The sequence below is a fragment of the Borostomias antarcticus genome (genome assembly GCF_949987555.1).
Source record: "Borostomias antarcticus genome assembly, chromosome: 23".
Classification (NCBI taxonomy): Eukaryota; Metazoa; Chordata; class Actinopteri; order Stomiiformes; family Stomiidae; genus Borostomias; species Borostomias antarcticus.
The window spans coordinates 17,988,773-18,059,257 of record NC_140256.1 but is presented as its reverse complement, the minus strand read 5'-3'; the positions used below and the strand labels follow the sequence as shown (position 1 = coordinate 18,059,257).

The 70,485-nt window shown below is 47.9% G+C and overlaps 3 protein-coding genes across 5 annotated transcripts in view; all 3 read right to left on the bottom strand.

Annotated features, from left to right (window-relative positions):
• Positions 1 to 7,410, bottom strand: part of LOC311325055 (dual specificity testis-specific protein kinase 2) — a gene marked incomplete at its 3' end in the record, with an annotated part of 12,161 nt that extends 4,751 nt beyond the window's left edge. The window contains exons 1-5 of the mRNA XM_084457702.1: positions 7,304 to 7,410; positions 1,880 to 2,073; positions 1,163 to 1,284; positions 323 to 371; positions 1 to 17 (exon numbers count right to left, since the gene is read on the bottom strand). The exon at positions 1 to 17 is cut by the window's left edge and continues 133 nt beyond it. Coding sequence (XP_084313828.1) covers positions 1 to 17; positions 323 to 371; positions 1,163 to 1,284; positions 1,880 to 2,073; positions 7,304 to 7,334 — 413 coding nt within the window. The 5' untranslated portion in view covers positions 7,335 to 7,410. The remainder of the gene's footprint in view (positions 18 to 322; positions 372 to 1,162; positions 1,285 to 1,879; positions 2,074 to 7,303) is intronic.
• A 5,462-nt stretch (positions 7,411 to 12,872) lies between these two features.
• LOC311324432 (beta-1,3-galactosyltransferase 2-like) lies at positions 12,873 to 16,006 on the bottom strand (the record flags this gene model as incomplete). Its single annotated transcript, XM_084456886.1, has 2 exons — positions 12,873 to 13,709; positions 15,914 to 16,006. The coding sequence occupies 2 exons, from the start codon at positions 16,004 to 16,006 to the stop codon at positions 12,873 to 12,875; spliced, it is 930 nt and encodes a 309-aa protein (XP_084313012.1).
• A 1,941-nt stretch (positions 16,007 to 17,947) lies between these two features.
• Positions 17,948 to 39,676, bottom strand: tncb (tenascin Cb; the record flags this gene model as incomplete). Of its 3 annotated transcripts, XM_084457255.1 has the most annotated exons (22): positions 17,948 to 18,058; positions 18,200 to 18,363; positions 18,608 to 18,769; positions 18,951 to 19,047; positions 19,189 to 19,340; positions 19,521 to 19,653; positions 19,872 to 20,002; positions 20,268 to 20,411; positions 21,071 to 21,190; positions 21,468 to 21,611; positions 22,037 to 22,159; positions 23,468 to 23,743; positions 26,741 to 27,016; positions 30,687 to 30,950; positions 31,053 to 31,142; positions 32,394 to 32,579; positions 32,954 to 33,223; positions 35,870 to 36,023; positions 36,559 to 36,674; positions 36,965 to 37,228; positions 37,756 to 38,976; positions 39,190 to 39,676. In XM_084457255.1, 22 exons carry the CDS (start codon positions 39,674 to 39,676, stop codon positions 17,948 to 17,950), a joined length of 5,085 nt encoding a protein of 1,694 aa, XP_084313381.1. The 3 variants fall into 3 exon arrangements, with proteins under 3 accessions (XP_084313381.1, XP_084313382.1, XP_084313383.1); XM_084457256.1 differs by lacking the exon at positions 23,468 to 23,743; XM_084457257.1 differs by lacking the exon at positions 26,741 to 27,016.
• Between the last annotated feature and the right edge of the window lie 30,809 nt (positions 39,677 to 70,485).

The window sequence follows — 70,485 nt, the reverse complement described above, 5'->3', positions numbered from 1 at the left end:
CACCCCCCGCTCACATACTGCAACACACACACGCACGCACACACACACACACACACACACACACACGCACGAACACACACACGCACACGCACGCACGCACGCACACACACACACACACACACACACACACACACACACACACACACACAATAGTCATACACCTAGTACCCCACCCACACACTGGAATAGATTGACACTCATAATAGACCTGTACCTAACATGGTTATAGATCTAGCCCTAACTCTCATCCTAGCACATATGCACGTGCGCACACACACACACACACACACACACACACATACACACACACACAAAAACTCACCTCTAAAATTGGGTAGAGTTTGTCTTCCTTTACGCAGATCCCCAGATATCTACAAAAGAAATGTTGCAAAGATGATATAGTGATGTTTCTCCAGTCAATATGTAAGGTGTAAAGGCAACAGTAAGTTAAATAAGATGCTGAAGACTGTGAATCATCATCATCATCATCAACGGACCAAACCAGATCACATTTAGTTGGCTTGGCATGTTCAGATGGAGAAGAAAAAAAACATTCAGGTTTTTACGTATTAAAACACTCAAGATATCATTCTCCTCCGCTATATACTGTAATGCTCTGATGCTGGAACCTGAGAACACTCCACAAACACACGCACAAGCAGTAGTCATTGTTTGAGCAAGGCCCACTCAGAGCAGGCAGGACCCTGGGTGCCAGGTACGTACTGGACCCAGATCACTTTCACCAGCGGCTGCTCATACACAGTGAGCTCAGGAGACACGGCGTGCTGTTTCCTTGATAAGCACATGACCTTGCGAAAGGGCTAAAATGAGATCGCTTGGATAAGCACTGTTCCTTCACACCTCATGTAACCACATTTGGAAAGCTCACTTCCTTTATGTGCCATTAACTAAAGCACTTAGTGAACCTTCCCAGGGCTTTCGTTCAAAATATAGACAAGCTAAAGTGCTTTGTACTTGATAGCGTTCACTTGTTTGACAACCCAATGAAATAGCTTTAGCTTTAGAAGTCGTTTGGGTCATCCTTGGTAGCCTAATACGACCTGGCTGGATTCTTATAATCTATGCTAAAATACTGAGACCATGCCAAAGGTAGGCCAGGGCCATTGGGAGGGGTGAGTGCTGAGAAACGATGAGTGTGTACCTGACTATGTTGGGGTGGGAGAGTTTCTGCAGCAGACTGATCTCTCGTACAATGCTGTCCTGGTCCACGTCATTCTTATAGATCTTCACCACCATCACCTTGCGGGTGGTACTGTGCATCACCTGACAGACAGACAGACAGACAGGCAGACAGAGAGGCAGACAGACAGACAGACAGACAGACACACAGACAGATAGACACACAGACAGACACACACACACACACACACACACACACAACACAGACAGAATGAAAGATATGACTTCAATTTCCCTTTCTATAATCTCAGCCATTCTAACAATCGCTTTGTTCAGTTGGCTGCACATCATAAAACACATTGAAAGCTAGCCTTGTTCGCGGCAAACGCTAAATATGTAATTATCCAATCTGTCTTCCCACCCCCACTGACATTTTCTGGCACATCTCATAGGGGCTATGCTTAATAGCCTGCCATTTTGGTGTCCCAATTTATTTGCTCCAGGACTGATTTCAGACTGAGCTATGTACTGTAAGGTGCCCAGCAGACCCAGCAGGATATGGTTGTGCTTCCCCAGCTCTTTATACAGTCTGCTACCGGCTCCCATGCTGGCTAGAAACTAATCCTGGAACTGCAGGAATGTCCCAGTTAGGGCTGACAGAAAGCATGCCTTGATAGAAGCATACCATGTAGTGTAACAGGCCATGGTCAACACAGATGGCTAGGAGAGGACCAGGTACCTTGTAGACTTTGGAGAAGAAGCCACTTCCGATCAACTCGTGGGTGAAGTTTTCCCAGAATTCCAGCTTGCGGACAGCGGTGCGTAGTTTCTGCCAGCGGTCCACATGGTAGTATTTGTCGGACGATTCGCCGTAGAGCGTGGGACTGGTGGGCTCTGAGGATACGTCCACATCACACATCCTGGAGATGTCCGCTAAGACATGCACAGACACAGGAACACACACACACACAGGTCAGTCCCACCATGACAAACTCCAACCAGACCAGGACTGCCATCTATTCCCTATTACGCATGAAAAGGACAGTGGGAAGACGTGTGATTGGATGAAAGCGAGAGCACACAAAAACCTTATTTCAGTATCCCGCTCATTAGCAGGATGAGAGAGAGAGTGCTTCTCCCTCATGGGGTGAAACAAAGAGCTCTGAATAAAAAGGACCTTGAAATAGAGTTTTGAGTGATGGATGGAGGGGCTGGTCAATGGAGGAGAGAGCCTGTCCACAGTGGTCAAGGGGCCTGTTTTTCCTCCAGGGGGAACAATGAAGATGTGTAGAGCAGACGCACTTCAATGAGAGAAGAAGCTAATGACGCTGTATGAGACGTGTTGCACCGCACTTAGCGTAGGAGGACACATTTGAAAGTAAAATGGACGAGCGCAATCTTCTGATGATCAATCCGCGAGAGAGAAAATACACTGGTAATAACAGCTTGGAGATGCATGAAGTTGACACGACACGATAGAGGGTTTCAGCATTCTGTGTTCCGTACATATTCAACTACCCTCATTGCTCAAAATCATTATCATAATCATTATGATTTGTCACGGCAAACCACAGATGAGCAGACACCTAAACAGGAAGTGGGCATGTAACAAACTGTCAAAGTTTCCATGGCAGTGACTCAGGCACTTGAATAGAAACACGAAGCCTGCACATTGTTACATAGACATCTCTTTAAATACAGCTGAAAGATACATTCACTGCCTAAAGTCTCTTGTTGAACCAGAAGAACCATCTACCAAAACAAGCTAGATATCCCAAAAGAACCTATTGTGTACACTAGATCTGCATAAATACTTCAGAGGCTGTGGTTAATGTGACCCACTTTATGGGCCCTAATGCTGTCGAGGACAGGAAAACAGCCTCAGTCCTGACAATGACCGTGGCGTGATGCACGGACCGACACGCTGAAACTATTGTCAGGGCTTTGTCAATCAAGTGGAGAATCAACCCCTGGTATTCATCATAGGAGAGGCTTCACACATTGCTGCCATTGTCTTTACTGACACTGACAAAACCAGCACTGCACTTTCAGTGAAAACGCTCACAATGCAGCCTGACCATCTCTCTCTCCCTTTCTCTCTCTCTCACTCTCTCTCTCTCTCTCTCTCTCACTAAAAGAGAGGGAATCTATGTGTGCAGTTGATATCAGCCAATTCTACTTTTAATTCGATCTGCAGATGGAATGGAATAGATAGATTTGATTTGTGCCGACAAATCTGGTTTCTCTCAATAAGTGGGTTATACACATGCCAAGCACTGAGTTCTTTCTAAGGAAATTATCGCTGGTCCATCATCAGTTTTTAAGGAAATCCTCCTCAGTTCCTGTGCGGAGCCCTGCTGTCACACCGTCATGTGAAGCTGACCTGCGCGTCACCACAGAGACGTTCACAGGAAACAGAATGCGTCGTCACTCCACTGATAAAGACGTTTTGAGACCTCTTTCAAGCCCATATCAGGCAAAGTAGAACATGTTACTGTAGCTCAGGGTAGAAAGCAGAGGTGTTAGGACGGTTATATAGTATGTGTGTTACATGTGAGTCAGAAACACACTCACAGGCGCGAGAACCCAAATCGCGCCAGAGGGTGACGTCAGTGGCACGACACACATAGACTTCACACCGATATGATACAAGTCATTCTGACAAGATGTTCGCTCTCGTACGGAAATAAAGTGTTGATGAACTCGTTATGGATTCCTTCTGCCTTCTAGTCCCGTGCAAAAAGATGCTTATAAATTGCATCTGTAGTTAATCTAAGACGTCGAGCGTGAGGGCTCGGTGAGCGGACAGGTCTTAGGTGAGAGACCATCTCTCTGAAACAGCAATCTACTCAGAGGCCTTCTGGCTCCAGCACAGCGCATTAGGCCAAGTACGTCGCGTCTCGGCTGACGACTGCTGAAGTGTTGATTTCCCAGAGGAACGACAGGCAGAGATCTTCCTCTGATCGATAAGACCAGGGCAGGGTTAGGGTTGGGTTAGGGTCAGAACACACGCTGCTGAGGTCCAGCCTCAACCAGGGGCTCACTGCTTGCTGGTACTGTACAGAGCGACATAGGACATCTGTGCAGGATGTTACGGATGTGGTAGAAGCCCTACATAGGCCTGTAGTTTGTGGTGAGAGCGTCCAAATTGAGTTATGGCTCAATTATAGTACAGTAGAGTACATAAGAACAACTGTTCTAGTGAAGTAGAGAGGACTAGAGGAGAGCAACTGTGAGGGAAAGGGGTCAGTTTAAAGAGACACTAGCAGTCATTGGAGACCTGTATACTCTACTGTATACAAAACAGCATGCTGTTCATCCAGTTGCACGAAAGCCAAACTAGCTCGCAGTGCTGCAATCACAGAGTCAAAAAGGTAACATTTCCAATCATGACTAAAACAAGGAGCCAGTTCTCGTTATTTCAACCACGCACACCTGATTATCAGATGGCGCAGGTCAGGATAAGTGGCCTACTGCTCTGCTGAACTCCAAGAAGAGGTCAGCTAACCAGCCATGATGGCTCTGGTTAGAAAGAGGTGGGAGGTCAAGTACAATTCAGTTCACTGTGGGTTTCGCAGTAATACTAACATGACATGACTACTACAACTAAGAAGCAAGCATTCCCTATCATTAAACAGCCAAGTCACTGAAGCCAGAACCACTATGGTGATTGTGAATCGATTGTTACTTATTTTGCTCACAGAACTGTCTAAAGATGTATGTTGTTTTTACTCTGACCCATATTGTCCAGGTTTGAACATCCCTCTTCTCTCCCTGATCCCTCTCTGTAGTCACTCTCACAGTTGGACTCATGCAGAATTGTCAAAACGGCGTTACTGAAGCAAACGTGTGACTGTAGCTGTGAACTGGTGGATGTTTTTGGATGAGAGACCTGCCTAGCCTACATGTAGAGCAGAGCAGTGACGGAGGCAACCTGATTGATAAACTCAAGAGTTTCCTACTGGACACAGCAACATGTGGACCTCTGATCACAGGATCTAGTGAAAGGTTGACCATAGCAATACGTGATAGAAAAGACTATCAGTTTAAAATCTACAGTTAAAAATCTAAATCATGCATCTAAATAAAGAGACAGTTAGGTACGTTAAATTGCCACTAATTGACTTGGGGTGGGGGTTATCAGCAAGGGCCCATTCTTCACTCAAGATCCAGTGAATAATTCAGAAGTCATTATCAGATTGGTCTAATGCTGCAGCTCACTCCCACTGTAAAACTGTAACCCAAGTCACTTAGACCCTTCCGGATGCTTCCGGATGCTGCCACACACTGAGCTGACACAGGAGCCAGTACTCATGGATTCATCCTCAGGGGCCTGCCATGGAACAGCCTACTGAGCACAACCAGACCATGCAATTCACCATAGAGGACAATTAATTCTATGAGATATGAACCATACCTCCACTAATACAGTATATCTGTTTGATACTGGCAGACTATGTGAACTCATAATTGGCATAAAAGTGAGCCAATTCCCTCAGAGATCTTTCTGAAAGCAAATGACGTACTGAAAGTGTTGCACATGGCGCTGGTTCTGCCTTGCAACACACTAGCTGTTGTGAAAAATGTTGGCAGAGGGCAACTTTCCTCATCGCAGATCAATTGTGAGCATAATGACATGAGAACAACACAACACTTATAGGATGGGAGTGGGCTGGATATGGAGGTCACCGAATGTCAGGGGAGCACAATGTCGCTCTGTCCCTCTCCCAACTTCTCACTGTAGGTCCAAGGAAGCAGTGAAACAGCCAACCAGAGCGCTTGTTTGGTCAGGTTCATGACACCTCTATGAGAAACGCCCGATGGTTTCCAAGGCTGCCAGTATTCAATAAAGGGAGCACAAGTGTTAAGAGCATTGCCTAATCCAATGCAAGCTTTGATAAGAAGTTGTGAAATATGATAACGGGCCATTATCCATTTTAAGCTGTGAGAATTTAAGGATAACGGGCCATTATCCATTTTAAGCTGTGAGAATTTAAGGATAACGGGCCATTATCCATTTTAAGCTGTGAGAATTGAAGTGAAGCGAGTTAGAGAGGAGCTGACGTGTTTGGACAGGTGAGAACAGTAGGTCCCTGTGTTTTGACGAAACAACAAGGAGGGTCTACGACATTGTAAGCCATGACTCAACTAGGTAGATTGGTGAGAAAACACCAAAAACCTCACAGGAATACTACAGTCTGTATGTCAGTGAATGACAACAGAGGTTTACAGCAACTTAAACAGGCTTCACTGTGGCTTGATCTGTGAGGTGGGTGGGGGCTTAAGTGTGAGAACAGGAACACGTTGATGTGATCCCAGTGTGGAGGGAGTCCTGGTCCTGGGGAGGATAGACTCATAATCCCCTCATTACATCACTGTCAGCAACCCAGAAGAGGGATCATTAGGCTTCCATGTCACTGCATCCAATCCCTCCACGTCCTCCTTCCCCCTCCCTGCGCCCCACCGCCCTGCCTCCCCCAGACAGCCTCTGTGTGAATCACACCGCTTGTTTCTCTGTGGGTCCCAGATGTGTCTGGCTAACGCGGGTGGCTGGCAGAGGAGTCACAATGGGCTGAGGCTTCTAGAAACAACTGCTCAGCTAAACAGACACTGTCACAGATTTTAAGAGATTATCCGTTTTGCAAAGCATCATACTGTATCATCAAATACCCAGCGAGAGCTTCTGGGTACTCAGATTATCAAACACCTGTATTATCAAATATCTGGAGCTCCCCCAGACAGGGAGCTGGGTCTCCAGACTATAGAGGATGTGCAACAAGACACTTCCCTGACTCAACAGACCTGAACAAGGTGAGGAGGCCAGAATGCTGAGACACTGTGTTTCTAATTTGGTACAATGCACTGTTAAGCCACACTTTAAACATGCTGCTGTATGTATGAGAGACTCAAAATAAAAATGATACACTAAAAAGCTGCAATAATTCTAATCATTACATGCAGCAAATGTTATGATAGTACAAACAGCAACAACACCCCACCACACCAATCTAAAATGGGATGGCTCTCAGTAGAGCTTGTCACTCTGTAACAGACAGTTCAGTGTTGCTGTCACACTGTGGTTGTCAACTGTCTTGAGTCTGAGCATCAGCTAGCATCGCAAGGCAAACTGTAGGGGGGAGTATTTTAATATTACAATACTTACTCCATTGATTTAATAAGCTATTCATATGCATCTTGAGGGTGGGTGGAATTGCACAGTCCGTCAGCAGACAATACCCAGAGGATCTGGACAGCCGTTAATGTCTTTATGCAGAAGCTGGGGAGAACCACATACATGCAACAATGAACACACACACCTTGCAAACAACACGGATGATTTACAACAGGCTGTTTTCATGCAGGTACATTTTAGACAGATACTTGAGACAGATACGTTTACTCAACAGACGTTGTGGTTAACTTGAACTGCACGCAAACACGAACATACAATACAGATATTATTTCACACATCATGTACAATTTACAGTAGAGAGCACCGTTTAGCACAATTGGAGCACTACCCACTGTAAGAGATCGAGGAGGGACAAGTTCGAGTGAGACCATGTCAGAAATAACTGTTGCTGCATAAACGTGCGGTCCATATCAGTTGTTTTCCTGTTTGAATCTTATTATTTGCTGTTTATTATATTGTATTTTATTGTTTAGTGCATTTTAGCCCACAGTATGCTACATCACTTTGGTCAACCAGTTTTTAAAGGTGCTTTATGAATAAAGTTTGACTTGACTTGACATGTTGCGTTTCCATTTCCATAAATCGTCTATAGATCTAGTCCTTATGGGTGTTACAAAGTTCCTTATGTTTTTAACTGCTTTACGAAGTGGCAGGAGGTGAATATACAGCCCGATGTCTTTCATGATAGCCTACGAAGTGCCACGATTCCGCGATTATCGTGTAATTCCGTTGAATTGATGGGATGAAAAAAATAAATGTAGATTGATTAGTAAATAGCTAGTAAAGTAACTAGTAAATTACTTTTGTCTGTAAACAAATATAGAGCTAGGCTATATATCAAGAATAGCCTACTTACATTGTTATGACAGTCCGCTTCTTCTGTATAGACAAAGGTGATAGATGTTGGCTTCAATCACACTATTTTTGTAGTTTGCCGTCTTCAAACTGCGTTGCACCGAGTGCATTACAGTGCGAGATACGCTTGATGGGCGCAGGTCCTCTCCAACGCGCTGGGCTGACCACACGCTCACAGAACCGCTCACTTTACGCGATGGGGGGAGTTTGATTATTTTAATGAAATGCCGGATGGGTTGTCGTAGGAACCAACTTCATTACGTCGATTGACACTGCGCAACTCCACCCACTACAAGCCACTGCCAAGGCTAAAGTGTGGGAATATAAAAAAGTTGAATTTGCCTTTGAGATGTAGGCCTAATGTTTCTGATTCATTTCAGAATCAGGTCATAGTTTGTTATTTTAAGGTGATGCTAAATCACTGATTGCAACTTGCAATCAATAAAGGAACTTATGATGAGATCAAACCGTGACAGTCGAGGGATCCGGTTAGAATAGCCTCCTGAAACCTCGCGAGATCACGTTGTTTCTCTCCGCGTCAGGTCGGCAGGTTCGAGTGACCAACTGCAGAAGAATAGCCTAGAAAATAGAGTGGTTATGGTTTATTACCCCAAATTAATTATAGGAAAGGCTCTAGTATTTGTGGCGAAATAGTCTTTCTGAAACACCGAGGCTTCTAGGCACATTCGCAAATAGATTCATTACTCGAGGACTCATTAAATGCTTTACAGACACCTGCCGGTGTGATGAAACATAAGCCTACTGATTTAACTGATTTTGATTGCCAACTTCTCCACTGGCAATTTGGCCACACATGTAGTCTGACAACTACACATGATGACCCTGGGTCTGCAATAAAGTTTAATCGAATTGAGGAGCAATGCTCCTCCAAACTCCCCTAGGCCTACTCCTCCAACAATCAACTGCAATATCCTGCACTTGTACTGTACTTCTAACTCAACGTAACAACCAACTACTAGGCCGACAACCTTCAATGTTTTTATTTTTATTATTATTATTATTCAAAAGATGCAGAAATATAGTACAAAGCGAACAATGTATACAAAAATATTATATATATATAGACTATAAACAAAAGTACACCAGGGGAAAAGCACATTACATAAAGACCTTAAAAGCATTTCGCAGATACAAGGACTTGGAAGCCTTGTTGTTCATGGAGAATTCAATCGATTCATAGTACAGGGACACTTATTTTATAAACACAAGAAAAACAACCTTCAAAGTAAAGCGGGTCTCGCTTCCTCATATTGACCAACCCGATCACGTGACCGACGCCTCGTTTGTCATCGATCACGTGTTTCTGCAGAGATACCCTCCTCAGAGATACCCTTCTCAGAGATACCCTTCTCAGAGATACCCCTCTCAGAGATACCCTTCTCAGAGATACCCTTCTCAGAGATACCCCGCCTCGGACCGTCGGTCTCATACGTCACATCGGTACTTTCCGTAAGGATGAACCGAATGAGGGCTGGGTGACTACGCGTAGAGCGGGATTTTGTTTCCCAACCAACTTCTGCCATAACCACGCCCCCGCGAGTTTTCATTGGGTTAGGGTTAGGGATAGGGTTAGGGTTGTCCAATGAAAACTCGCGGGGGCGTGGTTATGGCAGAAGTTGGTTGGGGGAAAAAATGACGCGGCTGGGGGGGGTGTTGCTATAGGCTACCACCCAGCAGTCTTGGGAAGGATAAGAGGCACAACGTGATTGTTTGAACGTAGGCTACACACTACAAAACACACACACACTACAAAACACACACACTACAAAACACACACACTACCAAACCCACAGAGCCCCCCGCCAGCTGCCCCCCACGCATGGGGGAAAAGGGGTGGGCTCACACACACACAGGACGAAAAAGAGATCAGAACAAAAGCTCATACTTGTTGTTTGTCACTCTACTGTCAGCTATGGTACTGTGGCTCGTTTGTCTCACACTACCTCCACAAATAAATCGAAAACATCTTCATTTTAAAACGGCCCCCTTCAAACGAGTTTGACCATATCGAAAATACTAATCTCCGTCCATAGCACCACGTCTGGAAACGTATATCACGTGACTACTCACGCACACTGGGCATGCGCGGGTGTGAACAGGAAGCAGATTGTATACTCGGTTTGTTTCTAGTTGCAAAAAATAGCAAAGGAAGAACCGCAATGGCGAAAAGCTTAGTTTGGACCGACGATGAGGTGGAACTGTTACTGAAAGTAACATGCGAGTATAAGGCGTTCAAGGCGGAGGAACACTTAGATTGGGAGTCGGTGCAAAGCAAATACGCTGACATATTAGAGCGGTACCTGGAGCATTATCCATCTCCGGAGGAAGCCTTGGCAGTGGGAAAGGAGTACCCACATAAGAAGGATGAAATCACTAAAGGTAACCCAGTAGTACCAGTGAGAAAATTGCAGACATTTTTTGTGTTGGTGGGGGAAGCGGTGCCAGAGGGGATTGGGAGGACAAGTTATGAGGGTATGAAATGCGCTATATAAATAAAGCTTTGATTGATTTGATTGAAGTTCATACTGCTAGAAATTAATTGTTACCGAGGTGGAAAGGTAGGTGTGGAGTGTCTATAAGTAAAAGATGAATCTTGTCAAAGATGAATCTTGTTTGAGTCAAATTTGATCCAGAAAACTACTCACAACGTTTCAATGCTGCATGCAATAGAGGCTACTAAGTTAGACACTTATGTACAATTTTCATGTAACGTTACTTTAGTTGATTATTTACGTTCTTGATATTTTAGACTTCTCCATTTTTGACCCATAACACCACAGATGTAACTATTTTTTGTTTTGTGTTCACAGGTCAATTTACTACCAAACTCAAGTCCATACGGTTAAAATACAGGCAGGCACTCGGTTCAGGTAGAAAAAATGGCCATGGGCGAGTAGTCTTGCTCTATTTTGAGCACTGTGAGTCCATTTGGGGAGGATCTCCTGCTACTCATGCGATGTCCGAGGGTATCGAGACCAGTGACGTGCCGGTGGAGGCCAGCCCACCTGACACAGGGTCCTTGTCCTTGCCGGGCGGGGACAGAGTTGCAGAGGATGCCATGTCTGCAGAGATGTTGGCGAATCAACACCAGAGACCTGACGCTACCCTGAATGGCTACAGGAGAGACAAACTCAAGAGAAAACTCTCAGCTCGGGAGGATTCCGTTGTACGGGAGGATCTGGACATTAAGAGACAGCTCCTTGAACAATTAGAGGCGACTGACGACAAGTTCATGCAGACAATGCGCCAGTGTTCATCTACGATGGACCGTCTGAACTCTAATATCGAGCTGCTGATGCAACATATTTTGGGTTCAGGCACCACTCAGACTCAGCCATCTGCTGGAGCTGAGGCTGGAGCTGGGGCTGGGATTGAGGCTAGGACTGGAGCTGAGGCTAGGACTGGAGCTGAGGCTAGGACTGGAGCTGAGGCTAGGACTGGAGCTGAGGTTTAGGACTGGAGCTGAGGCTAGGACTGGAGCTGAGGCTAGGACGGGATGGGGAAGAGGCGGATTCTAATGTTCATGAATCACCAACCTATTTCTGATCCCACTCACTGGCACTTCTGACGCTGGGAGAAGCTGTCAGATAAGCATCCTGTGATTGCAGAGCATCCAAGGACTCCTCCATTCCCATACATTTTGGTTGATCGTTGTTTCCCCACTGAACAACAACAAACATTTCATCACACGATTTTCTTGAAATGTGCTACATCAAACCTCAGTGGCTGGCATGCAGTAGCTGATTATAACATCAGGCCCTACAAGGAAAAGAGAAAGAATAGAACGTTTATTTGCCATGTGTAACAAGTATGGGTACTGGTACATTGGGGTCCTTACATTCAGTATCTAATGCTAATCAGTTCCTCATTTCAGTCCTAGGTACTCAGCTAGACTTTTAAAGGCTACCAAACTGACAACGGTGGTAGGCTAACGTGTGTGTGTGTGTGTGTGTGTGTGTGTGTGTATCTCAGCAAGGGTGGGGAGGTGGTGGTAGGGGGAGATAATAGGTCATGGCGGGCAGGGGGTGGAGGGGTTGACCAAGTGGTGTCTTCAGTGTCAGTCTAGCAGCTGTTGAGCTTGCGGACTGCGTCAGGAAAGAAGCTGTTGTGGGACCTCTCCTTGCAGTCCTGATGTTCAGCCATCTTCTGTCTCTCCAGCGAGAAGGTGTGAACAGGATATAATAAAGGTGCTCTACACAGTATGTTCTATGTTTTATGGGCTTAAGTTGAATTATAGTGTCAAAATGAATGTGGTCTGGTCTGTTATTGGGGCACGACAATCTATTGTCATGCTCTACTGGTTATTTCTGCTCTCCCCCTCTTCACATCACACAGTAAAAAGTGGTTGCATTGCGCCATCAGCTGTTTATAAGGTGTAACTACACCAGAGCAATCTTGTGGACATTTCTGGTAAGCCATACATTATCACTAGACATGCTCAGCTTAAATTGATAAAACAAGCAATTTCATTTTAAGTAATTTGTCATTTGGTTTATTTTATTCATCTTATGTATCAAAGAACCACGTTGAGGATATTGTTCGTTGATGACAATTTTGGCACTGTAAAAATTGTTGACCATAGTGTCAATCGCATCACAGATATTCTATAATGGAGCACTATTTGGGTCTTTTTCCATCTAGAAGAAAATGTATGGATTTAACATCAGCAGGCGAGATGGCCTTCGTGAAAATCCTGCCAGATTTGAAGCAACTCCTGCGGCTCAAAGCCGGTGACAATGACTCTGGTAGCATAAGTGCACCTGTCATAGTCCAATCGACGGATCTCAAACAGGTTCCTCAGGGTCATGAGACGTTGGGAGTACACAGGGCGGACACCTATCACACGCAGGCACAAACCCACATAGACATCCTCCAGGGGGATCATCCTCACAAACCTGGCAGCCCAGGAGATCTTCCTGGGCAGGTCCATGGAGAAGACATAGCCAGCCCCAGAGACATATGGAGGAAATGTGTCCTCTGGATAGACATCCTCAGGTACATACCACTTACTCTTCCTGTCCCTGCGTGGCCGGCCGTCACTGATGACTGACCCTGTGATGTAGTCATGCCTAGGAGAGTCCCCCAACAGATTACTCACAAGGTAGAACACATTGACAAATATGTCTGCATCCACTTTCATTGCGTATGAGGCTTTCTGACAGTGTGTGGCCAACCAGTTCATGACCATCATGGTCTTGATGGTCAGGTTGTGGTAGCTGTCCAGGAAGTCCATTTGAATGATATCTGCATGTTCCTGGCTCTCTCTCCTCAAGTTCTCCTGGGCGGAGGACTTCAGGCCGTCCTTGGGCAGTCCAACGTAAAAAAGAGTGAGAATATCCACGCTGGGTATTAATCCCTGTGCTCCCCATGTGTTTCTTATAGCACCCCTGGACTCACTGTCACTTGGGGCAACAGGAACCATGAGCACCAGGAAGGGATTTCTGTCCGTACATGCATCAAACTGATTGATAACGTACTTGTAGGTTTCTGGAGATATTACCTGGTAATGTTCCCGTGGTAAAGGATTAAGTGTAAAGTTATGTGTCCTGGATGGAGCAAGTATTTTCGACAAGATATAATTGACAGAAATAGTTACTACGCCTGCAATGATAAAGAACTTCACTAACCTCCAAGAATAAGTTATCTTCATTCTAATTATAATTTAATAGCTCTTAATCAAAGTCATTCCTCTTACTCAAATCATTCCCATGCTGGTAGACTGTCCCTTGTAGACATGTCATATTCTGAAGCAGCTGAGGTGATCTAGGAGTGAAGCGGCATTGTGTCAGGCGGCCACTCCCATGGATAAACAAGGAAATGACTCTCCCTCCAACATTGCCATGTTAAGGTCAAACGGGTGTGTTGCCTTACTGCTGATCAAGGTCCAGAACCTCTCACTTTCAGGCATACTGAAAAGCACAGGTTTATTGAAAATTTCAGTGAATATTGATTATGTATTATTATAAATTATTAATTAAATACATGGATGTAGCGGACTCTAGTGTAGACATAAGTCACCATAATTTGTGGTTTGGTCGGTGTATGTTTATCACGTAGTTCTATTTGTGCTTAGGGATAGGTAGACACGGGTCTCTTTAAGAAAGCAGTGCGTTCTGGGTAACGTTTGTGGGCACTGCTCACTGCTCACTGCTCTTGCACTGCTTGGCAGCAGACACACCTATATGAGTTCCATGGCCGCGCATGGTGCTGCGCAGCTCTGTTCCTGCTGAAATAGAAATGACGCGCGTTCGTGTACCATACCATACCATACCACTTTATTTATAGAGCACATTTAAAAACAACAAAGTTGACCAAAGTGCTGTACAAGTCAAACAACAATAACACACAAAGAGCACATAGTAAAACATACGCAGTATGTCACATGAAAAAGGACAAGTCTCTTAGGCCATGTCAGGAAAACGCCAAAGAGTATAAGTGTGTTTTGAGGCGTGATTTAAACACCTGCAGAGTGGGGGCCTGTCTAATATGCAGAGGTAGCTCTTTCCAGAGCTTAGGGGCGGCCACTGCGAAAGATCCCCCCTGAGCTTCAGCCTGGATTTGGGGACAACCAGGAGAAGCTGATCAGAGGACCTGAGGGACCTTGAAGGAGCATAGTGTAGCGAGAGAAGTGTTATCCCAATGGAATATTACTCAACATCCCATTAGACTAGTAAGGGATAACGTATGGCAGCCGGTCATGATCGAAATAAGAGCCTGACTATGCGTTAGGAACCGCCAAGGGGATTGACAGATCAGTTTATTCGCCATGTACAGTATATGGTTTAGGCCTATAGGAATTTGACTAGGGTAATGCCATTATTATCTTATGTAGGCTCGATCAATGTATGCCACTACCGTAATGGCATACACTGATCGAGACGACATAAGACAGGGTGCAGGACAGGATAGTGCAAAGACATGGGCGATTGGCCAGCCCAACTCGGCTCAAATTCTTAAAAAAATAAAATAAATAATAATAAAAATTTTCACTAATTAACACAATTATTAAATACATAATTGTGATTTGGAACTGGAACTGCACCTTTTAGCCTAATTGACTGGCACATGACGTCAGATGTGATGTCACAGGCTCTCAGCCTATATATACCTGCTACCTGTCATTTGAAGCTTTGAAGCTGCCTGATGAAGACCTAATGGTCAAAACGTTGCGATATTTTCAATAAAGTGGACCGGGAGAAATCAGTGTGCAGATCTTTCCTCTTCTCACGTATCACTCCAAGATCCAGCACCTGGCCTACTAAGGTTGGATGTGCGCACAGCTCTTTTGCCTTTCTTTCTAAAGTCTACAACCATTTCCACTGTCTTGATAGCGTTGAGCTCCAGGTTGTTTTGGACGCACCAGGAAATGGGCAGACTCGTCACCCTTGGAGATGAGTCCGATGAGGGTGGTGTTGTTCGCAAACTTCAGGAGCTTGACAGACTGGTGGCTGGAGGCGCAGCTGTTCGTGTACAGGGAGAAGAGTAGAGGGGAAAGAACACAGCCTTGATAATGTGCTGATGGTCTTGGAATCAAAGATGTGCTCGCCCAGTTTCACATGCTGCTTCCTGTCAGACAGGAAGTCTGATTCACCTGCAGGTGGAGTCGGACACGCACAGCTGGGAGAGCAGCCCTCCAGAGTGGGCAGAAGGATGGTGTGGAAAGCAGAGCTGAAGTAAACAAACACCATCCATCCTCCCGCCCACTCTGGAGGGCGTGCTCTCCTCCTCCCGCCCCCTCTGGAGGGCGTGCTCTCCTCCTCCCGCCCACTCTGGAGGGCGTGCTCTCCCATGTTCCATAATGACCGGCTCTTCGTACTTGAATAATGACCAGCTGGCCGCTTATTACACGACTGCTTATCAACAATATTAATACATATATACATACATATAATATACACAAATATTGATTGGGATATATTTTGATGCTTATTTAGATAACCGGTGGAACAGTGTTGGCCCTAGCAGTAGTCAGTCAATGTGTTCCTTGTCGAATCAGAATCATGTATTTCAGAACGCCATATATTATGCATATCTATAATGGAATAGCCTACTGATTAATATTCCATTGAGGAAAAATCGAGGTAGAGATGGACGTCTCTCATTATAGCTATATATAATATATCTCAGAGTATATTTTTTATATCCTGTATACCTGAAATATTGTTGTTTTGCGAGCAATGCGTAGACTATACTGGGCTGGTTATGTATTTGGAGACAGAAATTGAAGACTTGTCAATTTAAACAAACTTTGTTTTTATTGTAATACGGGTTACAGAGAAACACCTGTTGTTCACCCAGTTATAAACAAACAAAAATTTAAAACAAAACAAAAAAAAGAAACTTAATTTACACAGGTATTCCATAGGGGTCAGTGGTTTAGTCTCCTGCCTGGACAGGTGGGGAGGGGGAAGGGGGATTGACAAACAATTTCACTACTTTTGGTCTGCCCAAATGTGTTTCTCAACAAAGCATACTGTACCTTACGTCAACTGGAATGGGACATTTTGAGCATCCAACATCTTTCCTTTTTAAATCAACACAACTTTTTCCATATATGTTTTCACATTTTGCAAAAATGTAATCACCCATTTCATTATATATTGAATAATAGGTCCTGCCTGGGATTCATAAAGGAAATCAATCAAATAAAAGACATGAACTTGATTCTCTATGTCTGTCCTGTAGCTGATGCATAATGGCAGGACGTGTGTAAGACAGGCACAGTGCCTTCAGGGCCACACAATCAATGGAAACACGTCAGCCACACGTGCATGGGATGCAGTAGATGGTGATTTCCCTCCAACGTGTCTTTTGTTCATGGCCATATATGGTTTGAGATGAGTTTGATCTGATGAAGGGGCAGGCAAACGGAGGGAAGGAAGCGTAGAGCAACAAGGATGAGTCGCACAAACACAAATGAAGAACAGGCCCAGGGGACCTCCACATGACACATGACATAGACATCTGCCCAGGGGACCTCCACATGACATAGACATCTGCCCAGGGGACCTCCACATGACATAGACATCTGAATACAATTGGGATTTTTGAAGAGAATCCTCTTTTTTGTGTTCTTTTTTTTCTTTTTCTTTTTTAAATCATAAAACATTTGAATTGAGATGATTGTATGTGCTTCTTGGTGGAGTGTGCTTTAAAGAATCGTGTTTCTACAATCCAGTTTGGAGGTTACCGGTATTAGTGAAGAGGCCCTGACACCTAAACAAGACCACATGTAAACAGCCTGCCCTCCATGCTAAGAACCGCCTACGAACGGCCGTGGACGGACATGACATGCTGTCCATCAGTATCCTATGTGTTACGTGTTAATGCCCCAGCCCAGCCTCATGTACACCCCTCCACAAGTGCTGCAACGTGAACGTTAGGGGGAGTAAGGAAGATAAAAAGTTGAAGATACGTGGGTTTGGGGTGGTATAGAGTGTGCTCTCTTTGGTGCGTGTTGAATCCCTTTGGGGTGGCATTTAAGTCCATTATATCCACATCGAATTTGGCATAGGCAGCATGGCTACTGCACACAACCGTTTCGGGGGGGGGGCGGGGGGACTGTGGGGTTTGTGCTTTTTTTTTGTGGGCTTCTATCTGTGAGTGCAGGAGGGGTGTAGCATGAGGAGGCGGAGCTCTTGGCAGTGGCTTTGGTAGCTGCAGGGTGGGGGGTGGAGTCAGCAAAGGACAGAGGGGGCGGGGTCATGGAGTGGGGCGGGGCGGATGGGGCATGGCGCTTTATGATCGTTTCCTCCTTCCCTCAAAGTTCCTGAAGTTGGACGGCCTGATCTTCATCTCGGCGAAGTCGATGGAGTGCTCGTGGCCTTTCCAGTGGAACCAGTTGACACCCTGGGGATCGTGATGAAACATAGAATCAAAGCTTTAACTACACACAGTCTGCCATGAATGTTCAAGGCTCTTTGAAATAACACTCTCCCATCTTCAAATGGAGCGCAGGCGTGTTGGTGCCTGTGTGTACGGGGGCTGTACCTTGCTGTGACTATTATCTCCATATCGTCCCATGAGGTTGACGCGATGGCAGTTCTTATACCAGAAGGCACCCTTGTAGGACAGGGCGCAGTTGGTGACAGCGATGTCATTGTCATGGTCGTAGGTGGAGAACGGACGGCCATGGTGGTAAGTCATGGAATCACCTACAGGGGTAGACAAGAGAAGAAGAGAGGGAGAGTTGACTGAGGGAAGCTCTAAAGTGTATTTAAAACATACGGCTTAAAACTAAAGCAGTTGGCAGTAGCCATATTTTAGACTTACACTCACATTCTAATCACTTACAGTATTAAACTCAAGCGGCGGTTAGCTCAACTGAATGTGTGAGCCCAGTTTTTCCCACCCTGCTGCGTTTATGGTCTAAGTGAGTTTTAGGGAAACCAGGCTTACCTGCAGTACCACTGTAGCCTCCGACATGCATCTTGTAGCGGGTGCGGGGCTCGGAGACGGAGAACTTGTCGTACTGGGCGTAGGCCACCTCCCCCTTGTCTCGGAGGTCCACCCGCAGCTCGTACTGGCCTCCCGACGTGATCTTGTGAAGGTTGGACAGACCTGGAGAGAGACAGGAAACGTGGGGCTTCGTCAGGTTTGGAGAAATGGAGGAGACAGTGCTGTGCTCACAGGGGAATGTGGAACCGCTTGGCCGTTTTTAAACATTTTTTAATAACAATCGATTACAGGTAATCATCTGCCCCTACATTTGCACGTGTTTGAGATATATTTAAGAACTCACCCAGCCAGAATTCGTCATTCATGTCGCCGAAGCCAGCAGTATAGTTCTTCCAGTTGCGGAAGAACTCCAGTTTACCGCTCTGACGCCTGACGAACACCTGCAGGAGGAAAACCAACCCGCTCCGTCATTGTCATTATGGTCAGCTGGAATCCACTACTATTATTTTCATATTATTACAATATCTAAACAAGTCCACGGGGTGTTGGAGTTGAGTTGTAGGTATCAGTGAAAGACTCACGATCCATCCTCCTCCATCGGTGGTCATCTCACAGTAGACCTGGATGGGCTGGCTCTCATCTCCGCCCAGATAGATGGTGTACAGGCCTGAGGTGGTGTCTCCATTCAGCAAGGCCTGGGAACAGTCCTTGGGGTATTTGTACAACACGCCGACTACACACACACACACACACACACACACACACACACACACACACACACACACACACACACACACACACACACACACACACAGGATAAGTCACCCAATGACAGCAGCTGTCTAACTCTGGGTAGGTAAGGAGACATTGTCCCAGTGGGAGGTGGATGGAGACTGGGTGCTGGTGGACTCACTGGTGGTGAAGAGCGTGGAGATGAGGCGGCTCCTCTTCGGGCCGGCGATGGCCTGCAGTCGGACCGTGTACTCGGTGGAGGCGCTCAGCTGGGCCATGCTGTAGGAGGTGGCTGTGGGGCTCAGGACCACCTCCTGAGGGGAAGACGCCAGTCAGAAAACGTGCACAAAATCACAACAGTAGCAGAACACGCGCGCACGCTCAACACACAACACACACACACCCGCGCCACGTAGACAGAACTCCACACACTCAACACACAACACACACACCCGCGCCGCGTAGACAGAACACCACGCGCGCACGCTCAACACACAACACACACACCCGCGGCCCGTCGGACCCCGCTCACCCTGACGGTCCCGTCGGCGGACTCGAAGCTGAGGATGTAGCCGGTGATGTCGGCGCGCGGGGCCTTCCAGGTCAACGTGGCGCTCTCGGTCTGGATGTTACTGGCGGCCAGGTCCTGTGGGGCGTCCACATCTGGAGCACAGAGAGCAGGCAGGAGTCACAGGGCAGCGGGGTACAGCGCCGGGGCGCTAGAACGGCAGAGGGCCCGGGAGGCGGATCCGCAAGCATTTTGTCTACAGCGGTTTAACCGATTGATTCGGCTCATTCACAATTCCTGTCGTGACGAGTTTGAAACGGGCACCGTTTCACTGGACGCTGAGGGAGAAATTCTTGCTTTGCGAAACGCCTGGCGCTTGTGCGAATCCCCCAGCTGAACCAAACCACTCAAACCACTCACCGGTGGTGAAGTCGGTGGTGGTGGCGGCGCTCTTGGCGGTGTCTCTGACTGCGTAGATCTTGACTGTGTAGTGGGTGGCGGGGGTGAGGGAGCTCATCTCAAACTCCACAATGTTCCCCGACACTCGCTCCATCACTGGGGCCACTGGAGAGTACCACACACACACACACACACACACACACACACACACACACACACACACACACACACACACACACACACACACACACACACACACACACACACACACACACACAGAATGTAGATCAGCATGCTCAAGATAAGCATAATTGGAAGATTGATGAATTTTGTAAGTTTTAAAAACAAACATAGTGGACATGAAGACACGCAACGCCCATATCAAGTACAGCACATCCCGATAGAATAGAATAGAATAGAATTGAGAGAGAGCGAATAGAACAGAAAGTTGATTTGCCATGTGTAACAAGTACAGATACAGGCACATTGGAATTCTTGTCATCGCTTGTCCTTAGTATCTCATCAGTACTAACCAGTTCCTCATCCCAGTCCTAGGTATGCAGCTAGACATGGAAAGGTTCCCAAACTGGCAGTTTAGATGGACGAGTGAGTGAGTGAGTGTGTGTGTGTGTGTGTGTGTGTGTGTGTGTGTGTGTGTGTGACTGTGTCTGTGTGCATATATATGTGTAAACAGTATGTGTGTATGTGTTTATGTGTGTGTCTTGTGTCTGTGTTTTTGAATAGTTTTTGAGTGTGTGTGTGTGTGTGTGTGTGTGTGTGTGTGTGTGTGTGTGCATACTGTGTGTGTGTGTGTGATTGCTTACCTGTGTCTGCGCTGTAGGAGATGACGTATCCGTCGACGGTGGCGATGGCCGGCTGCCAGAGCAGCAGAGCCTCTGTGTCTGTGATGTTTATCGCAGTCAGACCGCGTGGCTTATCCAGAGCTGTTAATCACACACACACACACACACACACACACACACGCACACACACGCACACACACACACACATACACGCACAAAACAATATACAATAGAGCCACATTAGAGAGCTCCCAAAGGACCCAGCTATTGTGAGCTGCTGTAAGGAGGGACCAGCCCTCCACCCCAGGGCATCTGAGCACACATGCCAGGCTCAAGGGCCTGACATGCCAGATGCAGAGAGAATAGAATGTGTGTGTGTGTGTGTGTGTGTGTGTGGGTGTTTGGTTGTGATTCTCACCTGTGGTGACACTGTCTGAGGCTGGCTCACTCTCCTTCTGACCCTTGATAGCGGTAACGGTCACCTGGTAGGTGACACCGGGGATCAGGTTGGGCAGGACTGTCTGGGTCTTAGCTCCATCCACTGTCACAGTCTTAGGAGTGCCTGGAGACACACACACACACACACACACACACACACACACACAAGGACAACATACACATCAGAGATTCGATTCTGCATGATCGTCATATGACCGATGATCATTTCTGTCGGTGGTAGCTACAGCAGGACAACTCAAGCACAGCGAGTCGCTTCACATTGGACATCACACTCACATGGCCACCAGGGGGCAGACTGAGACTAAGATAGACTTAGACTCACGAGTCTACATAGACTTGAGTTGACTAGATTTACCCAGAATATATCTACACAGAACATCCCATTCACTCCAACCTGAGGAGGCTACAGAATGTACATTTTCTATAATGGCATATATGTGCAGTTATTATACAGTATCACCAGACACTGCGTTGGTGCTGTAATACAGGCCTGTATCTGTCATGGTTGGTGACTTCGTTGGAACTCACCACCCTGAGCAGCCACGTAGGTGACCCGGTAGCTGTCCACCCGGGCTCTGGGCGCAGTCCAGTGAACGGTGGCAGAGGTATCGGTGACGTCGGAGAAGCGGATGCCCTTGGGAGAGCCCAGCCCTGGCACAGAACAGCACAGATACAAGGGAACAACAAACAAAACACAGATGGAGGGTTAGGGACTCTGAATATAAAATGTGACGTCTCTAGAACCAAATAAACACAGCAACCAACCATTTCCATACTCTGTGTTCCAAATAATGTTATTTTGACGTAAGCAGACACACTAGTAAAACCCACTGGTTAAAGAGTGGCCAGAGAGACAGACTGAGACAAAGAGGCTGACGGAAGCTCCCGGCGATTGTCACCGCCACCGTATCTTGCGTGACAGACCCAGGGAGATTAACTCGCCCCCCGTTCCAGGAACACAAAAGTGAAACATGCGCCGCCAAACCCCGAGAGTGAAGCTATACCCCCGGGCGAAGGCAGGGGGACAGCCACAGATGCCCATTCATCTCAGACTCAGACAACTCCCCCCTCTGGACCACAGAACTGGGAAGAGAGCAAAACGAAGAGTGGAGTCAATCCCCCAGAGCGGTTCGCTGGACAGCCGTGATTGGCGCGTCCATCGGGCGGTGAGTGCTTGTTTACACGGACACAGAGGGAGTGTGTGTTCACAGATACTGCTGTTGGTTGGAGATGAGATGAGGGGGCTTCTGGCTGGACCCAGTGGAGCCACTCAGGAGGGCTGACAGAAAGAACCGTGATGAGACACCCACGTGCACACACACCCACGTGCACACACACCCACGCGCACACACACACACACACACACACACGCACACACACACACACACACGCACGCACACACACGCACACACACCCACGCGCACACACACACACACGCACGCACACACACCCACGCACACGCACACACACACATGCACACACAAACACGCATGCACACACACACACACACACACACACACACACACACACATAAAGACACATAAAGACACAGAAACACACACACACACACACACACACACACACCAAGAGAGACATATCACACACATCTGCTGACACAAGGCACACAAGGCAGCCTGAGCTGGTCTTAATCAAGATTTCATGGCAACCCAGGGACCCTCCATTAAAAGCCCTCAATTAACCTCCATGGGACCAGATTGCAGCCTTTAGTGCCTTGAACAAACATCACCATGATGTGGTTCCCTGTTAGTAAACAACAACAGCAACAATGCTGCAATGATAGATATTAACACAGGTATTGTTAGTTAGAGTCCATGCTGTTATCACAGGAGTACAAACTGACAACATTGAAAAAGAAGAAAGTACAATTTTACAATATCCAGAGAGTTCTCTGTTCTGCGGCCCTAATAGGCCACTGCGGTGTGACGTAATACCGTGTACCTGTTCTTGCCAACTCGGAAACCGATTGGGAGCGACGTCCCAAAATGAGTCCCAAGAGCGCAACTTTGTACTCGGTGTCCTCGCTGAGCTCAGTAACGACCGTGCTCCTCTCCTCGCCGCCCAGGACCACCTCCTGGGGCTGTCCCGCCAGGTCGCCGGTGTCGTGGATCATAATGACAAACGTATCAAAGCTGCCGTCTTGGGCCGTCCAGGCCAGCCTGAAGCTGTCCGGTGTGATGTCAGAGACCAGGAGGTCCTCCACCTGTGGCTCAGCCTCTGGGTGACAGGAGGGGTACATGGTTTCCTCTTCTGGGGACCTCAAGAGCACTTCAACATCTCAGCAAGATTACAGAAGAAATGGCGGGAGACGACAAGGGCAGCTCATACTGTGTACAGGTAGACCACCGTTTACTGGTGTCGAGCCCTATCAAGCAGGAGCGGGTTAGTGCGAATAATGGTGGGTCGTTAACCCATCCTGAAGAGAAAGAGATTAGTCTTGTGTTGTTGATGATTATGTTGATAAAAACGGCGCTGAAGGAGAGTGCGAGACACCTAGCAGTCACTGTGGTGGAAATCTGTGGTAAAAACGTCCATAATATCAGGAATGCTGTAACTCATCACCTCATATCAACCACATTCACACTACGGTTTTACAGGTGCTGTGATTGCAAAAGAGCAGCTACTACGGATCAGGATGGAAACGGAAACTCTCCCTTAATTTCTTCTAAGCTACCAGAACGACGTAGGCAACGACGCGCCTCCGTGGCTGTCTACACTACGTGTGTACAGATGAGCCAGTGTGCATGGTACTGTAAGAGCTGCCCGTGTAAACCAGTTATTAGCAGAGATGATAATGGCGGAGGAGGAGGAGAGACTGAGAGACAGCAGGAGAGGACAGCTGGTAGAGGAGGTGAAGTTCTACCCTGCTGGCCTCCTGCACCACACAGCGGCTAATTACCTCCACAGCTCCTGGAGAACGGCCACGCGGGGGGAGAGAGGGAGCGCTTTTCAAGAAGCTAGGATGGAGAGACGTACCCTATCTCTATAAGTGGACCGCTCGGCTCAGCCTCGGTGACACACACGGCTCATTAAAATGCTCCACCAAACGCCGGGGTCCTGAACTCGCGCGAAACCCCTCTTCTTTTAGGATTCCGCCGAGAGAAACGAGGCGTTTGTTACGAGCAGAAGCTCTGGAAATGGGAACCAGAGCACAGAAATCCCAGGGAGCTGCCACTCTTCATTAGTGGGCAGGCTGCTCAGGGCTGGACCGCCAGGGAGGGAGGGGAGGCCGGCGGCTCCGGCCCCAGGGAAAGCTATCTAGTTAGCCACTGACCACCCACTCCACTCCCTCGAGCTAGATTATCCACCCTCACAAAGAGGTGCCTGTTACCAGAGGAGGAACGAGGTGCCAGCTAGCCCTCTGGACAGGGGCCTGCGAGGGGCAGCGGCAGCAGGCTAGATGCCCCAGTTCTCCAGCCTCAGATGCTGATCTTCTTAGTAACTTACAGGACAGCTTGCGTCGATATACCCTGATACCCTCGCTGTGGAAGTGGCTATCATAGCGATTTCGATATTGTTTAAAAATACGAAGCCACTATACACTTGAACCAAGCTTTTACCTCGCGCATCTCTGAGGGGCTCCTTCCGGCTTTATGAGACTGTAAGACTTTTATGGTTCCCACCTTCCTGTTATTTAAAGCTCACCCCATCCATCACTTGTCACGCCTGGCGTGACTCTTCTACCAACTTGTTTTTCCGGGCTTCTTAAAGTAATGACGAATGTGCTTTAAACATATCTTCCAAGACAGATATACTGTGCGGATAATTCATCGTTTTTCATGGATGGAGCGTTGCTGATGGAAGCTGTGCGCTAGCCTCCCTGTCCATTAGCATTCAGACAATGGGCAGACTTGAGTGTATGCCACATTCTGCATGGCCCCAGCGAGCCCCTGGCAGCCCAGCGCCAGACCTGAGTGGCAATGCCAGCATGAGAATGAACAGCAGTCTGGGCTCGGGGATCTGGAGCTGCATACAGACAAGAGGCCTCACAGAACGAGACAAAAGCGCCACGGGAGTTTTCCTTCTGTCAATCCCACCATCTTTCATCCAGTCGTCGTCTAATCGACATGAGGGAATCGTTGGAGTGTGAGACGCTAGACTGATGTTTACAAGAGTTAAACATTGAAACAAGAGACCAATACCCTCAGAATTGTATCCATGTTTCTGTGATTGCATATAGCTGAAAAATATAATGCCTTTCATGAAAACATTCCAGGCCAGCTGGTTCCACAAGGAACTTCAAAACAAAGAGTAAGTAGGTCTGTGTGTTTGTGTGTTTGAGGGAGGGTAGGTGGTAGACTACCAGGGGTCTAAATGGTCTTAAATTACAGGTATTATTGCCTCTCAGAAGATAATGGCAGAAGTATGCAGAGGCCTAAGGTGTCAAACCAGATGGTTCAGATATAGAATGCTATACGTTTTGCAAACAGCACTGGGTCAAATGGGTTTGAGCTAAAACACTGCATTAACTATAAGTATCTTGCTTTCAATTTTCACTCTAATTAAACTTGTAAACCACGTACATATTTTATCACACTGAATGAAAACAGTAGATAATTAATACTCACTGACACCCTGTGGATTTTTTTTTCACATCCTATTGCTAATATTGTAATTCCCAGAATGCAAATGGTTGATAATGGCTATCCTTGGTCCTTGGTGTGGATGAATCAGTGCACCTGCTGGGCGTTAGAGCACAGCCCGGATCACATGACGGATCAGAGAAAGGTCCAGGTGCTGCGGAGCTGACAGGTTCAGACAGGATCAAGATTCCATCCGCAGGCCTAATGGTTTTGGTCTGGGTGGGACGGCTGACGGTTGGTTTCTTTTACAATCACAGCATCAAAGAGGGACACACACACACACACACACACACACATACGATGGGTGCAGAGGAGGTGGTATGGTTTGATAAATGGCTGAAGCATCTGGTCAGCGCAGAGATAAACCATGTTCTGTTTGTACAGTGCTTATAAACTCTATCAAGCCCAACACTTCCATCGCAGTGACTGTGAGGGTATCTTCCTGCTTAGTCTGCTAACCCTTTTAAGACCGTTAAGTTCTTCTAAAACGAACTAAGAAGCTCTGCTGATGTGATCACGGAGGAGTGATGCCCTACATGGCTGGATGGTGAAACGAGGCGCAGGTAGAGGTAGAGGAGGAGCAGTTAGAGGCAGAGTGAGGCAGCGCAGCGCCTCAGAGAGTACGGGATACCTGTGATGGTGTCTGCATAGACGGGCTCTAAGAGGGCCCCCTTGTACAGCCCATACAGGCTGGCCCGGTACCAGGTGCTGGGCGAGAGGCCCACCGCGCCCAGGCTGCGGGCGTCGGCGGGTACGGTGTGGTTCTGCCACTCCAGCCCCCCCTCCGCGTCCGTGATCTCTACCAGGAAGCCGTCAAAGGCCCCCTCTTCAGCGCGCCAGGACAGGACGAAGCTGTCCCACGAAACCTCTGACACGGTCACATTGGCCACCTCAGGCTTCTGCTCCTCTGGGTGGCAAACACAGTCAACACAATGTTAATGACTCCTGCACACAGACGGACAGACATAAGGATAGATGGTGACAGCAATGATGGATGGACCTCCTTGAACACAAACACATAACACACATACCGACACAAACACATAACACACATACCAACACAAACACATAACACACATACCAGCACAAACACATAACACACATACCAACACAAACACATAATGTACACTTTTGACAGAAGACCATGTGGAAAGTGAACATTCAGCTTCAAGAATATGTGGAAGCCATACTGAAGAAACACTGTCATCCCACAATGAGAGAATTCAACTCCCATAAACTTGGCAAGAAAATACATAATATCCTGGAGGGAAGGGGGGGTGTTGTCATTGATTACATCTCATTTGCATCTCAGCCACTTCACTGTGCCTCTCTGAAGGCAGACCTTGGCCGTTCCCATTTCCATGACAAACGACCATCGTGAACAAACGGCGTCGTTAGCCGCAGGCAGGCCACAGCTCCGTGGCGGGACCAGATCTGTCTGCATGCACCTCGCCGACTCTAGAGACTTGCTGAAGCAGCGCGCCTTATTAATGGTTCTGAACGAGCCATTAATTTTTGAAGGTCCAGTGTAGTCCGCCTGGGCAGAGGTACACGGTCCACTTCAAACCCGTGGAAGAGCCATGCAGTGCAGTGCACCCTACAGCGTGATCGGGGGGCTCATTGGGAGGTGTCAGCATTCGCTGAGTGAGAGGCAGGCAGCGTGCGTCAAGGCAACCATTACCGGCCTGTTCACCTCTCTCTCTCTCTGGAGTGGAGGGAGAGCAGAGTGATGGAGGGAAATGGAACGGAAGACAATGCTGATGAGCCAGACGACCTTTCCTGGCACCAGCCTCGCTGCTTATGGAAGCTCAGATGGGAGAGGAGAGCAGCGTGTGGTGTGTGTGCGTGTGCGTGTGTGTGTGTGTGTGTGTGTGTGTGTGTGTGTGTGCGTGTGTGTAATGATGAGGTGACGGCATTGAGTGCATCAGCTAGGAGAAAATGAGTCAATTCAAGCTCAATTACTATACTTTATGAATGTTTATCTGTCTGATTAACCTGAAAAAACCTACCTTAGTACCAATAATTTGTTTTTATATGAATGTGCATGTGCACTGACTCTCTTCCCATTGTCTTAATAAGCAGTTGGACATTGGTCTCAGGTCTGGCCTTCATATTTTACATGCAGATGTAGATGATCTCCATATGGAGAATGAAATTACTTTTTGTCACTCTGAGGTCATCTCAGATCCATGCAGGACAAAATAGTAATCTGGTCATGCAAAATAACTTAACAAAATAACATTTTGGCAACTGAAAACAAGATTGAATCAACTCTGATTATAAATAAACTCGAATTATTTTTGTTTTCAGTTTGTGTGGCGATACACCAAACAATCTGGTATTCCAAAGTAATTCTGAGCAGAAGCGTCATGTCTATAGAACTTGAGGGGGCACGTGCCCTATCAGATTTGGTTTAATTTTTTCTTTTTCTTTTTTTACATTTCTGTTATTGTTTGTTTACCATTACATTTTACAATGTGGAGCTATGATTATTTTCTCCACTGAGCTGAATGTATTATTTTAATTATGTCATAGACCACCTCGAAAAGCCACCATAACCTCTTTCAAAAAGCCAAACACCCTCTTCCCCGGTGGATTTGGTTTCTTCCAAATGAACACTGGACCTGGAAGCCCCCCCTCGCCTCGTCTCAGTTCTATTAATACATCCATGTCTCAGATAAACACGTTTTCATGGTCTGCTTGCATAGACTACATTTAGATTAAGGTTGTCCTTAACTGATGAATAGGTACTCCAAATATTAGGCTATTAATGATATTAGGCTTCATACTTCAGTATACAGTATATCATTCGGACCAATGCCAAGTGAGTAAAAAAAGTAGATTTGTTTTCCCTTAATTTGATTTTGAAAGTCCTTGAAAGAACGCTACCGGTAAGTTTAATTTCACACCGCTTGAGTGGCAACTGGTAGTGTGCTGTGTCCTGATTTTAAACTGCAAAAATGCACCAAAAACACTAAAATCACACGTGCCCCCTCGGTTTTTGGGGTTGCATGACGCCCCTGATTCTGAGTGCAGCAAAACAGAAAAAATGATAAAATAAGTAGGCCAGTATTCTATAATTCAAGTCTGGTTATTGACTCCCTTGACTAGTGCTGAAGATATTATCATTCAAACACTTCTCTCATTGTCCCAGACCTTCCGTTTACACAACAGCTCCCCACAACTCGACCAGTCCCTTAATCCACTGATTATCTTAAATTATGATAATCCTATCTTCTTGGCTCACAGGTTTTCTGTATCAACAACAAATGTCTGCCTGAGAGACAGATATGGTACCTTGGAATTACCAGAAGTTTGTTGTAAATGAATGTCGGTACTTCCTACTGCATTTGAAGAGCCCTCCTATTGCGAACCATCCTTGATCTGCAGAGGTGTAATATTTCCCCTCTGAGCTCTCCAGTGGGGCTCACACACACTTGAACTCAAATTCTTGTAATCCTTTCAACGCCTGATGATTGTCAAACACCAGACAAGCCCAGGCCTGGGGGAGGGGGGCGTTTCTCCTCCTACTCCCCCACCCCCCAATCCCTTTATATCCCTGCAAACGGGCATGCCATGGGCTGTGTTTGCGCTACGTGTCCGGAGGCGATAAAGCTTGGAGATTTCAAGACGGCGGATTAGAGGAGGGGAGATTTTGGAGACAATGTTTTAACAGGGCTCCCAGCATGTGGCCCTTTATCTGACAGACCCGCAGTTCATCGTGGTCAAATCGCACAAAACCAGAGGGTAATGGGCCCACGCCAACAATTATCACATGAATGAGCCTTGTATGGATCTCACACATGCACGCACAACACATGCACGGCACGCACGCACACATGCACATACATCAACACACACACGCACGCACGCACGCACGCACACACACGCACGCACACACGCACACACACACACACACACACACACACACACACACACACAGCCTCTATTCTACACCTTTGGCAGTGCGTTATCAAAAATCCAAACAAAAGACAATTATTCCGAACCGGACTAGTTTTCCCTCCTGCCATATCGCCTTTGCCCCCTTAGCCAGGCACTCAATGGGCACCGTATTACATAACTGGAAGATTGACTTCAGAGATGTTTGGTTTGGAAGCACCCCAACCGCAGAAACTAAAACATTTCACAATCATCTTATTTGTCTTTTCTTGTTTCACTAAAATAAACCCACATGCCATAAACGAGAGGTTTGAAGGGAGAGCCGAGACAGAGTGACTTGAGGAGAGGTTAACAATGGATCCAATTCATTCCCTTTGGCTGCTGGGCTGCTGAACAGAACCAAGAGATGGTTAATGAGGAAAAGTCTCAGAGCCGACCGGTACAGAACCTCATGAAAAACAGTTGAAATCCCTGTTGTGAGAGAGGCTGAAAGGGCTCTCTCTTTCAGACCTACACAGTGCATACACTGTCAACAAACGCCGATGATGGATGCTGGAAATTCCTCCCTATAGTTCCGTTAGGGGATAAATGGTTTGTCATTAGCTATCATAGCTGTGCGCTCAGGAGAACGCCGTTCTGTGAGAGGAGTGGACCACACCGTCCGCCCCCCGACTGACCTGTAGGCGCTGAGATGGTGGCAGGGACGCTCTGCCGGCGGCCGCGCTCGGCGGTGATGGTGATGGTGTACAGCATGCCGGGGCTCAGGTTCCTCAGGGTGTGCGTCTCGCCGCTGCCCTGGACCACCGCCTCCGCCTTGTGGCCGTCGGCGGACACGTACACCAGCCGGTAGATGTCCACCTTGGCCACGGACCTCCTCCAGGTCAGCCTCATGGTGGTCTCGGTCACCTCCACCACGGCCAGGGCCTTGGGGGGGTCCAGGTCTGAGGGACGACGGGTTGGGATTGGTTCCATGTTACATGACAGCATAGCGTAGCGATCGCTATCAGAGAACTGTTACATAGAAATAAGAGAAGGCATCTCACCGGTCACAGCGTTGGTGGTCGTCGGCAGGCTCTCGCGCTCATCCTTCACCGCCGTCACTCCCATGCCGTACTCCGTCCCCGGCCTCAGACCTTGGGGACAGAGGGACAGGGCTCACTGGGCTGGACCGTGTGGACGCAAGCTGCTGTTCATGTGAATTGGTGCTGGACTGAGTTTGAGATTGAAGGTGCGTTGGGAAGCACCCGGCCGTCGGCAGCTTCAGCAACAATGGAAACTGGAGGGGCTCTTGAGGGTCTAACTGCATCACAGATGGAGACGTTTAATTGCGTCTATCCTCAGCCTCTTCATTGTGGAGCCTTGCTTTTCTATTTGCATTGATGGATCTATAGGGCCTCGCCATGGGCCAGAAACAACATTCACTATGATACAAGAGGCTGCTGAGCATTGCAATTACACTGGATCCCTGGTCCAAATGCCTTTAACTCCTTTATTAACTCCCACAGAGGTCACCACACAGGAGTTTTGCAGCATGAAATTACACCTAATGCAGAGGAAACTCATTATCAATAAAATCACAAGCGTGAAGGCAATTACAGATAATAAGTGTGTGAAAAAACTGCTGAGGTGTGTGTGCAGAGGAGGGGGGGACTTTAGGTTGAATAGACACACTGCTTTATTTACAGGGGATGGGCCTCCCAAGGACAAAGACACTATTACCCATTTGGACCCTTTTTTTTCTCAGGGAGTCTAATCCTTCCATGCAGCGGCACATGGTTTAGAGAAACGCCGCGGCCTCAAAGAAGAGCCACATAATGGGACCAGCGCAGGGGAGGAAAAAGGCCCTTTTCTTGTTTGACCAGGATCTCACACTGAAACAAACAGCAGTGTTATTCCATTTAAGAGCTGAATGTAAACTCCCCCCAGGCTGTTTTCTAATATAGTGGGGCTTTTGTGGTCGAGCAAACATTTTGTGACACAAAAAACAATGAAGCCTCGTTCTATAAATACGAGTTGAAAACAGTTTTGAAAAAATGCAGGTGGAGCACCGCAAACGCTTCACGGAAGAGTTGGTTGAGCAAACAGTTTACAAATCATTTCTATTCATTTTCCTCCTATTCACGCTGGGGCTGTCGTGGAGCGTCTCGCCATCAAAAAGCTCCTTTTGAGTAACATTATTGGTTAGTCTCACTTCAAAGTAATGAGCCAATGTGAACTTGGGGCAAACAAATGTATGATGAGAAGGACTACAGCACTTCTAGCTGTGTCAGAAAAAGTCGACAAGTAAAAGACTCGAATTACATAAAACGTACAATTGCACACTGTACCACACAGCTGAACTACTCTGAGGGCGTGGTTTTACAACATCACCCCCCTGGTCTCACCCGTGATCTTGGCCTGGGTGGTGTCTCGGGGTCCGGGGGGGAACAGCATCTCTCCGTGTTCTCCCCCTGACAGGGGGCCATACTTGATGCGGTAGTTGTGGACCTCGGCCCGGCTGTTCCTCCACTCCAGGGTGATGCTCTCGTCAGTCAGTTCCACAGCCTGCAGCTCCCGTGGGGCGTCCAGGTCTGGAACACATCCAGACACACGGCGGCGCGTCAGCGGGGCCACGCCCCCCTCCCTCGTAAAACACCGCAGCAGCTACCAGTTGCGGTAGGTGTGGTCCAGACCCCCAGCCGAGCGCCCACCGCACACACCATATGCTTGCTGTAGTTGACCTAGCTCATTAAAGATGGTGTTCACAGCTTTTTGTGGGGGATCTAAGAGGCTCGTTAGCTTATTCAATTACGAATCTAAAATGATTCTGAAGAGTTATGCATCAGTTTATGAATAGCCACTTAAAAATGTGCGTTCACAAAAATCAGCCGGTGCGCAGTGCTATACATACTCGCATAGAATCCCTGGTCTCTGCCAGTGCCAGGGTCAGAGGCCGGAGTCGTACCTGTGATGAAGGACTCGTAAACCGGGATGCTGGTCAGCTCTCCGCGGCGGGCCATCAGGGAGACCTCGTACTCGGTGTCGGGGCTCAGGCCGCCCAGGTGGTGCTGGGTGTCGGAGGCGGACAGCTCCACCGTGTCCCTGGCCGCGGGGCGGCCGGCGGGGCCGTACGACACACTCACCCCGTCCACCAGGGCCACCGGCTGGAACCACGTCACCAGCGCCGTGGTGTCGGTCACGTCGCGCACGTCCACTGAGCTGGGGGCGTCGATCACTGGAAGGGGTTGGGCGGGACAGAGGCGGGGCAGGGGCGGGACAGGGGCGGGGCAGGGGCGGGACAGGGGCGGGGCAGGGTGTGTGGGGGGGGGGCATGTATATGAGTGATGAAGCAGGATTTACTGTAACTCGCAACTACTGTAACTCCATCAAGTGAAAGGCAGATACTGCACTCATACAGGTGCATCCCCAAAAATTTGAAAATTTAAAAAAATCCATTAGTAACAGTATTCATGTATTCTAGATCCATAACACACAGTGAAATATTTCAAGCCTTTTTTGTTTTAATCTTTATGATTGTACAATATGTTCAGTAAGTTCATTTAGACACTCAATATTTGGTGGGGCTCCTTTAGCACAAATTACTGCATCAACGTGGAGCGTGGCATGGAGGCAATCAGCCTTGACATATTATATATATATTTCACTACATGGAATGAATCTATAATATATGAAAATTTCCCTTTTTGAATTAAATTACGGAAAATAATTAACTTTCTACAATATTTTATTTTCTGAGATGCACCTGTATATTCAAGAGGTTGTTCATGTAATTGCGGATCAGGACCCGTAACCAGGAAAGGTACTTTTCTCCGGTGTAGATTGATTTGTCGCACACAAGTAACTGTAGGGAAAGTCAACCCTCTGCAAGAGGCTGATAAAACAGAGGATCTGCCCTGGAGCGCAGATCTGATCCTCTCCTGGGAGGCTGGCTTCCATGAGCCTGAGTGGGGATGGTTGAGCAATTGTGTGTTTATTGTGTGTGTGTGTGTGTGTGTGTGTGAATATCATAAAAACAACAGAGCATGGTGCTCACTCAGGTTTCAGATGTTCAACAGCTCCTTAGACCGTGAACGTTTAAATGGCATGCCAATAGTGTCAGTCATTGCTGTGATTTACAAACTCTCCTTCGATCCCACACAGGAAAGGGGGTGTAGAGGAGGAACGTCAGGTAGCTAATGGCTTTTCCTTGCATACTTCTGTTTAGTCTGGCAACACGCGGGTCATTCCTGAACCATAAATGCATACAGAGAGCCTGACCGTGCATTGAATGGACGGAAGGCAATAAAAGTTAGCGCAGAAACCTGCTCCACACATTGAAATTATTGAAATTATTCAGCCTTATTCCGATTTGTTGGAATAGAAATCTCACTGGGGTAAAAGCTAACACTGTTTCAGCTCTGATTTCAGGGCTGGAATGTTCCACAAAACCTTAAAGAAAATACATTCAAATGGGTCGGTGTGGTGTTTAAACCTCCCCTCGAGCCACCTATAAATAGCTTAGCTGGGGAAAGTGTCCAAGCTGGCAGGTGAGGTTGAGTTTCAGTCCAGAAACCCTTTTTATATCGATCCCGAACCCAAGTACTTCTCACTGATACAAGCCACTCAGCTTTACAGTGACAGCCCGGTGGAAATATGATTTCCTCGTCACTGTAAACCTTCTAAAAGGGGTTTGGGTTTGACATTTTACTACCTATGAAACATAATGAACCAATCACTCAGAGTTGGCATTTGAGAAGTTCTTAGACAGACTGTCAGAGAGCTCCAGTCTGGATGGCCAGGAGGATGGATGAGGAGAGCACTGAACTTCAAGGTGAAAATGTGTTTCTGTGTTTAGTCAGTGACAAGGCTGAACTGCTTCCCCCAAGTCTGTATTCTCTGGAAATAATATCGTCCAAAGCTTCAGCGGTCAGAATAGCACAAAACGGGTTTCAGGCATATTCCCATGCAAATACAGTATGCTGCTGTATGAATACAAGGATTATGTTTGAGGTTGGCAGGTTTTACCATATTTTAACATATTGCTTTCATTAACTGGTTTAATTGTGTGTAGCCAGCGCTGGCGAGGATGAAATATCAAGTGGTTCACTTCTAGTATTGATTGTATTACACAATTCTAATTGAGTGCTGATCCTCCGATCCACCATTCAAGCATGAGGGATCATAGACATATACAGTACCATATGCAGTACCATATACAGCACCATATACAGTACCATATACAGTACCATATACAGTACCATATACAGCACCATATACAGCACCATACACAGTACCATATACAGTACCATACACAGTACCATACACAGTACCATATACAGCACCATACACAGTACCATACACAGTACCATATACAGTACCATATACAGTACCATATACAGCACCATACACAGTACCATACACAGTACCATATACAGTACCATACACAGTACCATATACAGTACCATATACAGTACCATATACAGTACCAAACACAGTACCATATACAGCACCATATACAGTACCATATACAGTACCATATACAGTACCATACACAGTACCATACACAGTACCATATACAGTACCATATACAGTACCAAACACAGTACCATATACAGTACCATATACAGTACCATATACAGCACCATATACAGTACCATATACAGTACCATACACAGTACCATACACAGCACCATATACAGTACCATACACAGTACCATATACAGTACCAAACACAGTACCATATACAGTACCATATACAGCCCCATACACAGCACGGTTCTGCAAAACCTACATGAACATGTCTCAAAAGCCACAAATCTCAATAGTGAAGTAATTCAAATGATGAACCACTTGGTTCATGATGAACAGATACAGTACTCACTTGTGACGACATTCTTGCTAGCTGGGGGTCCGCGAGTCTTGTTCTTCACCACCTCCAGCTTGACCTCATACTCCTGTCCTGGACCCAGGCCCGACTGCTCGAAGGTGGTCTCAGGCCGGCCCAGAGAGTTCATGATCTCCCCGTTCTCCTCTTTCTGCCAACGCCAAACAGCACCAGTCATCAGCCACTACAAAAGTCTGGCCGCGCTACTTACTGTGTGGTGTGGGAACGGGACAGCCAAAATCATACTTAATAGGTCTCTGTGTAATGTAACTAGGGGCTGAGGAGGTACTGACTTTAATGAACTGCTGCTTTCATGTCCCAGTAGGACTATTTTCACGTCATTTACATAAGCTCTCGCAAAAGAAAACAAAGCATTTAAAAAACAATAATCGCTCTGTGCCGCATGATCGCCAGACCTGTCTACAGGAGCCCGGTACTGTAGCACATTTTCTCAGTTAAACTGCTGACTTTGAGACGACAGTCTTCGCATACTGGCTCAGCTTAGCTATTTTCCACAGGAAAATGATTGGGTCTGGGAGTGGGGGTCTGTCAGGGGGCGTATGGTTTCCACCACAGGAGAATGTGGATAATGATAGGCTGTGGGCTGGAGATTTCAACCTCCTTGCGCGTTATGTAAAGATCTACTGTATGAACAACAGGCTGGGCATGGGGGGGGGGTGACTTACGGTGTTTCTGAAGATGAGGTTCCAACTATCAAAGGGGATGTGCAGGGGGTCCCACTGCACCTCCACTGAGGTCTCCCTCACAGACTTGAATTTGAGACCCTCAGGCTCGGGGAGATCTACGCCAGGGGAAGAAAACAAATGAAGCCATGTCTGATGTTGCGTTTACTTAACCCCAGGGACACTAAGCACACAGACTCCTACACACCACCCTAATAAAGCCATAAAATACCAAGGGCGGCAATTTAATTACAGTGATGTCATATGTTTATATAAGCCCAGTCTCTGATTTGCCAATATAAAAGACTTAATTTGGCTTTTATGGAATACATTTTTGAAATGCTCTTTTGCCAGTTTTGAGTTATTTCAGATGAGCCGGAGTCGTCACAGGGCATAAGAGGGGTCTTACGTGTGGCCACTCTGGCACTGACAGGCACACTCCTCTTGTTGTTGAGGATAGCGTAGACGCTGATCAGGTACTCTATTCCAGGCTCCAGCTGTCGGATGTTGGCAGTCTTCTGGTCCCCTGGCACACGCAGGTCCAGCTCCAGACCACCAGGGGCGGTGGGCACATAGGTGACCAGGTACTCAGTCACCAGCATCTCGTTCACCCAGGAGAGGTCCACTGTCTCTGAGGTGACTTCCACCACTGTCAGGTCCTTGGGTGGAGAAACTACATGCAAACAAGGTAGGTTAGGAGAGGACCATGTACTTCAAAGAAGCACAAAGATGTATCTTGCCTATACGACTAGTCTGCTTGGGAACAAAACATGAGCAAATCATAAGCCCTATACTCAATCAATCGTGAAATTTCAACCCATGTCATAGAGTCTAATTGTCGTATCCATGTAGAAATATGATACATTTTCACCACAATAGCCAATTCCCAGCAGCATTTGCCAAACCATGTTTTAACATGTTTCTCTGATCTAAGTTATAGTGCAGATTATGATTACACAAACTAAACCAAATCATCAATTCACCATGAGGTCAACAACCATGGAAAATGTCACGTCACACCATATGTCATCATGACACCCACATCAACAGCAACATTATCCATTCACAGAAACGTTGTGTGGGCAAAGACATTAACATTCACATGAGGGCAGTCATGGAAATGTTCCTTGGAACTATACGCCAACGTAAACTACGGATGCAACGGTCTTCCCAGTGGGCACGGTGCGAGATCAGTCTTACCCTCGGAGCAGTCTTCTCCGATGAAGCCCTCGTCACAAACGCACGCTCCGTTCTCGCAGCGCCCCTGGTTCTGGCAGTCCCCGGGGCAGGTGAGTACCGAGCAGTCCTGGCCGGTGAAGCCCTCGAAACACACACACTTCCCGTCCACGCAGTACCCTCTATCCAGGCAGTTGTTCGGGCACGTCTTCTCACTGCAGTCGTCCCCGGCGAAGCCCTCGTTGCACACGCACTGTCCGTTCACACAGCGCCCCTGGTCCAGGCAGTTGTTGGGACAGGTGAGTTCTCCGCAGTCCTTGCCGGTGAAGCCAACGAAGCAGATGCACTTGCCGTCCACACACTCTCCGCGACCCATGCAGTCCTTGGGACAGGTCTTGATGCTGCAGTCCTCCCCGGTGAAGCCCTTGTCACACCTGCACTTTCCGTTGATGCACCGTCCGCGGTTCAGGCAGTTGTTGGGGCAGGAGAGTTCGCTGCAGTCTTCACCCTGGTAGCCGACGTCGCAGGTACACTGCCCGTTGATACACTGGCCCCTGTTGTTGCAGTTGTCCGGGCAGGACAGGACAGAGCAGTCCTCTCCCTCGAACCCCGGGTCGCAGATGCACCTCCCGTTGAAGCAATGGCCTCTCTCGCTACAGTCTTTGGGGCAGGTGAGCTTGGAGCAGTCCTCTCCACTGTAGCCGGGGTGGCACTCACACAGGCCGTTGACGCACATCCCCCGGTTGTTGCAGTTGCTGGGGCAGGTGAGCTCCCCGCAGTCCTCGCCAGTGAAGCCCTCGTCGCAGTAGCAGGTGCCGTTGATGCAGCGGCCGCGGTCGTAGCAGTCATTGGGGCAGATGAGCTCGGAGCAGTCGAAGCCGGTCCAGGGCTCATCGCACACGCACTCGTCCTCCACGCAGCGCCCGCGCCCCAGGCAGTTGTTCAGGCAGTTGGTCTCGGTGCAGTCCTGGCCGATGAAGCCCTCCTCGCAGAGGCAGGCCCCGTCGATGCACTCGCCCTTGTCACCGCAATCTAGCAGGCACATTTCAATGCTGCAGTCATCGCCGTCGAAGCCTTCGAAGCAGATGCACCTGCCGTCCACGCAGCGGCCCTGGTCCTGGCAGTCGTTGGGGCACTCCTGCTCGGTGCAGTTGGGTCCCTTCCAGCCAGGCTCGCACACACAGCTGCAGGTCTCGGTGCTGTAGTTACCACGGCCGTTACAGTAGGGCCTGGTGGCCACCTCACCTGAGGAAGCAGAGAGGTGGACAACATACGGCAAGTGTCATCAGGGGGCTCACAAAACAGCAGCAACGAAACAAGGGATATGCAAGTTAGCTCAGTCGGTTTGCACATCTTGGCTACAAAACCACAGGATTCAATCCCTGAAAGGGAGCGCTAAGATCTGGGCCGTAATAATATTAGAGGGGACTCTTAACAGCATTAGAGACGGGCCTTTACCTGTGACCTGAGCTCCACAGCAGCCTGCTCCGCTGGAACACTGCTCCCTCAGGCTGGACACCTCGGCCTCCAGCATCTCCAGCCTGCTCAGGAGGCCCTTCAGGTCTGGCAAGTGGCTGTCACAGCCGCAGGCCTGCTTGGGGATGTTGATGCGGTGGGTGAAGACGATCTGGTTCTCCCCATCCACCGTGTGCTCCATGTGCTGCATGTCAGACTGCGGGGCCTTGGGGGGCGGAGGGGCCTTCACCTCGACACCCCCCGGGGAGTCCAGGTCCACGGAGCAGAGGGAGCTGGAGGGGACGTTGATGTTGTAGACGTGGTTGAACACCACCGGCTGGTCCGGGCTGGGGAGGGTGATGTTCTCGGAGGCCTGGGGCGCCAGGGTCTCCCGGCGGTGGCGGATGATCTTCTTCACCAGGCCAGCGTCGGAGAGGTGGAGGAGGACGGCCACGGTCACACAGCCTAGGAATAGGCCTTTCATCCCCATGGTTGCAGCCTGTCACTCTGGGCTGGCTTCTCTCAGCAGCAGCAGCAGCAGCAGCAGGGGGGGGAGGAGGCTGGAGTCGGTCTATGCCCTTGCACAGATGCCCTTGCGTCCTAGATTGAGAGACAGCCATTATGAGTATGAGATAATGGCCCAAAACGACTATAGTTGTTTATGAATGAGATGGTGGTCGATACATTTTCCAATCCACTGAATATGAAATCAACAGTTTAACTCCAGATCCACCGTAAAAAACAAAACAACGCCCCCCCGAATCCCCTGTTGACTTTTCCTGTTTGCCCTTGCCAGTCAGTATGGATCCAACAACACAGGTCCATCCACCTGGGACCATGTGGTTTCAGAGAAATGTCATAGTATCCCTCTAAAAGCAATTAACCTTCCACAGATGCCCTCAACAAAAGACCACCTCCAATATGTTTCCCTGTTGCTGCTTGCAACCCATTTCAGCCCGTCTGCTCACAGCGGTGGAGACGGACATTTAGTGGATGACATGGGGGCATTCCTTTCACTATTTCTCAAAGGACCAGGCCAACACTGGCAATTACGGCCTGGGCGGTGGGGGTGACCTTGAGCGCCGGAGCTTATTCTCTGACCGTGTTTCTCGTGACAGGCTGCCATGAACAGCAGGCAACACCTGCATGGTGGGAAGGTGCCCCCCCCCCCCCCCCCCCCCCCCCGGCGGACCAGACCTCAACCCAAGCCAACAGATTAATACCGGTGAGGGGGAGACCATCTGCGGGGTTCCTGCCAACATGGGGGTGCAGAGCCCCCGCTATTCTCAAACCAGCAGATCAGCAGTCCCTGACCGCTCTCCAGACGGCCATTCCGTTTCGTTTGGTAACGTGATTCTTTCTACAGTGGAAGCAACTGGCCTGTTTCCTAAAGCTCCTGAGACATGTTGTTTCTTTTAAGAGTAACGGTCTGATGGAAAATGTGCTGAGATTGAATTGTGGTACGGAGAGTGCTGTAAAACTTTATGTTGTTCTTTCCCTTTGATCTTGTCGTACATAAAATATACAGGTCAGTTAAAAGAATGCCACCTCTGTGTGGAATAGGGCAGTATGTGGTGTTAAACATGCTCTCTATCGCCAGAAGCACAGATCTTGACATGTGTAGGAGATGGCGAAATATCGGGTGTCTTGTAAAGTAGATGTGGGAAGTCAAGAGTGACGGAAACCTTCATTCTGTGGGGTTATTTTGTTCACCATCTCATTAAAACGCAAGTTTTTATTTTTAACAAAGGACTTCCTGTCTTCAAAAGAGTCTGGCACATTGTGTTCCTCTAATTACCCACCTGCACCTTGAAAATCAAAATGCTGACACCATCTTCTTTGTGTTCCACACCTTCAGTGTGAACAGCATGCTGCATGCTGTATTAGAGATGCTCTGAAGCCAGAAGACTGCTGTTAGCAGCCAAGACAGTCTTGTCTGTCGATGTGTGACAGACAGAAACCAAATTATACATGGAGACTCAATGGAACAGTCCATTCTCCAAGGGTGATAGAAAGGTTTCCGGCCGACCAGGCCAGAATGACAAGGGATATAGTAACGGGGAACATCTTAAATCTCCTGCGTGCTCCTCTCGCTGAGAGAGCAACGGGGCTGAGTGTCGCTGGTAGAGGGAGGTCAGGAGCAGGTTGTTCTCCTGTGAGGAGCTGCTCGCTGTCCTGAACCTGGGCTGACGTGTGATTAGACAAGCTGACAGATGAGCCCCAGTCTGAGGGATCCCCGGTCTCCAGCAGCCCCGGCCCCCTGATTAGACAGACAGGGATGAGCGCACCCGTGATGGGAGCACTGTAAGAGCGCTAATGTAGCCTGCTGATGGGAGCGCTAAGATCTGGGCCCTCGGGGGGTGCGAGAAAGCTAACCCCCACCTCTCTCTCTCTCTCTCTCTCTCTCTCTCTCTCTCCCACACACACACACACACACATACACACTCACATCGCAAACCAGGGATTAAATCAACAAAATAGCCAGAAAATTGCTTTGGGTTGCTGCTAGGGTTTTAGTTCTGGGCGGATGGTTGGCTTTCTCACTTCAGATGCTGGCTGCTCTCCACATGGACCTTTGAGCGAGACAACCCTCAGAGAGCAGATTGGTCTTTGTGTGAGCTTTGAGCAAATCTGTGGCACAGGAAAAATAAAGCATTGCTCGAGAAAAAGGGAAAAGATATCAAAACATGCAGAATCCAAAAAAATAACACTGCAGTTTATTCTCAAGCCAGCAACTAGCAACCATAGTCTGGTACGCCAGAAGAGGAATACATGCACCAAGTTTAGCCCTTTTTAGAGAAACATAGAAAACGGCTTCTGTCTTTTGGACTTCCGTTAGGACACCCCTGTGGCCATGGCGCTATGCTAATGCAGCTGGTTGCTGGCACACTTGACACAATTTGACTGTTGCTGCTTTCTAATTCTCTCAGTCTATTGTTAGCTTCTCAGACTGCAACAAAGCCAGTTGGCTGCCATGTGGCCAATGTGAGGAGAATTTTACCAGGGGAAACCTGCTGGCACACATATTTAGTGCAAGTGATCTAAATTAGCCCAGTATTGTTTGAGTCCTGAGGCAACAGTTGCGTTTTATACCTCACACTGTGGAGAGCTGGAACCATTTTCGTCCTTTGAGATGGATAGGATTGAAAAACAAAACCTTACCATGTCTCTTTGTTAATCAAACATTGATTTTTCACATTTCAATACTTTGATTTCAGGATGGTATTTCAAAATAAACCCCAATAAGTCAGTTATACAAACTTGAAAATAATGAGATTAGTTGGTCAGTCATGAGAAAGGTGGTACTGCATGAATCTACAGTTGCATATGTATATTGCATGCATCTAGAACATGCATATCAAACAGATAGGCTGTTTTTCCATGTGAAAGTTAATAAGCATGCTCCTCCATCATTTGTATGGAAAAGAGGAGACAGTGAAATCCCATAGAGATTAGACGGAATCCCTAGGAGGGTCTCCTTACATAAGTCAGCCTCCTATACCTTCCTGCTTTTTCCATTAATGTAAAGTAAAATCCCTGTATGTTCAACCACTGCAAGGTACAGTATAGTACAATTTCCCATTCTTTATTCCACTGCTTTTTTTTTTTACTGCAATATTGTGCAAGTCTAGAAGGAGTACTTCAGTAAATCAAGTGAATGCACTTATTTATCACAAAACAGCAACAGCAGGACCAAGAGGATCAAGCCTCTGTAAGGAGGAGGGCTCAACTAGGACATTACATACATCTCATAAACTACAGTATTGACTTTAACATATTATTAGTAGTTAGTATTAGTATTAACATTTATGCTATCAGTGTTCCATTGCTCAGCATTGAGTTCACTTCTCAAGCTGCAGTTTCAGGCAACAAAAAAAAATCTTGTCATTTTGTCATTGATTACTTTACCAGTGTTCATTCTGTTCCTCCTCTTCTCCCATCTCTCAGAGAAAAGTTTGGTTCTGGAAGAGGACCTCTTCATGATTGATGAGAGGTCTTTTCCGCCTTCCGAGCTAATATGCTGAAGCCAGAAATCCTTTGATAGACTGCCCGGCTCCATGCTGGCAAACCTAATCATCACTGGCGTCTACCTCTTCTAATATACCGCCATATGGTGGGCCCAAGACAAATCACAGCAAAGACAACTGTTCACAACGCATTTAGCAAGGCTGTCAGTCTGGTGGAAGATGTCATATATTTGGTGCGGTAAAACAGGAAGGCATTATCCCTCTGGGCAGCAGCCACATGTGCTGTAGATCATGACCCTTTACAGAAGGTAGGTGGAAGACGTACAGTCCTGTCCAGTAAAGGCGAGGAGACAGCGAGACACGAGCCGACCACAGTAACATAACACGACAACTAATAAAATGAATAATGAATCAGCTTGCCCCACTTGATGTGTAAAAACTAGGCTAAATATTCAATGACTTACAACCCAAGTCCCAAGACTGTATGTTAAGCAGGGGTGAGGGAAGGAATGCATGCTTTCTTTTCATTTCTGAGGAATTATCAAGCATGCCTAGTTTTGTAGGTCATCCATGACAAAAAAAAAAACTGTCTTCTGTGGCACACACTCTTAATCTGGGTCGCTCGTGACGACTGAATGAATGGTTATTGTCTGGGAGTTTTATTTAATTTATTTTTTTAACCTTGCGAGGTGCAATACAAAAGCTATGGCCGTTACGGTCACAGTGCACCAGAGGAAATGATCAGGAAATAATGTTCCATCAAAGCCCAACGTGCAAATACAGCAAAGTGCCATACTTAGTAACATACATAAGTAAGAGCAGCCATTCGTCGCAATGCTGAAGATACCCTGTTGACATCTTTAAAGATTAATATTTTTAGAGAGGGTCCGCAATAAGGTGGCTTATATCGAAATCTGTTTGTATGCACATAAACCATAATCAAATTCCTGAGGGGTAAAGGAAGGCTCTACTTATATCCTCTTCTGAGGCAGTTAAGTATTGATTTGTTCCAATCCACGCCAAGGTCATAATCAGAGAGACAGAGAATTGCTGAGGACAGCACTATGGCTGTTATCATCAAACACAGAAATGGATTTCCAGGATGACTCATAACGTTGATCGACTGCGAGACGTGGGATCGATTCGTCAGTTCTGCAGCTGTTCATGGTCTTCAAAATGAGTTTCTAAGTTATCACCTTGCACACTGGAAGATATTCCCTGTCTTTCTCACTATTTGTTATTTGTGATCTGGTTGCTGGTGTTGCGCAGCGTTGAGCTGAGCAAACTGAGAGGTGGTAGTGAGGGTTGGTTGCTTACAGGAATTACAATTGGATATCCAAACAGATACAGTGATCAGTGAATATGTGAAGTCTGGCCCTATATGGAACTTTGGGTGAGACAGGAGAAATGAGAGGGACATGATTAAACGTGACACTGCCCCTGACCTGACACAGTAGCACAGTCCATTGCCCCAACACAAGCCCTCTCAGTCTGTGTGAGCCTAGTGGAGGTCCCTCTTGCATTTATTTTGTCTGGCCTGCATGCACTTCAAAGAGCAGTCAGCTGTGGCAGGCTTTGGCTCACTGAATGAACTTCAACAAATTATTATGACTAGTCATAATAAACACCCAACTTCCTGTAGTGTGGACGCAGGGCCTGGTAAACGACGCAGACGTTGACCCCGGGTCCTGGCCTGTGTTTGAATGGCAGAGCCAGGGTGCACCACTACGTCTTGTTGATAGTCTTAGGAAATGTGCTTGCTACTTTCTTCACCGTGGGCCAATTTCTGTGACAAATTATGATTGGAGAAACTGAATGCAATTCTACTTCAATTAACTCTCAAAAAACGTTTAAATGTGGTCACCTCAACTAAACAAATTAATTAAAACTCGGCGAAACACAGACTGGTTCCATTAAATCAATGATGTGTATCATTCATTTGATTACAACCCTCTTGGTATAGCTTATCTGTTTCTCTATACTGCCAAAACATAATTTGACTTGCTAAACGGAAATGAAATGTGAATATGAGCTTTTTTTCTGGTATCATAGAACTCCTCTGTGACTCTGGTGGATCTGATGCACAGATAAGAGAGGGAGGGGAGGAGGGGTTGGTGTGCTGGGATCTGATAAGAGAGGCTGGGGGGTGGAAGTCTGCGATAGCAGCAGAAACTCTTATCTGGATGCGCTGTGAGATCACTTGGCCAAGGGTGAACAGAATCCCTCTGACGGAACCACAAGGGTTATTTAGAGCCCAACCAGACATTTGTCTGATACTAACAACCCCCCCCCAACAAAAAAAAAACACATTACTTCTCCAAAAGCAATTTTCCAACCCTGACACTGAGACAGAGATAGAAAGACAAAGAATTAGGTCATCGCACCCATATCGGGGAGAAATCCAGGGGGTGTAGATGGTTAAATATCAATTCAATTTTATTGCCTCAAGATTTCTCTCGTTTCTGGACACGGAGCCCATTAACATTCTTTACGGCTGCCTCAGCCCTCCCTGTGTGTCTGTCTGTCTCACGCCGGTGTTCCCGGCCGGTCCAGATGGAGAGCAGAGATGCTAGCCATTGTTCATGAGGTCTTTTTTACATGCTGAGGGCTGGTGACCTCGTGTTTATTAGTCTGACCTCTGTGTGGGCAGTAAGAAGAGCTGCCTCATCTGCTGCCTGCAGCATACATCCCACCAGTGATTTCTCCAGACAGTCGTAACAACGCAACCCTAAATGCAACCCTTTCCTTAGCTTTTTCACTGCACCACAATTACTATAAAACCCGCTTGTATTCCGTCTAACCAGCCATCTCGTACTGTCGAACAAATGTATTGAGGCCAACCTTGGAGAGAGCCACGGGTAAATTTACCAAGTAACGAAACACCTTCCATCTGCAAGATGAGCTCACCTGCAATCCCATCGCTGTGATACAACAGGAGAACTGGAGCTGGCTGATTCTGCATATCAGTTACCTCAAGGGAGATTTTGGAAACCTAATTGGTTACAATGCATGAGTGGCATTAACACTATTTGTGTCATATAGTGGGAAAATGAATGAACTGTGGTAGGTTGGTGACAGACTGGATGTTGGTGTTTGCATAAGAGGAGAAACTATCGATCAACAGTGGACAGAAAATTCCCTTTCCTGGAGAGCGCCTTGTAGTTATGTAGTCTAGGCAGCTCTGGCTACTGCCTGACTTCGGCATTAAATCTGGACACTGCAGGATTTCCTCTGTCCTTGGTTCTAGTTCCTCTCTCTCACTGCGCTGGGGCTGCAGCCTACTGCTCTGAACGTACTGTAACATCTGTACTGGCAAGGTAGGAGACTGGATGATAAGAGAAACAAGATAAAAAGGATTTGGGTTATTCAAGGACATTCACAGAATTGTAAAGACAAAGTGCATATTTCAGCATATTTCACAAATATCCACATTTTGCTTTATTACTTCCTCCCATTCCAAGAACGAGATTTTTATTTGTTTGTTTGTTTCCCTCAGAAATGGAGGCGGGAATGTTGGCTGTAATATGAGGACATCTGTTTGCCCTTGTCGTTAGCGTTTAAAGACCAAAGTGTGTCGCATGTCCAAACAGGGAGTGCCGTGCATTCAGACACTTGTATGAGCTTAGTGACCCCCCACCCCTGAGGCCCGGGGTTTATGGGGCTTCCCTTTTTACCATTTTTCCAATTTTAAGTCATCTGCCTCTCCCAATGGGCCTGTTTTGTGTGCGGCACATGCATTCCAATGAGTGGGGTCACTGGCGAGGCCGCGGCGTCGGGGCAGGGTCTGCCACATGTGTTCATCTCCTGGACGCCACCAATGGAGGCTCTGGCCACACAAAGGGGACTGGAACACAGAGCCCACAGATCCTCGCGGTCCCGTCACTCACATTAGCATCAGAGGAACATTAAAACCCATCTGGGACTGCAGCATGTAGGCGCCGGATTCTATTGAGGGAATCTTTGTTCTGTGCTGAGGACTAATCTTGCCAGGGACCTTTTTGTCTCGTCAGAGGCCAATTTGAAGAAATGACTCAGGAAAGGGCCTTTTATACGACTAATATGTTTGTGTGCGTTGGTCTCAAACAAGACAAAGATCAAAGCAGAAAATCCAGAACAATACTTTGAGGTCAGTGTGCTGGGTCGGGGAAAACCACGTTCTCAAAGGGGAAGATGGTATTCATCACCAGTGGGGGAACATGAATGTCGGAACGTTCCGGAACAGCCTACCAAAAGCAAACACAGTGTTCCCTCCCTTCAGTATCAGGGCATTATAGTTTGTGCATTGTGGGTTACACGCTCTCAGGTACGCATTTTGCACAAAGCTCTTAGTGGAACCATCTGGAGGACAAGTGATACTGTATGGAAGGGATCGTTGGTGGAATGTTCGCAAGTTCTGTTCAACCTCTCAACACAAATTGGATGAACTGTGAATCAACGAAACTAGTATGAGGAGCTCTAAGCAGCAAACCAAGACCAAGTTGAACAGGAAACCAATAACAGTGTGTGTGTGTTTGTGTGTGTGTGTGTGTGTGGGGGGGGGGGGTTGAAGGGAGGTATTGTGGGGGTAGTATGAATTGGAGATGACAGTTATTTAATCCAGCACAGATCATCCAAGTTCCTGGGACTTGCTCCAGCTCAGCTCCTCTAGCTGGTGCTCTATCTCCCTCCCAGCTCTGTGTTGTATTAGCGTGCGGTATGAAGCGACCTCCTGGGCTCATCATGGTCATGGACACCTCCTCAATCACCAGCCCAGGAGCTAAGTGGGCAGTAAATACAGTCACCCCTCTCCCAAGTGCATTATCAAGTAACTGGTGCTGGACAAAGAAACAGCTGTCCAAACAAAAGCCTGTTTCCCAATCATCTTACTGTGGAGTGGCAGTCCAACAACCTGATCAATCACCATAAGCAGTTAGCGCTAAAACATGCCCACAACAATGTGCAGACAATGAGCAGCGTTGAAGAGGAGGCCCTGTGTGATATCAGATGTCTCATGACAAGAGAACAAACTCCAGACACACAGGGAAAAGAACAAAATTCTGGAAAAACCAGCATTGTTCCTCAAAGCTCATTTGGTCATCAATACTCAGTTGACTCACCAATATTCACAAGGTACTGTAAGGGGGTGAGATGAGGTACTGCATTGTGACTGCATCTCCCCCTGATGCAGTCCACCATCCAACAGGAGTAGCCCTGGTATCCTGGGGGTCTCCTTCCCTGTAACCCCCCCCCACCACCACCACCACCACCCCCACATCCCCCGACCCCCCCCTCCACACACACACACACACACACACACCCCTCCAGACACACACTCATCTCCACCCCCACATCCCCCAACCCCCCCCCCCCCACACACACACACACACACCCCTCCATACACACACTCATCTCCACCCCCACATCCCCCGACCCCCCCCCCCCCCACACACACACACACACACACACACACACCCCTCCAGACACACACTCATCTCCACCCCCACATCCCCCGACCCCCCCCCCCCCCACACACACACACACACACCCCCCTCCATACACACACTCATCTCCACCCCCCATGGCCCCCCTGCTCTCACTCACAAGGGGGGGGGGGGGGGGGGAATCTCTGCGTGAGTCTCTATGGACAAAACCCCTCAAATAAAGCCGCTTAAACCCCTAATTTCTCCGAGCCTCCTGACAGAGTGTACGTGCCAGAGAGCCGCGCTGCGGAACCCCGGGGCTCTGAGCGTCTCAGCGCGGGTGGCGAGGCGGCGAGGCGGCGAGGCGGCAGCGCCGGGGCTGACCGCTGGACCGGCGCCGAGGGGAGCGGAGAGCCGGGAGCAGCTCTAACGCACAGCAGCTGTCCGTCTCCCAGGCTACAGCAGCCTGCTGTCTGCTGGCACACACACAGTAGCCCAGTGAACTAGAGAAGGCTGGACGCCACTCCCCTACCCCGGCTGACCGTAACTCAACACACAAGCCTCAACACGTACGCGGAATTATTGAGGAGTTGATCCGCTCCTTGGATCCCGCTCTTTTGTTTGTCCGGTGCTGGGTGAAGGTGTTCTCAGGTCAAGCTCTGCTCAGGTGGCAGGCATCATATTAGCAGAAAATAATCTTCTCTGAGATTGAGACAGCCTCAGAAGTTAAGGACACAAACAAGTAAGACCCAGCTTTGATGAATTAAACACATCTTATAATTGATGCCCTATTCAACCATTTTCACACATTACAATTAATTAAACCTTACAATTCCCACAATGTGTACTCAGATGTAAGAAAGACAAAGGCATGTTAGCAATTCTGATACGAGTGAACATTTCTTTGAGAAATCAAGCCATCAAGATAAAACAAAATTCTGAAATATCATTCTCTAATTAATGATATTCTTGCAATGTCAATATCATGCCGCTTAGAATTTTTTTACACTATGTGAATTCTGATCTAATTCATAAAGAGTGCCATCATGTATCACACAGGTAAAGACAGACAGCAGCTTACCTTTCACAGAATTCACCACTGCCTCCACTGAGGAAATCTACTGTGCAAGTTGAATCAACCAAAAAAAACTCTGGGAGAGACAGGCTCAGATCAACCGAGCCTCAGCAAATGTTCTTGTGTGTCTTGTGTGTTAGCCTTCTAAAGCAGTGACAGCTCAGTCATCTCTCCTCTCAGCCTGTCTATTCCATCCACCTAGAGAGCCTGCTGATGCAGCCAGTGAGGAGGGAGCAGAGAGAGAGTCACAGCCAGGAGAGAGGGAATGAGTGAAAGAGAGAGGGAGGGAGAGTTCCCTTTCTCTTAAACAGTAGACACTCAGCGGTCAGACCCCACTCCCACCTAGCGCTCTTAAATACCCCCCCCCCCCCCCTGACTGGAAGCTGAGGGAGTTGAAACGGGATGCCTCAAGGCTGGCTCACGCCTCAGTAAAAAAGAGAGAGAGAGGGAAAGAGAGAGAGAAAGAGAGAGAGAGAGAGAGAGAGAGAGAGAGAGGATAAGGAAGGGAAGTGGGGGTGGAGGCTTTAATGGGGGAGAACCATTAGCCACAAAGTGGAACAGCCAATGGAGAGAGGGCATGAGTGACTATGTAGGCCTGCATTAACATACAATTTTAGACTAGAACTCAAGGGGGTTCGCTGACTGCTTCTCTTTTCTAATGACGACAGTGCTGATAACAGAGATGCTGGTGGGGGTCATGATTGGGATGATGATGGTGTTGATAGTGATCATGACGAGAAGTCTGGGGAGTTCGTTATGAGTAGACTACTCCACTCTCCGACTACCCTCACCATGGTCTCCAATCGTCTGAAATCTGATACTTTGCCTCAAACAGGGTCAGCCATGCTCCCAGGCGATCTTCAGAGTCCACAGCCCTTGATTGGAGCGTGTTTAGATGTACCTCCATCCCCCTGAGCCATGGATTCTGCCTTCGCAGATCCAGGTAGAGCAGAGCCTGGAGGACGCTGGTTGCAATTACCGGCTGAGCAAGAACCGCGACACGGCAGCGTGTCGAGTAAACAGCGGCCCCGCCTCAGATAAACACAGGAAACGGCGTGCAGGAGGGACCCTGGGGCACCGCGAAGCTCCACGCGGCTCCCAGCGTCCCCGCCCTCGCCATGGAAGAGAGACGAGCACTTCAAAGGCATAGATGTGCATCAAAGATGTTCCACGAGAGCCAACAGCATGGAGGATGGGGTGACACTCATTAAGTCAGAATGTGACCCCCGCCAGACTAATCGAGGGGCTACAAAGGCACTGGGGATGGTGGTGGTGATGGAGATCTTCCCATGGGGCAACATGCAATAAGCCTTTGACGAATATATCAACCCCCCCCCCCCCCCCCCACATCTGTTTTTTTCTGCTCGGTATGTCACGAAACGGAGATGACAAGACGTCCCCCAGTAGGTTAAAACTCCAGAATTGCCTTTGCCCAAAAATTGCATGATGTTCTAACAAGATTAAAATTGTTTTTTTTTCTCTCTGGGTGACTGACACATCCTTGGGGGGGGGGGGGGGGGGGGGTTGTCCTCCTCTACAACATGGAGCCTCCCCCGCACGCGGTGATACGCATGGCTGGTGTGTGTGTGTGTGTGTGAGCTGGGCTCCGCGTGAAACCCAGCAGTGTGTGTGGCAAGGGGGCACCGCCGGCCGGGCTGAGAGGGAGGGGGCTCCTCAACGGGGGAAATGATGATCGTCTGGTTATTACTGAGAAGCGGTGACTAGTCAGGCAGAAAAAATCCCCCTCCCACCCCCTCTCTAATCCCATATAGAACACAATGGCGCATATATCACCGCTATGGGGTAATAGAGCACGTTCAATGACTCTCTGGGCCCTCAATTCATTCTCCTGCTGGTCCCTTGGGGGATGTGGGGAAAGACGTCCATTTTTGAGGGGATAAAAAAAAAGAAAAGAAAGGTGTTTTTTATGACGTGTTTATGCGCGTTGTAACGATACGCGGCTCGTGAGTGGCTAATACAACAGAGCCGTGTCTATGAATAGCACCTGTTTTAAATGAGCGTGTCTGTGCGCGCGGAGAGTGCGCCAGAGTCCCCGCGACCATGGGAACGCGTGCCGCGATTCCTCCATCTGTTCCTGTTCTCACCTTCCTGTCGCACTCTCTCTCCTTCAGCGCGTGGCAGGGAGTCGCGGGAAATTGCTGTGGGAGATCACTCTCCCTGTTTGTGAATCTTTTCTCATCACTCTCCCTGTTTGTGAGTCTTCTCTCCATCTAACCGACTTTCTAAGAGAAACTCGGGGAGGAACGCACGGGGCTGTTTTGATTTCCCAGCTGACATCCGCGCGCCTCCTTCCCTGTCATCTCATTTCCTACACCTGTACCTCTGGAACTAGACACGTGCCGCAGGGAGCCATTTTATTTCCATTAGCGCAGAGCCATGTTCAGTGTTATCAACCAGCCCAGCGTTTAAATGTACGGTACATGTCTGAGAAATAGAAAACGCTTGAAAGCGTCAAGGAGAGAGGGCCACAGCTGTTCTAAATGCTACAGTATTGATAAAGAATTGCGTTAAGAGACTACACAATAAGTGTGTACTGTTATCTCTTCAAGAGTTGAATTGAACAACCTGCTGCCATGACACAAAACCAATCGGGGATTCTTTTCTGTTCTTCCATTTTCCAGAGGCAAATTAGGAGCCGATTAGATAGCATTGTTGCTTCTCACTTGCTGCAGAGCTAGGCTGAGCTAGGTTCAGTGCAACCCAAGTCGACAGTAAAACTTAATCTGGTGATAGTGAGAAAAAGTGAAGCAAAGGTTGCCTAGAGCACATTTAATAAGGTCTCCTTGGCACCGTATAATTGGTGGCACTCAACTTGAAGGCGAGGAAAAGGACTCTGTGGGAAGTGAGACACTTTCTGTCAATGACAGTGAGACCTAATTATAACACAGAGCCCCTGCAGCAATTCCCAGTGTCAGAGCGGGCAGCAATAAGGCAGCTGATGGAGCGGACACACACACACACACATGCACACATACGCATGCACGCGCGCACACACACACACACACATGCATGCACACACACACACGCACACACACATGCACAAACATGCATGCACACACACACGCACACACACATGCACACACACATGCATGCACACACACACACACACACACACACACACATGCATGCACACACACACACGCACACACACACACACACACACATACGCCCCCCACAGAGAGTGGTGTGTGGCTGCAGGTGACCTGGAAAGACCTGTTTACCTCATTAAAAATGAATTCCCAGGTAATAATGGCCCCATAATCCCGTTCCCTGCTTCCCAATGTCTCTCCTTCATCCATTATGTAGGGACTCGCTGGGACGGCGTGGGTTAAGTCCTCAGGGAGGGTCCATGAGATCCAGCCGGCCCGGCTCGGCTCAGTGTACAGCAACGCGCGCTGCTTAATGCAGTAATGAGACAATAACAGAGATATGGGTGCTGCTCAGTAAGTGGAGAGTGCCGAGGAGGAGTGCCAGTAAAAATCAGCCATCAGCAAAGTAAGCCTGTGGCTATAGTAAGTTAAACAAGGGAGAGAGCCTATTAGAACTGATCCATAATTCATATCACAAAAAAAAAGACATGCCTCCGGCAGAGACAGGATGGGACACAGAGGCATGCAGAAAGAAAGAAAGAAAGAAAGAAAGAAAGAAAGAAAGAAAGAAAGAAAGAAAGAAAGAAAGAAAGAAAGAAAGAAAGAAAGAAAGAAAGAAAGAAAGAAAGAAAGAAAGAAAGAAAGAAAGAAAGAAAGAGGGAGAGGGGGGAGAGGATTCTTGAAAATTAATAACAAATCTAACAACCGAAATGTTGAATTTGGCCGAGACACAGAGCAAATTAAACTGCAACCACATAAATGGATGGTTTAACAAATGTAGTACATGATAATACAGAGGTCTGGTACAAAACCAAAGTACCTAAACATTAGCCTCCCTCGGGTTTAATCATTTGTAACCCAGTCGGACGCCTAACAACGCCACTGTGATGCGGTGGGCTAGACTCTGGACCACACACACACGTCTGCTGTGTGTCCAGCCTTGTAAAAAACCCTGTAAATATCCCAAAACAATGGCAGGACCTTGTGACTTTACAGCTGTTCCTGGCCTTCGACCCCTTGTAAGCAAGGTCCCAAACAGCTTTGTGTTGCTATAGTTGGCACCTTGTTCACGGTGTGTGTCTGCTACAATCATTACCCAACTGCTACGATCGCTTTCAAGGCGAAAGACCCATGTAGGTATGACAGCGCAACATGCATGGCAATCATACAGTAATGACGCACGAGTGTCACAAGTGTAGCATGAAATCATCAGAGATTAACTGTAGTAATTATCGTACTACACCATTCCAGTCTTACATTTTGATGGGTATGGGTTTAAATTTGGAATATGAAATCAAATCACTAACATAATTTCTTGTCTTCTGGTTAAAGAGAGGAAGGAGAGAGTGTTAAAACCTAATCAGCAGTGTATGCCTCACAGTATAAACGATATCTCTCAGCTCAGTGCATTTTTCTAAAGGCCAGATATGGTCGATTGTAAACATTATGGGGAGGCGGAACGCCAACATCCTCCTATAAACAAACAGAGGTTGAGGTACTGAACATGTGAAGACAAGTAAGCTATTTCCTCCTGACTGTAGCGGGGCAGGGCGGCTGAATGAGAACTTTATTGGGGGACTTGAATAGGCTGATGGATGTTATGCTGCATGTTTAGCTTGTGCCCACGGAAACGAGGTTTCCGAAGTCCTGACCTCCAATTGGTTAGAAATTCTTTGGGTGAACCGATCAACAGATCCCAGGCACAGCTCAGGACTGGTGCTGTTAAAATTGTAAAATGTTAAATAATTTTTGTTCTTACTGCTGAAACAGTCGACTTCCAGTTATATCAGGCTATCTATCTTTTTGATGGAGGAAGTAGTAGAAACATGTGTGGCGGCCAATTGAAACATATAAATTCCCGACTGAGTCGTCTGGTACAGTCTGACCAGAGCTCACAGGGTCTGGAATGTCACTAAACATGAGCCTAGCCAGAGCCGGGACCTCCTGGAAGAGGGGGTGAACCCCCAGACCTGACCCCAGCTGAACCCTGCCCCTAAGGTGACAGGAGCAAGCCACTGTTACAGAATCACCCTGGGACACAGCTCAGCCTTGATCACTCCACTCTAACAAGAACATTGCCGTTTCCGTTCGCATTTCCAATGCAAACCGCACAATGTTCGCTCATACCGCATCACACTTTCTGCAATAACGCCAAAGTGCCTGGATGCCTATAGAGGCCTTCTCCACCGCATCTTCTCTGCCGCAGCTCTAAGCTCCTCCCGGCAGCCTGAGGAACAGCATGGCGGTCCCTGCAGCCCATCTCACGGCCGATAACTTATTAATGCAGCGCAGGTGGGGAGAGATACAATCCCACTACTACCGTATTTGTCAGGGCTCATTCCAACGTAGATTATCATGTCCTAGTCCCTCCACACAGCCCGTAAACTGCGAGCCGATACAGACACGGGTTTTACGCCACAAAGCGCAAGGGAGGACTAAGCCTGGGATCCCAGCTGACAGCACGGCGTCTGTCTGCGCGCCTCACTGTCGGAAAGGAGCGAAGAAATACACGGTGAGAAATGCACAGCTTAATCCTAGCATTTGCAGACGTCCCCTAAATCGTACAAACGCGACTGAAACGAGGCCCACGGATTATATCAGGGGGTTCACGGATTCACGGATTATATCGGGGGTTCTAAAAAAGTAAATTTCCTACTGCACTGCAAGTGAGGCATCGGCTCAGACAGGAATTGGCTGGGATAGGTGGTGTCCTCCTACCAGGGCATGGCTCGGGGTTCAAGGAATCCCCGCCACACGGCCCCATTCAACCCTCACCAGGAGCTTTGTGGTCTCTGTTCCCCCAGTCCGGCGGGGCCAAGGGTTCAACTCCCCTCTTTTTTACTCCTTTGTCTGCTCTCCAGGGGGAGGTGAATGGGAAGCTGTGGCCAGAACAAAAGCCAGATCAGGGCTCTGTTGGGGGACAAATGAGCTTAGTTTGGGTAGCGGCAGCCAATGAAATTGGGAGGTCTGGAGAGTATTGAGGTTCACCTCAGCCTGGGAGAGGCGATGAGTCATAGCAGTGAAAAACAGCTGAGTTCCTCATTTCCCAGCCAGGTTCCCACAGCCGTGCGTCTGCCTGTCTGACACTCGTACCTCGGCCACATCTGTCATGGACATGAGTGCTGCTGTTCGCAGGTGAAAAAAAATGGAAAGGCTTCAGGCTAAAGGGAGAGCGGATTTGAAATTGAGCATATGGTCTCATTGATGATGACGGTACGGTTTCCAATAGTATGCGTCCAAGTGTTTTTGATTGAATTTTCTCGCTCAGAAATGATTGGAAAAAATGATTTATTCCAAATAAATGAAACCTATTGATTTTCCCCATCCCTTAAGTTCATAGTAAAATTGCACATTCCCTTCGCATAAAACTCACGATAAACCGTTTTCCTTCATAAGAGATGGAGTGGAGATTTCTTGAAAGGCCACCTTTTCTGAATTGCCATTTGGAATCCACCTGCTTTGCCGCCTTCTGTATGTTTTTCCCCCACTGCCGTCCTCAGACTTGTTATTTCATCTCTCCAGCCAAGCCGTCTGTCCCCTCCCCCATCCAGCCTTTCTTCTCTGCTGCTTATCAACACTTCCTTTGAGATCCACAGAACCAGCCTCTGTGTCAGTCATCCAGCAGGGTGCCAAACAGAGGACAAGTAACGCCTCAGAACTGCCAGCAAAACCATCCACACACACACACACACACACTCACACATGCACGCACGCACACACACACACGCGCACGCAGGCACACGCAGGCACACACAACACACACAAACACACACACATGCACATACTGTAGACACAAGCAGTACACATACATAGCACATGCATGCCTGCAAACACGCAGACGCACACACACACATATTTGCGAGAAGCAACACTGTACAACTGTGAAACAAATGGATGCTCCGCTACATCAACATTACCATGTGAAGAACATCACCTCCTCAAACCGGTGCTTGTTAAACATGTATTAAGCCACAGAGTATAAGACTCAGCTGTAATCATGTGAGGTGATGACAGCCAGCAGAGTGAAGGGTGGGCGTGGCCTGTGGATATCAGATGAGGGGCAGGGTGACGTGATGGGGTCGACGTCGTGGGGGGGGCACGTCTGAATACAGACCCTTGTCAAGACTGCTCCTAGGGACATACCAGGCCCAGCCACCAGACTGAAGGGACATACCAGGCCCAGCCACCAGACTGAAGGGACATACCAGGCCCAGCCACCAGACTGAAGGGACATACCAGGCCCAGCCACCAGACTGAAGGGACATACCAGGCCCAGCCACCAGACTGAAGGGACATACCAGGCCCAGCCACCAGACTGAAGGGACATACCAGGCCCAGCCACCAGACTGAAGGGACATACCAGGCCCAGCCACCAGACTGAAGGGACATACCAGGCCCAGCCACCAGACTGAAGGGACATACCAGGCCCAGCCACCAGACTGAAGGGACAGCAGCAGCCCAGCCCGTCCCAGACAAGCCCGGCACATGATTGATGTCTGCCTCGGGACCGGACTGGTAGCCTGTCGGTGGTCCGGTAATGTGAAATGTAGCTTTTGTTTAAGAGATGTCGCCGAGCCACCCTTTCCATCAAGTATAACACGAGTATCAGTCATTCTCCCGGTGTTTGTCAGATTGCTGGTGTCAGATTATTTAACTCTTCTTCTGCAGGTGCGTGGGGGAGAGAATTACAACTGACATGTTTGCATTTTGGTCCCTTGTATTGGGCTATCCAATTGAGGGGGGTGGGGGGGTGGGGGGCATGACTGCTTTGAATTTCAATCAGGGAAAAGGCACAGCACAATGAAGGGGCTGCTTTTAAACGGAAAATGGTGGAAGAGATTAAATTGTATAGTTTATTGCATATCTTGGAATCGAGACATTGTCTATTAACCGATATAGTCAGCAGGACAGAGGACAGGAGCTCAGGAAGATGAGACGAAAACTAATCCGATGACCTTTTTCCCAGACAAGGGTTTTGGCCTCTCTCTCTCTCTCTCTCTCTCTCTCTCTCTCCCTCTCTCTCTCTCTCTCTCTCTCTCTCTCTCTCTCTCTCTCCCTCTCTCTCTCTCTCTCTCTCTCTCTCTCTCTCTATACCACCCTCTCCCTCTCTTTCCGCTGCTGCAGTCATAAAGAGCAGCAGGATTAGGGGGAAGCTTTAGTCAAGAATCCACAGCACTTCCTTATTTAACAGTGAACACTGACTCCTATAAATCACCTGGCCCTGAACACCTGGCCCTGAACACCTGGCCCTGAACACCTGGCCCTGAACACCCTGAACACCTGGCCCTGAACACCCTGAACACCCTGAACACCCTCTACCCTGAACACCCTGAACACCCTGAACACCCTGAACACCCTGAACACCCTGAACACCTGGCCCTGAACACCCTGAACACCCTGAGCACCCTGAACACCCTGAACACCTGGCCCTGAACACCCTCTACCCTGAACACCCTGAACACCCTCTACCCTGAACACCCTGAACACCCTGGCCCTGAACACCCTGAACACCTGGCCCTGAACACCCTGAACACCCTGAACACCCTGAGCACCCTCTACCCTGAACACCCTCTACCCTGAACACCCTGAACACCCTGAACACCCTGAACACCCTGAACACCTGGCCCTGAACACCCTGAACACCCTGAACACCCTGAGCACCCTGAACACCCTGAACACCTGGCCCTGAACACCTGGCCCTGAACACCCTGAACACCCTGAACACCCTGAACACCCTGAACACCTGGCCCTGAACACCTGGCCCTGAACACCCCTGCTCTGAGAAAACAACCCTCCGTCATAACACTGCTGCTGACCTGACGGACATAGGGTCAAAGGTCGGGCCGTGGAGCTGGCGAGGGAGCTGGAGGCCCTCTGGACATCTGAGGACCAGGCCCAGAAAGGAACCTCTGAAAAATGAGATCAGCTTTCAGAGCAGACAACCAACCCTAAGTGAGGTTTGAAACATCCATTATCGGGTTTTTTCTATGGATAAACCATCAGCATGCTTATCCACTTGATGTAGTATCTCACAATGAGAATGCCAGAGTAATGTATGGCACTCATTTGGAGGCGGTGATTGTGTAGTAATCATCCTGACATCATAGCTTGATCGTAGCTAAAGGAGAAGCTAGGCTTCTGTTTGAATGCTGATCTGACACGATTTGGTAAATTTGGTAAATGGAAAACACATGTTGTTTACACCTCAGAGCATATTACTATCTTCATTGTGTCTTTGTGTTCCCACCGTGTCCTGGCCCTTTGAGCCCACGCTGACGCAAAAAGGTTCCACATGTGAAACTCCCGAAAGCTCAAGGAATTTTATGCTTTGACGTTATGGAATCATAACTATGGCACTCCTGGTCTCTCCAGAAGCAATAAGGGATTTGCTGGGCAATGGGATTGTCCTGGCGGTGATAGTCGAGTTGGACCAACTACCAGCTGCGTTATCCTGCTCTCCACGGACCACTCTGACCCCCTGGACTCAATCCTCACTCTTATTATCGGCGAATTGATTTTCCTGATCCAGTCTTGCATTGGTCACTGGAGACCTTGTTGCAGCGAATGAAAAAGGAGGCAGTGCCACAGCAGGCTAGTGCCACACTACTGGGCCCTGGTGCAGTAGAGTATATACCGTAGCACAGAGGAGGAGTTGCCTGGTCTGTCCCACTTTAATCAGATTCCCTCTGCCGGGGAAGTGGAAGTAACAGAAAACGGTGACTTCCATTCATGTGGCTCGAAAAATGTTTGGTTTCAATGGTTCAACAAAATGATCGTCAGCTCTCTCCCCATCCTGGAGGCTGCCCAATGGCACCTCCGCTCCGACCACAATAAAGACCCCCAATGATTCATCCCTGTCTGTGGGGGAGGGAGGGAGGGAGGGAATCCTGAGTGTTTATTAATGGTTAACTCCTACTCTCAGACCCCAGACAGGCCCTGGGAATCTCCTGAGCTGCGCAGCCTGTTCTCTTTATTAGAAACCCAAAGAGCTCGTTGAAACAAAGAGAAAACATATTTGGAGTCATGCTGTGCTCACTTATGTGGGCTTTCAAATCCTTCAGAAAAAGCTCATTACGTCCAAATTTGCCCCAAAGCTTTTCCTCACTGATAGCATGTTGTATGTTATATGAATTCTAATGAAACCCAATCACAAACCAAATGAGAATGACAGAATGAAACCATATGTGCATCTTTAAGGGAGCATTGTATATTTTCAGTAACGTGAACAAAATCTTGTTATTGAGTGTTTGTGCTGAATATCGCATGTTGTTCTGCTTGGTTCCAAACCACATTAAATACACCTACTGTATTATAAGTACGTATACCAGTCATGTAAAACATTGTTGCCAATAGTATTAAAAACAAGTAGTAATTATTACCACCACATATTAAAGCCCAAAATATAATAAAACTTGAGACTTCTATGATATGTCAACAGTTAATGTGTGGATACAGAGGTACTGTACTCAGTCCTGCCCTGCAGTTTATCATTCTACAATGCCAACAGTGTTGTACGTACACCTTTAACCTTACATAATTCACTCATAATGAGAGCTTCGTGGCGCCAATAAGGTCTACCGGTGGGCTGGCAGACAGTTAAAAGACGTTCCAGACAAATATCCTGTCAGTTGTCACTCTGGAGTGGATGTTAACGGGAGGTTCACATCCATCATGTCTACACTCCAGAAAGGCAGCCTTTCAAAACACCGTAGTTCAACCTGGATTTTGCTATTTTGGTTTGTCGACCCTATTTCCATGACTTTGACTTCCAAACATTTGTATGCTACTGTAGCATTCCAGTGTTCTCTAACTCTGAATGGAGCTTTGTAGACAGAAACAACACCTGAATATGATGAGCCCTCAGGCCAGGAGGGGGATAATAATCGGAGATTCCTGGCTTGCCCTCATTGGAACCTTGGCTCAAACAGCAGCTGAGAAATGTAATTGCCTCCATCTGTATGTTTTACATGATGTCTTAACATACAAGGGAACGGTCAGCCGTTCAAAGGCATGTTCCCTGTAAACATTTCCCCTGGCGTCTGCTCGGTTCTCCTCACATGAGGTTTGTTTGCGTGTGTGTGTGCGTGTGTGTGTGTACAAAAATACATGTGTGTGTACTGTGCACTACAGTACATGTGTGTGCTTATGCGAGAGAGAGAGAGAGAGAGAGAGAGAGAGAGAGAGAGAGAGAGAGAGAGAGAGAGAGAGAGAGAGAGCGTTGGCCCACAGCAGCAGCCTATAATTACAGAGGCAGCTTCTGTGTGAGTGCAAAGAGCCTGGTGGGTAATTTCCTCTGAAAGCACCAGAGGAAGTGTGGCTCCTCTGCTTCCAGCACTTATTCAAATGGATGAACCAGGTCAATTCCACAGGCTGAAGAGGCCCAAAACTCATCTCCAGCTCTCCACTGATGACTGCATCCCAAGAGGAGGAGGAGGCAGAAAAAGAGTGACCTCTGTCTCTACTGACAGGCATCATGCAAATGGAAACGGGGAACTTCAAATTCTCCACAGAACAAAACTCTGTTGTCGCTCTGCATTTGGAAGAGTATGATATGACAGGGTGCATTGTTGGCTGTAAGAGGTTGTCACATGCATTACAGAGAGGGTTATGAGGTGTTGCTCGCCCCTGTATACATGGTGTACTGTCAAAGCACACAAATAAAAGCAGTTAGTCTCAGCCATGGGTGATGTTCAAAGCCCGTTGGAGCCGGACTATGAATCACAGACGCAGGACGATGTTCTCCACACACATAACCCCGAATAACCTGAGAACTCCCTGAGGACTAGCAGCTGGCACAGGGTTACAACCTCGTCTGACTGACCTGACAACTGCAGCTAGAGCTTGCCCTCTGGGAAATAATAACCACCCCTGAGACACAGAGAGGGAGAGAGAGAGAGAGAGAGAGAGAGAGAGAGAGAGAGAACGAGAGAGAGAGAGAGAGTTCACCCCGTAAATGTGAAGACCCTATTGGAACAAAACAAAGACTAGTTATAAACCAACAAGAATGTGCTCCCTATCAGGACTTCCTAGACATAGATGTTATCCCAGCAAATAACATGGTAGCGTTAGCTGTCCACTCACACTGATGCACATGTTGTCTCTGGGTTGTCTCGGAGTTTAGCACTTATTCTGTGTAGCAACAACATATTCTTACATAAAGCTCCCAAAACCTTTAACCTTAGCACATGTTGATATGATTAGCTACAAGCAATGAATATAAAAAAGTGGACTGTATTTAAACATTTATATAACCTTGCATACCGAGTCAATGAAATTAATTACAACTTTTTTAAGTGTTCCCAAGAGCAAGCTGGGGATAAGCAGGATATCTAATAATGTATAGATACAGTAATAGACAGATATCAGTTCAAGGGCAATCTCACACTGTGTATGACTGACGCCATGACAGCAAGCTCGGTTCACAGCGTCTGTTAAACTCGATCCTCACTTGCAGCGCAGAGTTAATGAATACGAGAGGGAGGATATGAGATAGTGGGGGAGACGGCTGAGCTTCCCGTCCTGTCCTCGCCCCGTGTCTAATAAACTGACCCCCCTCCATGTCTAATAAACTCCTACCTAACAGCTATCAACAAAACCGGAGATTTGCTTTTATAAATCATTCCCACCTATAAACACACGCCCCCCGTGTGTGCCCACTTTCTCAGATTTCTCTGAACATTAACTACCCCAGGATGCTGTAGAGGTTTGAGTTAGCCGGGCCTGACAGGGCCGACCCGCTGGAGTGGTACGGCCGACTACAGCACACACCGCACAAAGCCTTCTCCTTCACTCACCAAAACGCTTCTGTATGTACAAAAGCTGTGCTATTCAAACGTAATGGAGTCTTCCTGAGGACAGCTTGTAAAGATACGGTACATACTGTAGGATAGATGTGCTTGAATTGAGGCAAAGTTCAGAGCGTGTATTTTTCTCTCCCTGAAACAACAAGAGTCTTGACGTAATTAACCGCCATTTTGAAGCGGCGAGACAAGGATTTCAGTTCTTCCAACTCTGACCCGCAAGCATTTTACGGGCCAAGGGCAACGCTGCATACGACAGGAACTATCACTTGTGCACCCAAGCGTAGCATCCAACAACGGTAAATTGTCCTGTAAGATCCTGGCCCAACATGAAATGAGGGTTTCTTCTCCTCTTCACCGGGAACCAGGGTCTTGACCAAAGCCTTGTGGGCTGGAGGGAAGGGGGCGCAACAGCAGAATGGAAGATTTAAGAGTGAGACAGAGACAGTGACGTGAATGCACAACACGGGAGTCCGCGGCTCATCTCAGCTTTCAGCACCACTCTTGTTTGCTTTGGGTCAAGGCCTTGCCACAGACCACTGAAAATGATGATTTCTCTCTGTCTCTCTGTCTGTCTCTCTCTCTCTCTCACGCACACACACACACACACACACACACACACACACACACACGCGCACTAACAACACACTCTCCTGCACGTCTGCCCACCTATCTATCCCTTTAGCCGTGTTCAGGGTCTTGTTAGTCAAACGTTGGTCAATGTGTTTGGGCTTTACAGCATGACCTCACCCTGAGACGCAGTAAAGACTGGAAGAACAAGCTTCAGGGAATTTAAGCAACAGCGCCACAGAGGAACAGTAGAGAAGAACTCTCCAGAATCCACAAAGATCTGTATAAGGAAACCGGAGACATGCATCAAATCTTTAGCCTCACACACACACACACACACACACACACACACACACACACACACACGCACACACACAAACATATTCATGTACATACTGGCGGACACATTTATAGGCACACATTTCAGTCATTTTGAAGAAGAGAAAATAAGTGTTTGAGTGTTAGACAGAATAAAAGGCCACGCTTTCTTAAGCTCTTAAGCACCCAGGAGGGTTTGAGACCGGCGCACTTCCTGTTCCTGTGTGACTGACAAGCACTGCAGGTTCTGCAATCTGGCAACGCTGGGGGAGCACCAGGACTGGACGAGGACACGCTGGGGGAGCACCAGGACTGGACGAGGACACGCTGGGGGAGCACCAGGACTGGACGAGGACACGCTGGGGGAGCACCAGGACTGGACGAGCGAGGACACGCTGGGGGAGCACCAGGACTGGACGAGGACACGCTGGGGGAGCACCAGGACCGGACGAGCGAGGGGACGCTGGGGGAGCACCAGGACTGGACGAGCGAGGGCACGCTGGGGGAGCAGCAGGACTGGACGAGCGAGGGCACGCTGGGCGACTTGTTTTGATTTCCGCTCCGTACTTCCACAGTCGGCTGCCCGGCGGGACGGGATACAAAGAGCTCAGTGTCTCGGCCTCTAGGTGAAAAACACCGAACCGGACACACACACACACACACACACACACACACACACACACACAAACACACACACACACCACTAGCACGCACTGTGGAAAGCTTTCTTGAGCTTCTTTGAATGAATTAAACAATTCTGCATTCTGCAGTCTTCCGAAAGCAACCTTTGATCAGTATTTTGTCGTAGTATCGTAGCCACATCCTGGGTATCATAAACAAATAGAGAGGTGATGACAAGTTGTGTCTCTCAATGCTTCCAATCAGTCCCAGGTAGAGGCCCAGGCCCGCCGTGACGGGGCTCCAATCAGAGGCCGGCCGCCCTGCGCTCTGTGAAGCGTGGCCTGATTGAGGGGCTCCCGACCGGGGGAGCGAGAGCCACTGCGCCTGGGCTGATCCTCCATGATGACATGCCATGCCGGCCCAGATGGATCACCCAATGTCTCCTCTACGCCCCGTGTCAAATAACCCAGCGACTGGGACCATCTATTCACAGACCCCCACCCCCCATAACCCCCTACAATCACCTGCATTGTGAAAGCATTTATAAGAGTTGACAATCTGCGCCGCAGCACAAAACCCTGAAATATTATCTTTCCATCTCTCACCGTCGCCATTCCTCCACACGCACACACACACACACACACACATACACATACATCCTCTTGCTCACCGTAGAACCAAGAGGGGGATGTGATGGAGGACAAGCCCTACCTCTATCTCAGTCACCTCAGACTCATCTATAGCAGGAGAGCCCCCCGCCCGCCCCCTCCGTAGGCAGTCATCCATACAGCTGTAATATACTGCCTGTCTGCGCTGGGAGACACGTCAGGTTATTGGCTCCCTAAGGCTATTATTGTGTCGGCCCTGCAGTAACCATTTATCCCACGGAAATCAAATAAATGCTTTGGGCATAGCTGCATGTGCGGGTGATCGACGCATCATGCCTGCACTCATGTATGTGTGTGTGTGTGTGTGTGTGTGTGTGTGTGTGTGTCTGTGTCTGTGTCAACTGTATATTTGTGGGAATGTGCTTCTATGGACCCCCAAACGATTAACAGAATATCGAAGAAAAGGCTACACTGCACAAAATACAGTAACTCAAGCAGTATTTGGTATAAAACACTGTTTGGTACATTATAACAAAAACCTTGTGTATGAGAGATGCATGCGGGACACCTCAAGGCCTCCTGCAGTAGGAGCTCTTAAGTACTGCACACGCACATGGTTGTGATCATGTCTCTTAAGACATAGGAATTTAAATGGGTGCATTTGTGGACTATCATGGAGGCCTGTGAGTCATTGTGCTAATCCCCAGGTACCGTAATATGTCCCCACGCATGTGAACAGCACACACACGGGAGGAGGGAGGGGGGAGGGGGTATGGAGGCAACAGCGCCATCACATCTCAAACACTTCCCATTCCCCACTCTTCCAAACATGGAGAAGCCCTTTACAAGCCTTCAGCGAATGGAAAAGCCATCGGATGATAGACCTTTACCAGGTTCCAGGATCAGAGAATTTAACCACATCCTTCTTATCTTCTCCTCCCTGCCTTCATACTTGCTTGTCATCTTAAATTGTTAACAGTGAAGAGGAGGTAACCTGATATTGTAAATTAGTGTCTCGTAACTGTCTTTGAAATTAATACTTGGCAGCACCCAATGGAGATGTACTACCTTCCTTTAGGCAAATCATTAAATAGGACACTTGCTGCCAATCCCCTCCAAAAATGCTCCGATCTGCAGAGCTTTAGAAGCTCTCCTGTGGCCTGTTCAGTCGATTACAATGACTACAGTAGCCAGAGAGCCAGCAGATGCTATCTGGGTCCCCCAGATTTATCATGGCTCCTGTATTAACAGAGAGAGAGAGATTTGTAGGCCGGTTTGGGGTGACCTGATAAGGTTACTTTCCCATGGTCATATCAGGGGTTTCACCACAATGTGTTTGAGAGGAAGACGAACTGATGAAGACTCCGAAATAGCAGTCAAACATGTGTTTCTTGTTTGATTGATTGATTGATTGATTGATTGATTTATTGATTGATTGATTTATTGATTTATTGATTTATTGATTGATTGATTGATTGATTGATTGATTGATTGATTGATTGGTTGATTCATTCATTCATTCATTCATTCATTCATTCATTCATTCATTCATTCATTCTACTATTTGGCCAATAAATCTATTAGCCTGCATTTAAGGTAGGCTACCTGATCTTTCTCATTTTACTATCTTATCCCAGGTATTGTTAATTTACATACATGTTCTATTTCTACAGTGTAGCCTCTTATTTTGGTTTATCTACAAAGCTGCAGTTATTATCAATTAGGTTAGCTCCCTAGTACGTATAACTGTTAATAAAAGGCATCTGGTTTTTGCTCTGTAGAACTTGATTGTTCCAGTTGAGCAGTTGATTTAGGAACACACTATTCACACAGACCAAGGCCCTGATCAAGCACAGCCTATTATGTAGGCTACTAATGTCTATGAAGAATGTCAGAGCTTGTATAACAATAGAAGGACATAGGTTTTGTTTATACAACGTGTCAGATTGTCAGATAATATTAATTAGATGGAGTCAGATAGTATTAACTACTTTATCCACTCCCCTGCTGTCATCACAACAATACTGGACCAAAATAGAACCTGGCTTATAGATTTGTCAGAGGAGACAGAGCAATCCTAGTCGTAAACATGTATGTTTATGACTCCTTTAGGATCGCTCTCCTTTGAGACGTAGATCAGACGAGCAACCTGAGAGCTCCTCTCCACACGTAGCAGTGGGGCAGCTTTCGAGGACTCCAGATTAGCTCAACAAGGTCACATACGGTGTGGATGAATGATGTTGGCAGTAAAACAGTTCCATATGCACGCGTCCATGCATGGTCTGCTGTTTGGCTCCTGTAGGAGGCAGGCAGGCTCAGGATCAGTCCAGGGTGATTAGGCTATTGTGTATACCGTCTGTCTACCGACACATTAAGTCAGTAATGAATTATCTGTGTATAATAGTGAAACCTTAGTCTCGCTTAGCCAGACCTGTCTCCACACTTTGTTTATGCTGTGCCAGCGCTGGAGGAAGGTCCGGCTGGGCTCATTACCATTCGGGGATGAGGGGAGAAAAATGCAGCATTTCTTTAAATCAATCACAATCGTCTTCGGCGGAGCGGTTGCTATGGGTGGTTGTTGTTTCACGTAGTCCGGATTGGTCGACCACATGAATCGGCGCCACTGATTGGGCAGCAATAAACAAATGACGAGGCTTATCCCCAAAACCTAAATCCGAGTCAGACTAGTGAAACCAACCAAACCACATGAGAGTGGCGGCCAGTTAGAGTACGTCCAATGGCCTCGTCAGCTGAGCCGGCCAGGGGAGAGGAGAGCAGAGGAGTGGCTGTTAGTTCGGCAGGGGTCACACTAAATCCTATTTGGCCTTTGGAGCGGACACATTTGCCTGATCACACCTCGGAGCGGGACACCTCGAGCCGTTAGCACGCCGGCTGACGGGATTCAGTGCTCGCTGTAATGACACCCGGCGGCAGGCTCCCCCGAGCACGCCGGGACACTGGCGGCGGCGCGGCCCGCCTGACCTCCCAGCATCATCACTTGGCCATTAAACAGGGAGGGAAGAGCAGGGCGAGACTTCAACAGCCACTTAAGGCGAGCGGCGCGCGGCCAAGCGTGCCGTGTAAACACGCTGGTCCTGGTCGGGTGTGGACGGGCTCAGATCAGCCGGCCGGAGCGCTGGCCGCTGCGCGGTGGACAAAACGGTTCGCTGGTCAGCACAGCAGCTCCACCGCTGACCCTAAAGCAGTCTGTTTTACTGGGCGGTGATTCAAACTGTCAACTGTAAACTAGCCAAACACACGATAAGCAGCTGCATTGACATGATTTAATAGTCCGCCTTGAAATCTACACTGGGCGTGACTTTCAACTCGGTTTTGATAATATTGCTCGGTAGAGCACGCACCAAAACAGGATGTTCTAATACTCTGTAATACGCCACTGCTTTGCGGGGAGCATAATGTTAGACTGCAGCCCGGCAGGCTGGCACTGTGATAGCAGACCCACTTTAGAGGGAGGAATAATGCAGGCTCTTGTTGGGAGTTATGAAAAGGAGCTGGCACTCGGGCAGCTCGGCTGGCAGACAGTCCGGTGGCAGCGTGCCGCCTTCTCTCAGGGAATAAGTCTGTGTCTGTCCAATAGGCTCTGGCTTCATAAGCCCAGCTGGCAAGAGAGAGGGAGAAGGGACAAAGTCACACTGCGGTGGTCGAAGAATCGCAAAGTTACCGGCGGATAAAAAATAAATAAATAACGATTTAAATGAGCTCCAAGGAGCCATACCTGTTCCACCTTGACACAGACCCCCGCTTGTGCCCATGGAAACCAGAGACAAAGAAAAGTGCAGTGCAAGGTGTCTTGATCCCTCCTCCGCTCATTAATTGGCTGCCAACAGCACTTGACTGTAGCGAGTTGAAGCCCACTCACAGTGGGTCTGTAGCAGAGCCTGGAGACGGAGACTAGGCCAGATGAGTGGAGCCAGAGCCAGAGCCTGGAGACGGAGACTGAGGCCAGATGAGTGGAGCCAGAGCCAGAGCCTGGTGCCAAGCAGCCAGGGAGCTGGGCTATTTGCATTTGGCATGATTCGATAGCTGTTATGTGTCACACAAAGCTGGTCTTACTACACTCAACCCTATCCCACCCCCCCACCCCCAACCCGATTGCTGGACTGAAGAAAGGAGCGCTATCTAAATTGTAATCATAAGGAGAAAATGATTGTTTCCATTAGTCTCACGTCAGTGATGAGAATGCGTGTAATGGTTCCTCGTCGGTTCCCTCAAAACTAGGTCACTGTGTTACTCGCATGGGTCAGGAGAGTCGAAGAGCAGCTGAATATGTCTACGCTCGAACCCGTATTGGAGACCTCGATATAAAATGCCACACAAAGAGAAGAAAGGGTGCTGTTGTTCCAGTTCCAGGAATTGAAAGTGCTCTTGTTTTTTAATGAACGTAATCTACGAGTTAATGTCCAGAGACGCCTAGAGTGATGTTGATCCCTCAAGTGTTGAAACAAGGACACTGTTTCAACTTTGATCAAGCCTGACAGTCTTCAGTACTGTTTGAATAAAGACCACATAATCCAGTCAAGATGTGTAGGAGGCAGGATACCTAATGACAGCTCTCCTTTGTCGTACAGTTTTCACCTGATACATTCCATTCAGACCTACAATGAACACCACTTTCCTGCCTTTCAGGGAGAACGTCCTCTCCACTCGGCCAGGTTGGAGCTAGTCCATTAGGATCACCTTTCAGAAAATAGCCCGTAGCAGCCAGAGCAGAGGGCTTGATTTTGGAGACAGGAGCCAAGAAGCCATAAAGCAGTCTCTGTGCATATCAGTCTGTCAATCAAGGATCCCCCTCAGACTACTGACATATCCAGGGGTGAATAGATATGTTCAAGGAAGTTAAATGCTTCAGTATTACTTCAAAACTACCTCCCGAGGTCACTACGAACAAACTTACTAACAAACTTCAAGTAATTTTCCTCTGGAGAGTGATTGAGAATAATTTCTCTAATGGGCACTTCACACTTCACAATAGAGTTGTCGTTAAGATGAAGCTAGTAGCAAAGAGATAGAATACATAAGCTTCCCCTCAGCCATTAAACTTTCAAAAATGTAACGCTGCTGAAAAGAACAGGTGACACTATACTGTACATGAACCCTCAAAAAATGAATGGGTGCTCATTACTCAGCTGTGCTCTTTCTACCGTCAAACCCTCTCCTCGCTGGTTCAAGGCAAACTACTTACATGTCACATTCACTGATTTCCATGGAGCTCGCCCCTTTCAAATGCCTCACTAATGCATGATTGCACTTCATTTATGAATGTGGTTGTTCTTTCTCTGCCTTTACACAGAATTTCAATCATTCTGCTCTAAAATATATATGTTTAGGGAGTAGGAGAATAACTGGAGCAGTGTCAGCGAATGACTTCGGCAAGGTCAACTACTGTCTAAGGTACATTACTACTACTGTTCTCCAGTGACGGACTCCACAATGCATACAGAGAAGAGAACAGATAGAATGCGATGACGTATGTCCATACAGCCAAATCTTGATTAACTTGAAGTGCCTCAACTGTGCTTTAGGGGGGGTTAAAAAACATCAAACCAAATATAGCTGTTGCATGTTATCTGATCACGTAATTAACAGGTGAGCAACAGAACAAGGTATTGTACATCTATATGTATATATTTTTTGTACTCTTCTATGTATCCCCTCCCCCCAGGTGTATTCAAGTTTCTTCATATCTCTTGTCTTACCTGTACTGGTTTCCCAGCCTTTCTGTGTGTCGTCAGTGTGGCAGACGTAGACATATGAAAGTCTATGACAGGAAACCGAGCCTTGTGAAAGCAGGCTCCTCAGCGTGTCACCA